Source organism: Gadus macrocephalus, chromosome 5 (assembly GCF_031168955.1).
Source record: "Gadus macrocephalus chromosome 5, ASM3116895v1".
Lineage (NCBI taxonomy): Eukaryota > Metazoa > Chordata > Actinopteri > Gadiformes > Gadidae > Gadus > Gadus macrocephalus.
Genome location: NC_082386.1, coordinates 19,281,098 through 19,350,888, shown reverse-complemented (window position 1 = coordinate 19,350,888; position 69,791 = coordinate 19,281,098). Strand labels below are relative to the sequence as shown.

General features: G+C 49.6%; 3 protein-coding genes and 1 long non-coding RNA gene across 5 annotated transcripts in view; 1 reads left to right on the top strand and 3 right to left on the bottom strand.

The window, feature by feature from the left end:
- dnaaf9 (dynein axonemal assembly factor 9) overlaps nt 1-27,999 on the top strand; it is a 28,222-nt gene extending 223 nt beyond the window's left edge. Inside the window, exons 1-37 of one of the 2 annotated variants that reach the window (XM_060051395.1) lie at nt 1-153; nt 563-642; nt 741-866; nt 1,229-1,353; nt 1,623-1,719; nt 2,184-2,290; nt 3,746-3,823; nt 4,749-4,850; nt 5,082-5,137; nt 6,323-6,458; nt 6,785-6,866; nt 7,095-7,131; nt 7,764-7,848; nt 8,078-8,154; nt 8,262-8,306; nt 8,402-8,447; nt 8,535-8,646; nt 9,144-9,214; nt 9,605-9,652; nt 9,890-9,980; nt 10,185-10,288; nt 10,595-10,738; nt 11,237-11,322; nt 11,526-11,627; nt 11,808-11,925; nt 13,239-13,315; nt 13,455-13,589; nt 13,895-14,020; nt 17,631-17,668; nt 18,088-18,223; nt 18,878-18,964; nt 19,338-19,444; nt 19,844-19,918; nt 21,019-21,185; nt 21,676-21,741; nt 22,498-22,591; nt 23,626-27,999. The exon at nt 1-153 is cut by the window's left edge and continues 223 nt beyond it. In XM_060051395.1, the coding sequence (XP_059907378.1) occupies nt 98-153; nt 563-642; nt 741-866; nt 1,229-1,353; nt 1,623-1,719; nt 2,184-2,290; nt 3,746-3,823; nt 4,749-4,850; nt 5,082-5,137; nt 6,323-6,458; nt 6,785-6,866; nt 7,095-7,131; nt 7,764-7,848; nt 8,078-8,154; nt 8,262-8,306; nt 8,402-8,447; nt 8,535-8,646; nt 9,144-9,214; nt 9,605-9,652; nt 9,890-9,980; nt 10,185-10,288; nt 10,595-10,738; nt 11,237-11,322; nt 11,526-11,627; nt 11,808-11,925; nt 13,239-13,315; nt 13,455-13,589; nt 13,895-14,020; nt 17,631-17,668; nt 18,088-18,223; nt 18,878-18,964; nt 19,338-19,444; nt 19,844-19,918; nt 21,019-21,185; nt 21,676-21,741; nt 22,498-22,591; nt 23,626-23,738 (3,432 nt within the window). In that variant the 5' untranslated portion in view covers nt 1-97 and the 3' untranslated portion in view covers nt 23,739-27,999. Of the gene's footprint in view, nt 154-562; nt 643-740; nt 867-1,228; nt 1,354-1,622; nt 1,720-2,183; nt 2,291-3,745; nt 3,824-4,748; nt 4,851-5,081; nt 5,138-6,322; nt 6,459-6,784; nt 6,867-7,094; nt 7,132-7,763; nt 7,849-8,077; nt 8,155-8,261; nt 8,307-8,401; nt 8,448-8,534; nt 8,647-9,143; nt 9,215-9,604; nt 9,653-9,886; nt 9,981-10,184; nt 10,289-10,594; nt 10,739-11,236; nt 11,323-11,525; nt 11,628-11,807; nt 11,926-13,238; nt 13,316-13,454; nt 13,590-13,894; nt 14,021-17,630; nt 17,669-18,087; nt 18,224-18,877; nt 18,965-19,337; nt 19,445-19,843; nt 19,919-21,018; nt 21,186-21,675; nt 21,742-22,497; nt 22,592-23,625 lie in introns of both variants that reach the window. The other variant, XM_060051394.1, reaches the window with a different exon arrangement.
- LOC132457459 (uncharacterized) lies at nt 7,784-16,103 on the bottom strand. Its single transcript, XR_009525654.1, has 3 exons — nt 15,737-16,103; nt 8,511-8,673; nt 7,784-7,908 (listed from the first exon to the last, which is right to left on the bottom strand). It is a non-coding gene; the product is annotated as an uncharacterized LOC132457459 (long non-coding RNA).
- A 2,941-nt stretch (nt 28,000-30,940) lies between the features above and the next one.
- On the bottom strand, nt 30,941-49,210 carry LOC132457237 (hillarin-like). Its single transcript, XM_060051400.1, has 16 exons — nt 49,031-49,210; nt 44,932-45,015; nt 41,865-41,960; nt 41,219-41,493; nt 40,775-40,858; nt 40,175-40,321; nt 39,577-39,673; nt 38,737-38,900; nt 38,331-38,464; nt 36,550-36,710; nt 35,668-35,838; nt 34,606-34,720; nt 34,043-34,160; nt 33,399-33,584; nt 33,101-33,291; nt 30,941-32,796 (listed from the first exon to the last, which is right to left on the bottom strand). The coding sequence occupies exons 1-16, from the start codon at nt 49,040-49,042 to the stop codon at nt 31,472-31,474; spliced, it is 3,360 nt and encodes a 1,119-aa protein (XP_059907383.1). The 5' UTR covers nt 49,043-49,210; the 3' UTR covers nt 30,941-31,471.
- A 9,161-nt stretch (nt 49,211-58,371) lies between these two features.
- ky (kyphoscoliosis peptidase) lies at nt 58,372-66,209 on the bottom strand. The gene is made up of 7 exons (XM_060051429.1): nt 66,156-66,209; nt 63,587-64,404; nt 62,088-62,202; nt 61,495-61,612; nt 61,102-61,293; nt 60,799-60,989; nt 58,372-60,218 (listed from the first exon to the last, which is right to left on the bottom strand). The coding sequence occupies exons 2-7, from the start codon at nt 64,382-64,384 to the stop codon at nt 58,903-58,905; spliced, it is 2,730 nt and encodes a 909-aa protein (XP_059907412.1). The 5' UTR covers nt 64,385-64,404; nt 66,156-66,209; the 3' UTR covers nt 58,372-58,902.
- Nucleotides 66,210-69,791: the final 3,582 nt, after the last annotated feature.

Here is a 69,791-nt window from a genome sequence, read left to right as displayed (position 1 = left end):
CTGTGTAGACGTTGTCCGGCTGGAAGGCCAGCTGAGATGAGGAAGACGCGCCCGGGCTGAAAACAACGATAAAAACAGATTTGTAAACGAGAATAAGATGGCGGGTCTAAGGCTGATGAGCGGCAAACACCCCGGGATGAACCCGGCCGTCAGGTAATGTCAGGAACCGTCAGTTTGTGGGGAGAACGACGAGGCGACGGCGGAGCTCGGTGGCTAACGGCCGTGCCTCCGAGTACTCGGGAGGAGAGGGAAGGGCTCTTCATTCACCTTTATCCTCAATATATTGAGAAAAACGGTCTTAAATTATATAAAACACACATACCTATATACAGATAACATTCAGTTTACCCCCCTCTGCCACAACAGTGAATTCAACCTTTTTCCGTAATCAGTATTATAACGGTAATAATAACGTTTCTTAACGTTACATGCTTATACTTGTGCACTAATGTATATAATGGACCCTGAACGCTGGCGTGTTGCTGTGGTTCCAGCTGTTGTACCGGCTCGTATTCTATATTTATGTATATAACTGACATATTCCAACGTCCTGTTGTTCCAGCTGTTCTCGGCTCCGTCGGGTCCAGGCTCTACTCTCCGAGGGGGGCAGCCCCACCGCGGACGGTGTCCTCTGCGTCCTGGGTGAGTCTACTACCCATCATTACGCTCACGTCGTTGACAGGCGTGGTTATTATGTGTTGTTATGTATAGTGTTTTATTATAATGGTTGTCATCTTTAGGTATCGACAGCCGGTACAACGCAGGCTGCACCGAGCTGGCCAACTTCCTGTTCTACGGCCTGTATGGGAAGAACCAGATGAACTTGGACCATGTGCTGGAGGAGTTCCCTGAAGAGGTGTTGGATGGTGAGTTTCTGGGCCTGACGGGGCCATAAAACCGAAGCTGGAGATTTACAAAATGTATTATCAGATGCAAAAAATAGTATTGATGATTACATTAATGCTTATTCTAAGAATTCAAGGGAACATTTCTGATAATGAATGTGATGTTTGGGTCTCAAAATCCCTTTCTCCTTTCAAGATTGCAATACAATGACGATAATGATAAAAACATAAAAAAGGGCGAGCCATATCTTTAAAAGGCGGTTACACAGTTGGTTATTCTGTCTTCCCCCTTAACATAGTTATACTCTGGATTCTCTCTCAACACAATTACATGCTTCACTCTCTCAGCATTACTAACGTGACGTTCCTTCTATCCTGGGCAGACGTGATCCTGCTGATCCAGTGGGACTGTGTCCACCTGTACTGTAACCCCGTCAACTACAGCTACCTGCTGCCATACGTCTCCCACTGGAGGAACCTCCACCTCTACTGCCTCACACCCAGCGAGGTACAGCCTCCCCTCCACCCCTATCCCTCTGCACCTTCACCCTATCCCTCCACACCTCCACCGTCGCCCTCCACCCCTTCGCCCCAGCCCTCCACCCTTCCAACTCCACCCCCTGATCTCCAACCCTGCTGTCCTCCACCCAAGCTGTCAACACCTCCACCTCTGCTCTAATAATTTCTCTCTCTATGTATATTATTATTTATTTTATTATTCCTTGACCAAAGAGAAACAGGATGCATATTGCTAACCCTCCACCTTGTGTCTCCTAGTATGAGGATGAGGAGGCTGCTGAGGAGTTCAAGATCTCCAGCTTCGTCTCCATGATGAAGGACTGCAGCTGCGTCCGAGTGCCCTTCAGCTCCCAGGGTAGGATCATGGGTTCCTCTGTCCAGACTCTCCCACATTGACCCTGTAATGTTATACACACTGGGCTGGGACACGCCTACCCACCTTCTGGTTTGAGTCACTCCATATAGGGCTGCTCGATTATGGAAAAAAAAATCATAATCACGATTATTTTGGTCACTTTTGAAATCACGATTAATCAAACGATTATTTTTGAGTTTGAAGCAAGAACTTTCCTCTTATAAAAATATACAAATTGTCGAAATTAATGCACAAATATGTATCCAGCTGTTCCATATAAAACATTGAATGAATAAAATAATTATACTAGGAAAAAAATATCAAAAAATATAATCTATGAAAAGATTTTTGAGATCATTTGACACAAAAATCGAAATCACAATCAAAATTTGAATAATTGCACAGCCCTAACTCCATACAACCATGGCATAAGCTGTAACGACACCGACCTCATGTTGCTCCAGGACACATGCAGAACTTCCACATGTTCATGTTGGAGAAGTGGCCCATCGTCCAAGCCTTCGCCCTGGAGGGCATCGGGGGAGGAAGCTTCTTCACCATGAAGTACAAGGTAGGCCCAGGGAACCCCAACCCGGACCCTGCTCACCGTCTTAAAGATGACATATTATACCACAAGGTGTGTGTGTGTGATTAGCCGTTACAAGCCGTTTTGAAAATCTGCCCTTTTCCTGTGTTTTAGTGACATCACAAGTGGGAGTGTCCACCTAGATGTGTGCTGGATAGATCATTCTACCAGCTTACCCAGTGGAATGCTGCAGACATTGCTCATCTATCCGTCATACATCTAGGTGGACACACCCACTTGTGATGTCACTAGAGGCTGATTTTCAAAACGGCTTGTAACGGCTAATCACACTCACAGCTGGTGGTATCATATGGGACCTTTAAAGGAGAAATCCGGTGTAAAATGGATCTGGGATATGTTTAGTATGATAACGAGTTGGCATGTTCGTTTGGGAGCAAAAAAGCGCGTATAGACTAGATTCTTAAGTTGGCTGTTTTTAGCCGATTCTACCAAAACGCTATAAACTTGGAACGATGGGGGCTTGTGTTATGGTAAAAACTAAATCGCTATTTTAAACCCCTTAAAAGGCTAGAAGTAGCCCGACACTTCTTTGGTAGTATAATAAGGGTCTTAACATATAAAACGAGGCATTGATAACTTTGTACCTGTACAGATTGTTTATTAAAAAGGAAATTTTATACACACAATACCATCAGTAATTATCCCGTCGACGGCATCTTGTTTAAGATCCCCACAAAGAAGTGTTGGGCTACTTCTAGCCTTTTAAGTGGTTTAAAATAGCGTTTCAGTTTTTACCATAACACATGCCCCTATCGTTCCAAGTTTATAGCGTTTTGATATAATCAGCTAAAAACAGCCAACTGAAGAATGCGTCTATATGCGCTTTTTTGGCCCCAATCAAACATTCCAACTCGTTATCATACCAAACATATCCCAGATCCATTTTACACCGGATTTCTCCTTTAATGTTACGATAAATGATGCTGAACCCAAGAGCAGACGGAGACGATATTGAATTGAAGAAAAAGGGTTCATTGAATGAGACGGGGGAGCAGGTAGTGGATGAGGTAGCCGGGGGGAGAGCGAGGCAGGCGAGCTGGAGTGAGGGATCCCGATAACTGCAGGCGGAGGAAAACAGAGTTGGGTTGTGGTCAAAAGACAACAAGACAAGAGACGAGAGAGCGAGAGCGTGGTAACAAGAACGACTGGAGCCAGGCATGTATCATTACCACTGTAGTGCGTAGTACGATCTGGCACCGACAGCAGGGAATCCAAGGGTTTATGAAGGGGCGTTGATTGGAGATGAAAACCAGGTGAGCATGATTGCAGATGAGGAAGTGAGACAGACAGGAGGAGTGGCAGACCCAGGAGGAGGAAAACACAGCAGACTGCTGTGACCACAACATTTAAGGCGCTGTAGACAGCGGAACACTCCCCCAGTGAACCGTGAGTCTCACTATGTCTTCTCCTGTGATCCAGCTCATGGACATCAGTGAGAGGCTGGGGCAGATGTACAGCCGGCTGGACCCACTGTCCCTGGAGAACATCCTAGCAGAGGTAAGGCTACATTACCACCAAGACCTTCAACTGGTCCCAGTCGGTCCTTCTATTGCCCAGTTCAGATAAATACTTTGATAATCTCACTGCTCTCAAAACCATTATATAAGGTTTAATACTGTTGACTGTGTATACATTTATTTAGCATCTACAGTTCTCCTACTCATTGTGTATATGGGCATAATCTCTATGTGTTGTTTTATCTCTCCTTTGTTTACTTATTATGTTCTACTTTGAGTCTTTGAGTACTTAGAAAAAGCGCTATATGCTTCCACTACACCAGCCTTTTAGACCACTAAGAAGCTCTGAGACCAATCTGTTAATTATCCCCAGAGTAAACACAAAACATGGGAAAGCAGGATTTAGTTACTACGCAACAAATAGCTGGAATAAACTCCCAGAGGATTTAAGACTTGCCCCAACTCTGAGCACCTTTAAAACAAGACTGAAGACTTTTATATTCGCTATAGCTTTCTGCTAAATCTTAAAGACATTGCACTTTCTAAAAAAGCTTTTTTAACTTTGCCTTTATTTTCTATTTTAATACTATAATGCCTTAACTTCTATTTTTTTGCATATGTTTTTCTTTTACTTACCTATTATTTTATTTTATTGTATGACAATGTTTATATGTGAAGCACTTTGAGTCTGCCTTGTGTATGAAAAGTGCTATATAAATAAAGTTGCCTTGCCTTGCCTATAAAAAACTGATCAATTATTATCATTATTACTTCTTGGCTGTACTTGCTGCTTTGGCAAAAGTTAAGTCCGGGATCAATAGAGTCCTCTGCCTTCTGTTTCTCCAACAAGCTGGTGTTTAGAACCAAGATGGCTGCTTGGTGGAGGCCTGTCGAGCAGTTGAGAGATGAAACGGGGCTCCATTGAACGATGAAGTGGATCGACGTGATGTTGTTGTGTTTTGAAGGACCTGGTGAACTTTGAGAAGCAGTGGAGCAACTTCTTCTCCAGCATGGACCTGGAGAGTCATCTGTCCATCCAGGAGGTGTCCGAAGCCCAGGCAGGAGAGGTAGGTCTTCCACCTGTCTGTCTCGCCTGTCCGACTTATACGTCTGTCTTACCTGCCTGACTCCCCTGCCTGACTCCCCCTGTCTGACTCCCCCTGTCCAACCCACTTGTCTAACTCACTGTGTCACTAGCGTTTAATGACCTTTCCGAAGGCCAGATAGTTGAGTTTAAACATCCTGTCTGGTGTCCCCCGGTCTCAACGTTTCTGAGATGTGTTCATGTGTCCCTCCAGGTGTTCAGGAGCTACTACTCCCACGGGCTGATCTCCAGCAACATCCCAGAGAACAGGTAGCATGCCCGACTCTGGCCTGCACACATGTGACCAGTGTTGGGTATCGTTACTTTTGAAAGTAATCCGTTAGGTTACTTTGTTACTATCAATTAAAAGTAATCCGTTACGTTACTACGTTACCTATAAATAAAAGAAACGCGTTAGAGTACTCGTGCGTTACCAACAATTAAAATGCGTTTGGGGTGCGTGCGTGTCCGCCTAGCGCAACAACAACAACACACATCCTCCTTTAGATGCACCAACAGTGCTGACTGTTTATGAATCAATCATGAACCTATAGCATAATGACAGGAAAGACAGTCATCATATTGCACGTTTTATTTAACAGGCATTCATCCTTTGATCATTTGAACAGCTTCCATGAATAACATTACTCCGGTAACAGGCAGTTATTTTAACAGAATGTAGCTTACTGTATTGGCTGCGCACAAAATAACAGTGCGTCACACATAGCTTATCCACTTTACAAGTGCAGGCGCCTAACAAAGTGCTTAACAGGTAGGCACGCAACCTTTTAGAATTGGAAATTTAACTCAATTTAACCGTATGCGTTGCACAAAAGAACAGTGCATGGCACTAAAAAAACATTGAAGAACTGAAAATGTTCGTGTGACCCTATAGCCCTACATTCATAACAATCAATCACGTAGGCTACCTTTAGCCTATTTATCACCAAAGTAATGGTTGAAACGTAGGAGAAGAAGGTGCTCAAAACGACCACTATGTTCTTCTTGTCCTTTTCGCTCTGTAACTCAAAATAATGAGCGTACCTCCAGGAATGGCTATCTTCTCGTCCATCTTGCCGCGGTAACACACGTAGCTTACACACACAGGTGCGCGCGCACACACACACACACAGAGAGCGAGAGAGAGAGATGCAAGGAGCAGGGCAGCAGCATCTGACTAAAAGCAGAAAACCCGGGACTTTACTTTCCTTATCGAGGGAAAATCTTAAAGTAACGGAGTAACGAGTGGTTATTTTGGAAATTAACGAGTTACTGATTACTGAATTCGCAAAACTAACGCGTTAGGTTACTCGTTACTGAAAAAAACGAATAAGAGTACTCGTTAGTTCTAACGCGTTACCCCCAACACTGCATGTGACACACCCAGGTGTGTAACGGGTCATTCTGTGGGCGTCGCCGGTCATTCACACGCGCGTCGCGTGTGCTGTGTTGCAGTAAGGCCAGGCAGCCCTTCATGCTGTTTGGAAGCCATTCCTCCAAGGAGGAGCTGGAGAGCTACTCCTTCAACTTCCCCTCCGAGAGCCACGTGGTCCGCAGCACCGGCACCCACGGCGCCCCCGCCACACACATGGTGGGAGCTCCACGCACACGCACACACGCACGCACGCACACGCACACGCACATATACACGCACACGCACACACAGTGTCAGAGCCCTGGAAGGGATTTATCCATAAACATACCCACAAAGCTCAACACGCCCACACACATCAACCCATGGTAGGAACGGAGCGCAGCCCAAGCCCACACAAATCACACAATCGCACAAATCTACCCACCCACATCCCTGTGCACGCACAAAACCACGGCAACACACAGCTCCGCACCACACACAAAGTGAGAGTTCCCCATGTTGCTGCGTTTCACCCTGTGAACCCAACCATCTGTTCCCTGTAGGTTCTGCAGTGTGTGGCCCCCAAGGGCCCCCTGGCCTGCGCTCGCACCTACTTCTTCGGGACCACGCACAGCCCTTACCTTGGTAAGAACACGCTCCCAAGTGATTTACAGTACAGCCATGTATACATAGGCCTGTGTATACAATCCCCTACTCCTACTACCAAATCCCTACCTCCAACACCTCAATGTATGACACGAACATCACAGTATCAGCCCTGACGAGAAATGTAATGTGTTTAGTTTGTTGTTTAATAATTCATTAATTTGTTTGTTTAACACACTGTGTATTAATACTGGGTTTCCTTCGTAGGGAAAACAAATGGTGGACAGCATAAAACAGATCACCTGTAAGTGTTCCGGGTGTTCATAATACATGAGGCCCTGTCTCAGACAAAGTGAAGTGTTCATGATGATACATGAGAACCTGTCGCAGACATAGTGAAGTGATCATGATACATGAGAACCTGTCTCAGACAAAGTGAAGTGTTCATGATGATACATGAGAACCTGTCACAGACATAGCGAAGTGTTCATAATGCATGAGAACCTGTCTCAGACATAGTGAAGTGATCATGATACATGAGAACCTGTCGCAGACATAGTGAAGTGTTCATAATGAATGAGAACCTGTCTCAGACATAGTGAAGTGTTCATGATGATACATGAGAACCTGTCTCAGACAAAGTGAAGTGTTCATGATGATACATGAGAACCTGTCACAGACATAGTGAAGTGATCATGATACATGAGAACCTGTCGCAGACACAGTGAAGTGATCATGATACATGAGAACCTGTCGCAGACACAGTTAAGTGTTCATAATGCATGAGAACCTGTCTCAGACATAGTGAAGTGATCATGATACATGAGAACCTGTCACAGACATAGTGAAGTGTTCATAATGCATGAGAACCTGTCTCAGACATATTGAAGTGATCATGGTGACAGTAGTTTCATGGTCCATGTGTGTGTGTTGCAGGCTCCTGTCCCAGATCTACTCTGCCGTCGTGCAGGCCGTCCTGGCAGGCATCAAGTGCTTCTCGTGTTCGTCCAGCTCATCCAAGGTACTGCTTCTCAAGGGTGCAGCTCAGTAGAGGATAGAGGAAGCATGCTGGGTTCTCCTCCTGAACGAATCACAGATGAAAAGCCTGATTACTCTTGACCCTGACTCTTGCTTCCTTTCATTTAAGTCAAGAGCAGAGCTTTACACCAGACGGCTTCTTCTATAATCTGTCAAGAGGAATGTATAATCAACGATTGCCTTGCTCACAGCTCAGTGTGCTTTCTCTTCAGGCTAAAGACGTAGCGGAGCAAACCTTTCTTCTGGCTCTGGAGTCCTTGAACTTAAGTCAGTATCGCAGCGCACTCAGGTACTTAATACTACAGACTTTCCACACACAATCCAGTCTCATTATTTATATATTCCTTACTTTACTTTACCCACCGCTAAGCGTTTCTGTGCCTCACAACTCCACAGGTCCAAGAGTGAGTTCACCATCCAGGCTGTGAATAACGAGGGCAGGTAGGTGCTGCTGGTTTAAGGTTATTACCCGCTGTAGAGTCTTTGCTCTAGTCTTCACCACACACTCACCACTGATCTGCCTCTGTTGGTCCCAGGGTCGTCCCCCTCAGCGACGAAGGGAGCAGATACATGGTGAAAACTGTGAGTAGCGCAAGAGACGCCTGGAACCCCAACCTATTTCTCACAAACTGTCCGTGGCATCACCTGTCCCTTGTCGGTACCCTGCAGGCCTCCATGACTGTAGCGGACATCCCAGACCTCCAGCGGGGCAGAGGGGACCTGGGATCTGTAGTCTTCTCCGAGTGCTTCTTGGAGTCCAGCATCAACATTCAGCAGAAAGGTGCGGACAGCCCAGAGCTTTATCCACCTATGATATACCAAACAACGGGTCTCCCATCACCAATACACATCGAACCTGTTACACACCAGTGAGCCCACGGGTTCAGGTGGAATTTCGAACACTGTGATTTAAAAAAATCTGCGTTATCTCCGTGGTAATGACCAAAGCCAACTTCATACTTTTTAATTACCGTTGTTGTGTAACTGAGTGGTGTAATTAGTGATGTTGGGTGTAAAATCCGCCACAAACCATATAATATTAGCGTTATACTAAAGGTGTCCCGGAGGCCTAACCCTCACTCGGATGCAGACATTAGAAAAATAGCTGATATGAAAAATGGCCAGGAAGCCTTATTGATAATATAAGGGCAATTCATTGAGTCTTTAAGGGGCATGTGTTGGTTTAAGGTGTGACCTGTGAAGACCTGTTTAAGGGGCCGTGGTGGCTAGGAAGTTCCTTCCTCAGATAAACAGTGTGATGTGTTGTTTCTCCTGTAGATGGCGGTGTTTCTCCTGACTGCTGCTACACCGTCCTCACCACAACGGTGCCTCGCTACGCCTGCTGGCTGGTGCGTAGCGGTACAAACCAGCCACGCTCTACGTGCTGCAAGCTGCTGTTCCCTCGCGTCAGATGGCACTAGGCCACTCGCAGCAAATTACAATTACGGCTTTTGCTTCGTCAAAACATGTAGTTAATGATAACATTGTCAAAACGTCACTTGAATTATACGCGGCACATGAAAGTGTCATCGCAGAGTGAGGAATGACGGGGGTATAACTTGGATTGAGAAATTATTAAATATGAAACAGCGAGCGTGGATTTCCCTTTGTCTATGTACTCTAACGAATTAACCTATAGGCGACAGTTTGTGGGTAACACTACATGGTATCTGTGGTATACATGGTATATAATGCTGAACATTATTTACTCTTTAATCCCTGCGGTTGTTCTCTTTCAGGTTGAGGGGGACGCGAAGCAGTCAGAGCAAGCCCAGCTCCTGGTTAAAGTGAGTTTAGGATCTGAAACCTTGGGGGTCCCCAGATAACCTTGGAGGGTCCCTTCAAATCTTGTTCATATTCATACATCGTTAACCTTTAAAGTGCACATTGTGCATTCCTCCACCACCTTCGTGCTTCCACCATAACCAATGTAGAGAGACGTAAGGTTAAACACTAAGCTGAGCCTAATGAGGTGTGATTGTGTGATGAGTGTGATGTTCTGAATGGTCTCCTCTCTCCAGCAGAAGGAAGAAGACACCTGCCTGGGCAGAGCTCTGACGGGGGCGGACGGAGCCTACGTCTGCTCCTCCAGCCTGCTCTCCAGCCCCGAGGAGGGTACGCTCCAACACCACCACCACCACCACCGCCCGAGGACATTTAGTACAGCACACACTACTACACACTAGGACTTTATCACAACACACACCACTACTCACTAGGACTTAAACACAAACACACACTACTACATATTGTCTATATCGTCGATTGAAGCGGCTGTTTTTCTACGGAAACGTGAATGTCTTTGCGTGTTACTTGTAGGAAAGATCAGCTTCTTCTCGGAGGGACTGCTGTTTGTGCATCCCCAATACGGAGCCACCACTCTGTCCACACAACACATCAGCAGCATCAGCTTCTTCCATGAGGTAGGACCACCGCTCTGTCCATCACATCAGCTTCTCTCATGAGGTAGGACCACCACTCTGTCCATCACATCAGCTTCTTCCATGAGGTAGGACCACCGCTCTGTCCATCACATCAGCTTCTCTCATGAGGTAGGACCACCACTCTGTCCATCACATCAGCTTCTCTCATGAGGTAGGACCACCACTCGGTCCAAAAGAAGCAGTGAACCAACGGTAGAAGGGGCCTGTGTGTATGACAGAAGGTTTAAGTGCGTCATCTGCGTGTCGACACTTGGTCAATGGGTTCGACTGTGTCTCGTGTTGCAGGACTCTGAAGCGGTGGCCTCTCTGTTCGTGGAGTACGACAACACCCTGTTGGGTCACCTCCCCTTCCCGCTCCAGAGCCCAGACCAATGCCTCCTCTTCGCCCTCCAGCCCAGGTCCAAGAGCCACAAGGCCTTCTTCTCAAAGGTAGGACCGGCTCCTCTCGGGTCACCAGCCACCTGGCCCTCTCCGGGCCTGTGGTCTTCTCTGTTGGCAGCAGTGTAGAAGTGAAGAGAGCACTGCTTCGACCACCGAGATGAACACGGCGGAACTCAATCACACATTTAGTTGAAGCACCGAGAAGCTTCCCGTCTAAGAATGGTTAATGGACTGCATTTATATAGCAAACCCCTTTACAATATTACCAGAAATTCACCCAATCATGCAGACATTCACACACCGCCGGCGGAGTCAACCCTACAAGGCGACAGCCAGCTCGTCAGGAGCAGTCAGGGCTAGGTGCCTTGCTCAGGGACACCTCGACACTCAAGGCGGAGCCCGGGGATCGAACTAGCAACCTTGCAGTTATCAGCCAACCCGCTCTACCTCCTGAGCTACTGCCTGCCGCCTATGCCTTGCAGTGGGTTCCTAGCAGGGTCTGGGCCTGGTGTCCAGGCTCTTCACCAGTCCTCCTCTCCCTTCCAGGTGCTCTCTGTGTGGAAGAGCTCAGATTCAGCTCTCCGTCTGCAGCTGGTGGACAAAGATGAGCTGAGCTGGGACCAGAGGAGCATGTAAGGAAACAATCGTCTCTCCTGGCCGCCTGACTTCCTCCTCACACCTGTTAGAATACACTGTCTAACCCCTACCTGCTCCTTAATAAACGGTCTCTGTATTGACTGTCTAACCCCTTCCTACTCCTTAATGACCTGTATCTGATAAATAAATGAGTGGCTAAATGACTAAATGGTACTGAGTAGCGCTCCACTCCTTCCAGGCACAACAGACTGCAGAAGCTTCATGAGAGCCACGAGCCCCCAGTGGCCAAGAGAAGAGGCAGCATGAAGACCTCCTACTCCCACCTGCCTGAGCAGGACATGTACGTGCACACGCTCACACACTCATACACAAACGATCATACTTACTCAGTCAGTCACTCACACACACACCCTCACACACTCACAATCACATTTTACTCACTCATTCACTCTCTTACTCACTTACAAAACACACATGCATTTTAAATCGTATTTAAAGTCAGTGTGCATTTGTCCACCAGGTTCCTTCAACACTTTTCTCTGAGCAGCGTGGGCCAGGAGCCCATCCTGAACGACCACCTGGGGGCACTGTTCCCCTCCGCAGACCTAAGGACCCCCCTCACCAAGCCCCCAGACAAGGTGTGAGCACGGCCAGCTGACACAGACAGAGAGACTCTGCTCCACTTGAACCTCGGCTCCCAACCAGAGAACGCTTCCCCTCTAGGTTCTGTCCTACTGGACTTTCCCTCCCACTAGAGAACGGTTCCCCTCTAGGTTCTGTCCTACTGGACTTTCCTTTTCACTAGAGAACGGTTCCCCTCTAGGTTCTGTCCTACTGGACCTTCCCTCCCACTAGAGAACGGTTCCCCTCTAGGTTCTGTCCTACTGGACTTTCCCTCCCACTAGAGAACGGTTCCCCTCTAGGTTCTGTCCTACTGGACTTTCCTTTTCACTAGAGAACGGTTCCCCTCTAGGTTCTGTCCTACTGGACTTTCCTTTTCACTAGAGAACGGTTCCCCTCTAGGTTCTGTCCTACTGGACCTTCCCTCCCACTAGAGAACGGTTCCCCTCTAGGTTCTGTCCTACTGGACCTTCCCTCCCACTAGAGAACGGTTCCCCTCTAGGTTCTGTCCTACTGGACCTTCCCTCCCACTAGAGAACGGTTCCCCTCTAGGTTCTGTCCTACTGGACTTTCCTTTTCACTAGAGAACGGTTCCCCTCTAGGTTCTGTCCTACTGGACCTTCCCTCCCACTAGAGAACGGTTCCCCTCTAGGTTCTGTCCTGCTGGACTTTCCTTTTCACTAGAGAACGGTTCCCCTCTAGGTTCTGTCCTACTGGACCTTCCCTCCCACTAGAGAACGGTTCCCCTCTAGGTTCTGTCCTACTGGACCTTCCCTCCCACTAGAGAACGGTTCCCCTCTAGGTTCTGTCCTGCTGGACTTTCCTTTTCACTAGAGAACGGTTCCCCTCTAGGTTCTGTCCTGCTGGACTTTCCTTTTCACTAGAGCTTCTCTTTCATTTTAGTTTCTGTTTCTAAAATGGAACTACACGATAGGACACATACTACTACACTCTTGGACTTAATCACAGCACACACTGCTACAGACTTGGACTTTATCACAACACACACTGCTACACACTAGGAAATTAACACAACAAACACTACTATAAACTAGGACTTAAACACAACACACACTTCTACACACAAGGACCTCAACACAACACACACTACCACACGCTCGACACAACATACACTACTACACACAAGGACCATAACACAACACACACTACCACACACTCGACACAACACACACTTCTACACACAAGGACTTAAACAGAACGCACACTACTACACACTCGGACTTGAACACACCACACACGGCAGTTTGTGCAGACTCGGTTGTGTTGCGTTCTCTGCTGATTGGCTGCGGTCCGGTTCCCCTGTGGTCAGGTGGTCGTCACCGTGGTCAGCGGTCTGCCTGGGAGCTGGAAGAACAGCCTGGCCCAGCTCACCAAGGAGGGAGGAAGGTGAGAGGGCTCACCCCCATAGTTTACAATGTTATTATTTATACTGTTCCAAGCAGCGCAGTACACACAGAAACATGAATCACTATTCATGTTGTTGTCATTGTAAGTATCTCATTACCTCTGGGTCTCCACTCTGTAGTTGGGTGGTGTACCAGCCCGACTCTGACAGCAGCGATGGATTCTCCGCCTCTCACCTCCAACACTTCCTGTCCAACTTCCTGGACAACCAGCGGGCCGTGGTGCCCAAGTCCCGCCTACTGCTGCTCACCCCAGGGTAAGACGGCTGACAGTGGAACCCACTCCTAACAAAGTACCTGCTGTAGGCAACTGCTTATGAAGCCCTGAACTGCCTTAAATCAACTCATTATGAAGCCATGAGCTGCCTTAAATCAACTCTTTATGAAGCCATGAGCTGCCTTACATCTATTACTTATAAAGCCCTGAGCTGGTTTAAATAAATTAAATATGAAGCACTGAACCGGTTTAAATTAATGACTTATGCCAACTCATTTAGTTGCATCCTGCATTCTGGTGTAATGGACCCATGAGATGCTGATCCCCATCGTCTCTTGGCTGCAGGTACACTGATGTTCTGGAGGTGATCCAGGCCATCCTCTCGCACCCTGACCCCCTGGTCCAGGCCTGCTTCTCCATAGGGGCCGTCACGGCTTGTGTGGAGCCCCTCTCCTCCTGCATGGAGCACAGGTAACCTAATAACTCCGGTCTGGTATCAGGTCTGACCCCCCATCATGCTACCTCTAGTAACTAACTCCTGTTTGGATCACAGGTTACCAGATCGTACTCTCGATGCTGCTACCGCTAGTAACTAACTCCTGTTTGGATCACAGGTTACCAGATCGTACTCTCGATGCTGCTACCGCTAGTAACTAACTCTTGTATGGATCACAGGGTATCGGACCCTCATCGTTTTGGCTGCACGGTCTCTATCGTGGTGCATTGACGCCACCGGTAGCGGTGAGGTAATGTCCCCCTGCACCCTGTTTGGTTCCCCCTTCTTGAGGCGCAGGGGGTGGGACTCTAGCTATATCTAGTCATAACGTACCCAGATACTGTAGTGCCAAGCTCCATGTCAGCAAACCAAACAGGGCTGTACGGTCTGTGAGCAGGCTGCAGCGTCCCCCGTGTGTGTCCCGGCGGTGAATGATTGAAGAGCTGGCTGCGGCCGGGCCATACGAGACTCTATAGCCCTTCAGAGCTTCCCCTAACACAGAGGCTGAGCCCTGCAGCTAATCTAACACTGCTGTTGTTGCAGCAGGCATCACAGGACACTAGCCAAGCCTCTCTGAGCTGTATCCAAACACACGGCCTCGCCCTCCACTCAGCGCGAGGCAGCCGGCCAATAGCCCTAGTCGGTGTACATTTAAAACCCTGCATTTGGTGGAGCACAGCTCAGGAGTAGCTGGTGGAACAGCAGTGAGGACCAGGTCCTTCTGTGAGGCGCTGGGGTCCTGTTGGGACAGATGGTAGCACGAGATGGTTCTGCTGCAGTACCAGGACAAGATGAATGTAGTACTACTACACGAGTACTACTACAGGCAGTAACATGATGTTGTACTATATGAGAGTACTACTATATTCTTACTACTACAGGCAGTAACATGATGTAGTACTATATCAGTACTACTATATTCTTACTACTACAGGCCTACAGGCAGTAACATGATGTAATACTATATAATGACTAAAGCATCCAGTAACTTGATGTAGTAATATATGAGTACTACAAGCAGTGACATGATGTAGTACTATATCAGTACTACTATATGAGTACTACAGGCAGGCAGTAACATGATGTAGTAGTATGTGAGTACTACTATATGAGTACTACAGGCAGTAACATGATGTAGTACTATATGAGTACTACTATATGAGAACTACAGGCAGTAACATGATGTAGTACTATACGAGTACTACTACAGGCAGTAACGTGCTGTAGTAATATATGAGTACTACAAGCAGTAACATAATGTAGTACTCTATAAGTACTACTGCAGGCAGTAACATGATGTAGTACTATATAATGACTAAAGCATGCAGTAACTTGATGTAGTAATATATGAGTACTACAGGCAGTAACATGATATAATACTATATAAGTACTAAAGCATGCAGTAACTTGATGTAGTAATATATGACTCCTACAGGCAGTAACATGATGTAGTACTATATAAGTACTAAAGCAGGCAGTAACATGATGTAGTAATATATGAGTACTACAGGCAGTAACATGATGTAATACTATACAAGTACTTAACCAGGCAGTAACATGATGTAGTACTATATGCCTACTAAAGCAGGCAGTAACTTGATGTAATACTATATAAGTACTAAAGCATGCAGTAACATGATGTAGTGCTATGTGTTACTGTTAGCATTATCTAGGAGCGTGTTAGTGGTTACCTCATGGGGTATTTCGGGTGGGGTGTTGCCGAGCTGAAGCTCCAGTCTCCGGGGTGAGGTTTGTTCTCCGGTGCTGCTCACATTATGGGATGTCCCTGGATGTTTCCCTGGGATGGAGAAGGGCATTAGTGGCCCAAGTTAGCAACATGGTTAGAGCTGACTCCCCCATATCGGGCTCCTCTGACAAGCCTTCTGTCACCGTCTGCTGCCATCGCCCCCACTGATGGCCTGCCTGTGTGACTGTGTGACTGTGTGTGTTCTTGTGCGTGTGCTTGCAGGTTTGTATGTGTGTCAACGACATGCAGTGTCTGTGCGTGTGTGGATAAGTCTGTGTCATTGCAAGCTTGTGTGTGCTAGTATGTGTGTGTGTGTGTGTGTGTACGTTTGCATGTGTGTTGGAATGTTTTTGCATGTGTGTGTTCGAATATGTGTGTGCATGTTTGTCTATGCGTGCGTGTGTGTATATGTGTATGCCTCTGTGGGCCTGTGTGTGTCTGTATGTGTGCATACGTGTGTGCGTGCATGCCTGTGTGTTTGTGTGCCTGCCGGTGCGTGTGCGTGCGTGCGTGCGTGTGTGCGTGTGTGTGTGTGTGCGTGTGTGCCTTCAGCGCGGTGCTAAGTGGGTGTGTTTAGCCCTTGCGTCACCCCCCAGAGCAGAATCCTCTAATCCCAGAAAGACACCAGGGAGCTGGGCAGCCTGTGCCTCCACAAGGCTCCCCCGTCACTCCTCCTCCGTCTCCAGGGATGGAGGTAGACTCTGTTACATCGGGACAGGCTAGGACAACGCCCCTCACGTCGTCTGGACCCACAAGGCTTCAGTTCAGAGAGAGACGACCCCATGATGAACTGTTCAGATGATAGTCTAGGCAGGGCCTAGTGTTTGACTTCCAATCCAAATGCTCACTGTCTAACCCCTACCTGCTCTTTGATGACCTGTATCTGAATCACTGTCTAACCCCTACCTGCTCCTTCATGACGTGTATCTGAGTCACTCTCTAACCCCTACACGCTCCTAATGTGTATCTCCGCTAAATGCCCGTGGATGATGGCGTGTTTACATGATTAACCGCTCAGTGTAATTACAGAAGGCGTGTTTCTGGTCAGGCCCTCCCCCTGCCTGGTTCCTCTGCCTCAGGGAGATAATCCCCCCCCCCCCCTGCCTGCAAAGAACCATAACCGAGTTATCCTGTTACCACCACCCCCAGTCTGAAACACGCTTACTGTGAGCGTGGACGGCACAGCCTCCCAGCATGTAATGCATAGGGCCCTCACACCAAACCCACAGAGACATGTCTCTAGCGGCCCCCAGCTCCTGTCAGACACGGTCAGCTGTGTTGTATACAGCGGCCCTCTCAACGCCGGGCCCCGGGGCCATCCGATCCGACCACGCCGCTCAAATGTCACACGCGAATACGGGAGCAAACCCACCGCCGGCAGCATGTTGGATGATGCCTACATTGGCCTCGCTTGGCTCGGATCCCTGTTCTTCTTACTGTCGGGCGGCAGTAGCTCAAGAGGTAGAGAGGGTTGACTGTTGACTGCCACCTTGCTGAGCCAGAGGCTTCACCCTAACTGCCCTGTCTGTATAAACTATAGGAATGAATCCTGACCATTACTCCCGCAGAGACTCGACTTCCTTTCCTTCCCTTTTCACTATCACTGAGACATCCCACATTCGTTTATTCTGGTGGGGCGGTCCGTGTATACCAAGGAATTACAATTTCCAATTGAAATTGAACTAATGGGATACCAGCCATTGCCTGTGTTTTTGTATTAGTGGGTCAACGTTTCAGAAATGAGTGTGAACGCTGTGTAGCATGCTAATAGCGTCCCATGCTCCTAGCGTCCCAGTCCTGATGCTGATGTGCTCCTGCTCTCCTTTCCTCTCCTCCAGGTTCACCTTCCCCAAGCTGGTGGAGCAGTGCAGCCAAGGTGAGTCCAGACAACCAAAGCATACGATCAGACAACCAAAGCCGTCGTAGACAGCCCCCGCTAGTCGTAGAACAATAGGCCAGCAGAAAGAGACAGCAACGTTGGTAGTATGGAATTATTCTGGTTACAGAAAAGACGACGCTGACCAAAAAGCGGTACTTTGTCCAGAGCGCCTTGCAATTTTTGCCACAACCAAAGACGACACAACCCATTTATTTCCCCCCTCAATTTGCCACCATTAAATATGGTGATTGGTGGTGGTGATAATGATGGCAGAATCGCGATACGTACTGAAGAAAGATAAACATCGCAATGCGATGTCTTTCAACATCGTGCGGTCCTATTTCCAGCCCAACGCCGCTGCTGCTAACCCTCTTCTGTCCGTCTGTCCACCTCCGTCCGTCCGTCTGTGGGGCCAGGGGTGGTGAGTGCGGTGGTGTTCACGGGCCCGAGCTCCGAGGTGAAACATCCGTCCAGTCAGTACCTGCACCAGCTGCTGCGGGCCTCCAACCCCAGCGCTGCCTTCATCCAGGCCGAGGGCGGCGCCGTCACCAGGTGGGAGCTCACACCACCTCCGTCATCGTCCTCGTCACCATTTCCTCCACCGTCATTATCATCTTCATCATCATCGATGTCGTTATATCTGTCTTGTAGCCTCCCCATGTTAATGGAGCCGGTTATAAGTCTGATTCTGTTTCTAGAGTGTACATTCAGTCACACCTTCTCTGCCGTTTGGATACTGAGAGTTGAAACCATCAAAAGGCAGGAGCTGTTAGTGATTCAGTGACCGGCCGACAGCATGGGCAGACCGGTCTTAATATAGCAGTTCTTTGTTGCAGAATGACATGATCTACTTTGTCAAAATCCTCAGATCAAAGAGGGATTGATCAAAAGAGTCCGACACTCACTCTTTGTTGCAACGGTTTGAGTACCCAACGATGAAGTGTGTTTGGTAATGAGCGTGAGGTCATACCTACCAAGCATAATAAAGAGTGGTCTTAACCGAACACACCAGAGCAAGGTCATCACCGAACACACCTGTAAGGTCATTCCCAAACAAACTAGTGAGGGCATCTCCAAACACACATGACCATCACGCTAGAACAATGTCATTATCAACACACCAGAGCTATGTCATTACCAACACACTAAACCGATGTCTTCAACCAACCCCCTAATGTGTGTTGTAATGTGTTGTGTGTTGATCAGGAACGAGGACGTCAAGCTCATCCTTTCCGACAGCAGCTTCAACCAGTCCCAGATGCTGAGGGCCCGATACCTGCTGTATCCTGGCTGGTGAGACCTTAACCAACCCCACCCCTCCTGTTCCCTAACCCCACCCCTCCTGCTCCCTGGTTGCTAAGGCCCGCTCTTAGCCACTGCTGTAAAAACACAGCAGGCCTCTCGCCATGTGACCAGAGCAGAGCAGCAGGATAACAGGGTATTGATCCCTTCCAGGGCTCTGACACTTAACATCTAACACTTAGGGTTACGTGGCTGTTGGCTCAGAGAGAATACCGGGGACAACGTATACAGTGGACAGATTTAACATCAACGCAAAGCAGTCTGGGTGAACTCAAGCTCTGCCGCAGCATGGGCCCTGCGTGGGAGCTGCATGGGGTTGAACTGTGTTTGTGTCTTACTGTGTGTGTGTGTGCGTGTGTTCCAGGTGTAAGGGCCGCTACGCCACGGGCCTGGGGGGTCTGGTTCTCACCCAGCAACGCCTGCTGTTCAATCGGCCCTTGGAGAGGCCCCTGTTCACCCAACGCTGCAGCGGTGAGACACGCACGCACACGTGACATTGATATGAGCTGGCAGGGTGTGATAAAAGTTTGCCATGTTCAGCTCCTAATATGGCTGCGGCCATGTTGCAGTAGTTGTAAGTCGTTGGTGTAAATTTGATGAACTTGCAGAAGGAGGGGACCTCTATCCACCCCATACCTTCTGCCCTCTACTCCAATACCCCCTGCCCTCTACCCTAATACCCCCTGCCCTCATCTCATATACCCCCTAACGCAGGGTCCTCTATCCTAACTCCCCCTAGTCATACCCCTGTCACAGCCGTATAACAGTGGTAACCAAAGCGTTCATCTTATCCATCATGCCCCTGTGTTGTGTGTTGTCTACCTTTATCTTACCCATCATGCCCCTGTGTTGTGTGTTGTCCGCCTGCAGCGCTGAAGTCGTCCCTGACAGGAAACCCCTTCAGAGGAAACCTGTACCACGTCTGGGGGAAGGTCCGCTTCGCTGGTAGGGCCGCCGTCTCCGTCTACAGTCTCCCTGTCTCCCTTCACTTCATGAGCTATGAAACGCCTGAAACCCCCAAACCCTTTCTGGTCACGAACGTCTTGCTAATTGGCTGCCAACCAGTGTGGCCAGATTGGGCCAGATTTCCAGCTCAATCTGGCAACGCTGGCTGCAGTGCGCTGCAGCCAGGGTTGCCAGATTTGGCGGGACATCTGTCCCAATCTGGCAACACTGCTGCCAACAGCCACCTCTTGTTTTTTAATTGACACACACCTAATTGCACTATGCTACTATGAAGAAATGTGTGTGAAGATAGGTCAACAGGTTCCATACAAAGTGTTTGTGATTCACCTTCAGGGGGATTATGGTCAGTTTGGCTAGATTGGGCGGGAAATGAGGCCTAATCTGGCATCACTGACTATGATGGTTATCAAACACACCTTAACAACAATAAGACTCCTTATTACAGCTGTCTATCGTGTTTTAAGAGACCCTAAACGTGTGATTTCTCTCCGTGGTGAGTACTGTAAGAGACGCTGGGACGCTGCACCACGGTAGGACTCTGCTCTCGCTCTGGTGTCGTCGTGTTTAGACCTCTAGCTCCTCACACCGTTCTCCTAGCTCCTGCTAGCGCTCTCACTTCCTGTCCCACGCAGGAAGTGATGGCGACTAGGTCCCTGTAGAAGCCATGCATGGAGAGCGAGAGCGCGAGAGGCGCGGCCCTGCTGCTGAATGGAGAGAGCGTGGAGCGCTGAATGAACATGCACACAGTGCTGTGTTTTCTCTTGATTTGACCCTTTTTTTTCCCCAGCCATGGTCGACCCAGTTCTCCATCCAGCCACCTGTTGTTGTCTATCTAGCGCATTAGCCGTGCCGCATTCCCCCCAGTGTTTACGTTCTGCCTGCTTGGATTTCACACGTCTGAAATAAAAGTGCGCGTCGCACGTCGTGGTGTGTTTAGCCAGGGCTGTAGCCGAGGGATGGATGGTATGGATGTCTGGGCATTAGCACCGTCTTCTCCAGCATGCTTCCCTCGCCCCCCCCCCCCCCCCATGGAGGGGATGAACCCTGCGTAACCCCCGGTTCTGACCCAAACCCCCCAGACTCTGAGAGGAGGATGGAGGTGAGCTACAACGCTCTGAGCGGGGCTCTGACCGTCACTCCCGACCGGGACCCCACCCAGGGGACCGCCGGCTGCTTCCTCCTGTTCCACGGCGTGGGGCTGACCCCCGACGGACTCAAGGACTGGCTCCGGCTCTGTGCCAAGCAGGTAGGTCATGACGTCCGCTCGCCTGCCGATCCAAGGGGCCCTCATGTTGGAGGACATCTTTAGATAAAGTATGACAGAAACTGGACTTCTCTTTTGTTTTTCGTTTATTTTCTTGTTCACATGACACTGAATCGTATTTCACCAAGTCAAACAATTGCCATGGTAAATATATAAAGTACTTCAGGATATATATATATTTATATATATGCAGTATAAACACGTTTCCACCAGGGGTCAAGTGGGTGGGCTCATTGAGCCTTTTCAAAATAGACCCGCGACGTATGATAGCGGACCAATCGGTACAGTCCACTGGATAGGATGGACGGTTCCTCTCTCCATCATACACTCCCACTTGTATAGTCACTAAGGGTTGGACTTTGAAATTGCCTGTGGTAACCCGCACCACAGCTGGTGGTAACACTGGGCCCTTTAAGAGCTGCCCTGTGGCAGTCCTGGTTGACAGTCAGGTGCTGCTCCTCTGTGTTCCCAGAAGGAGATGAAGAAGGTGAAGAGGACCAGGAACAGCATCTCGCCGCAGGAGATCAAGAGCATCCATGTGAGGATAGGCTGGCTGTCGCTAACATTTGTCAACACAGGTTCCGTTTAGCGTAGAGCTAAATACATTTATTATCATGTATTCAATTAGGTTCAAAAGTAGAAGTATTATTTTTTCCCTGCTTGATAGTTGGGGTTAAATTTAGGGTTGAGCTTGTAATGCTATTATCGGCACCAAGTAATGTTTGGAATAGAGGGTTCGGCTTAAGCCAGATTCCTCTTGGACGTGTCCGTGTTTCCGAGTGGGTTCGCTTCGGTTCACGTGATGTAATGTCCTCATCAGCCGAGCCCATGAGGTTGGCAAACATCGTTATGGTGCATTACTGTCACCAACTGGAGCGGAGGGTAGATCTGGAAGCACACAAGTGTGGACCGCCGGAGTGACGCGGACCCTTCAGAGTCAGAATAAGAATCGGAACTACTTATATTTTTAGTACAATTCTTAGGCTTGCTTCCTCAACAGCCACATAGCAGCAACCATGCAAGATAAAGTAAATAATTAATGTGATGAAGATCAGATAATAAATAATAATAATAAAATAGTATAGTATAGTAGATTTTATTTGGACATGGACATGACAATGTCATTGGACGAACCAGATGCATTGTTAACAGTGTATTAGCATAAATGCTAGTTTACAACACCTGTCCACAGGACAGGTGTCTAATTATAAATAAGTAATAATTAATAATCCATTGCATTAGAGCTTGTCCGAGCCGTCAGTGTTAACATGAGTGTCCCCCTGTGTGTTGGTAGGCTTCACGGCACCTGGAGCCGCTGCCCTCCGGCTTCTTCTACAACGGACACCACTTCATGGACATCTTCGGAGAGAAGAGGCTCTTCCATCCCAGTATCCTGGTCTGTCAGCTAATCGCACAACGTAGACCAGGGGTCTCAAACTCAACTTACCTGGGGGCCGCTGGAGGTAGAGTCTGGGTCAGGCTGGGCCACATCAAGTATTCCACAAAAAAAAGTAGCTCAACTGACCCAATTTAAGTTAATGATAGGGCTATAATTAGATCACGTTGGCTATCTTTCGCTGACAACAGGGGACATTTCATGGTGGTTGGTGGAAACCGGGATATTTTTTGCGTCATTTGGCTTTTGTCGGGACGCAGGACACGCAATTCAAAATTGGGACTGTCCCGACATCTGGTCACCCTATCACAAGTGGTAAAAAAGCGTGGCAAGCGACGCAGCAAAAATGTGCGTTTGACAACAACGCGCTGGCCGCACTAACACTAAACTTTGATGTCAAGTAGGGGGCCACAAAATATCATCTCGCGGGCCTCCATTGGCCCCCGGGTCGCGAGTTTGAGGCCCCTGACGTAGACCAAAGTCCTCCGTTGCCCTCTAGGAGCTAGGAGGGGTAGAGCTACATTTAGATTTACATTGAGGGCATTTAGCAGACGCTTTTATCCAAAGCAACTTCCAATAAGTACATTGTCGAAAGAGAAACTACAATATATCCCTATCCGTGCAGTAAGGATGTTCATAGAACCAAGTGTCAAGCACTCACAATCGTGAGGTTAACCCATTCCCCGTATACAACAAATATAGCTAGGATAAGATGCAACACAATTAAGTACAATAACTAAGACATACAATGTGCTGATCCAACCACTGGGGATCTACAGGAGATGTTCCCTTTATTCAATAGGAGATAAACCAACAATGCTCAGTAAGGGCATCAGTAGTACATTTACGTTCAGGGGATTTTGCTGAAGCTTTTATCCAAAGCGACTTACAACCATTCATTCGCACATGCACACACCGATGGCGGAGCTGCTGTGCTACCTTCGCCCCACTCACTGAGGTCTGGGCAGCGGGGGTCATCATGCTGCGTCCTCGTGGTTTGCTACCCACCCTTAACACGTCACCCAGATATGGAGCAGTTCATCAGAGAGTACGTCTGCGACGCCAACCGAGAGATAGAGCTCTTCAACAGCCAGCTGGACCTCCAGACACAGCCGGACCTGTTCGACCCCCCTCTGTAGATCATCTCTGTCCGTCCGTCTGTCTGTCTGTCTTTCTGTCTGTCTGTCAGTGTGTCTTCGTTAAAGCCAAGGGGATCGTTAAGGGAGGGGGGGTGGCGGGGATGTATGTGAACAGACTCCCAGACCTGTGTTGTTTACCGGTCCAGACCAGCGCTCACCACGCTCTGAGTTTAGCTGCCAGCGTTGCGTTGCAGAGAGCAGAGAGTGTGTCAGCAGGTGAGCTGGGGGCTCAGGGCAGCCCTCCGCCGGCCTCTGGGCTCACCAGACAGAACCCAGAGTAGTGAGGAAGAGACACAGACACACGACAGCACAACCTCCTGGAACCACCCTGAGAGGGGAGCTCCTGTGTGGGAGTGTTGGTGCTCGTGAGATAGAGTGTGTGTGGGTATGAGATTGTGTGCATGATAGGGAGTGTGTGTGTCTGGGGGGGGGGGGGAAGGGGGGTGTTAATGAGGGTTGGCTGGCCCCTGCCGCTATTCCTCGACTGGCACGAGGAGTCTGTAATTCTGCCCGGTCCCTGGTGGATTTTCCTAAGAATCGCTCCTTCTCTCTGGTCACCCAATCCCCAGCACACCTGTTGTCTTGTCTGGTTGCCACGGCGGCACGGAGAGGCCTCAGCATGTGGAGAGGGAGCACTTTGTTATGTCGCTGTTCGCATAAGCAACCCAGCTACCCCCCGGTGTCCATGCACCATGTCTGGGACGCGGTTCGGGTCCTACCGGGGGTTAAACCCGTCGTTTGTATGTGTGTGAGGTCGCCAGAATCTCTCTCTGGTGATGTCCAAGGTCCTATGCATGTCCCCTTGTCCTCTACAGCCTTTCCTCTCCAACCTGCTCCTCGTGACCAGCCTGTTCTCCTCCGCGGAGTGGCTGCATCTTCATTTGTCTAGAGCAATAAAAGCTGACCCGTTTTCAAGATGAAGGGTCCTCTTAGCCGCAGGTTGTATGTAGTAGTTACCTGTAGTCTACTGTAGTGCCCTGTGAACCGGGAGGTCACTGGCTGTGAATAGTAGGCGACTAAAGGAGCTCTCGTCCCGTCTGGACGGGAGCCACGCTTTGTCCATGGGGTCAGCAGTGACACGCACTAGCCCTCATCCTTGGGGTCGAGACGGTGCCTTCCCTGCCTTCAAACACGTGTACCCACGCACAAGGGATGCATGATATTGGCCTTCTGTATACCGACAAAAACTCAAGAGTCCTCCTCTGACAAAATAGGAGGTCAGCCGACGAGGACGAAGAGTAACTTTATCCACAAGATTAGATGCGCACACATACTGTGTGTCCTGATTGGGTACGAGAAGTGCATGTGCTCTCCGAGACACTGCAGGCCCCATGCGGACCCCCTTCCCCAGCCACCCGCTTTGTCCAGGCCAAGCCATACTGCCCCGAGCTGGCAGCGCCGCCGTCCCACACAGAAGCAGCTCGAGGGCGCGTCGTAGAGTAGCAGCACGGGTCGTGGTTCCTTACTCAACGCTGTCCCTGAACTGCACTTGTACCGTGTGTTTTACATGTGGGGCTTACTGACCCCTGAACCCTTTGAGGACCTTGCCAATCCCTGCTCCCAGGCCGCTCATGCTCTTTCCTCGACTGATATTGAAGTATAATACACATATATGTATAGATAATATTTAACAAGATTTCTGACAAAGGATCTTCAGTCCATTCCAAAGCGAGTTGCCATTGGAACGAACCCCCCAGCCCAAGATGATGCGTGTGTGGGGGCGTTTTTTAAAAGCAGATTTGAACGGCGATTAGCGCTAAATCCTCGGCTGACAAACGAGGGTTTTCTATTTTGACGTGAACACTTGGCGTCCCTAAACGGATCTCTTGAAGCTGTGTGTTAGAAACAACAGTTGCTCTCAGTCGTTATGTCATGCCTTCGAGAGCAGTCGTCTGTGACAGCAGAGGAGCTCACGGCTGGTCTCTACCAGGCTGTACTGAGGGGAGAGCCACCATGGCCACCGCACAGGGCTCCCAATCCCCGACAGATCAGCTAGTCGGTCGCCGGGCAGCACTCAAAGGGTCGCGGTAGGGTCAGGTTAGATGTTAAACATATCAGATTCAAAATAGCAACAACGCTAGCTACACAGTTACACTATTAATACTAATCTTATTACAAGTACCACATTATTTAGCATGTGTTCCGATTTCACGTGTTATTCCGATACGATGTAATGTGAATACGATGTCACGCAATATTCCAATTCAATGTAACATGATTACGATGGAACCTGAATACAATGTCACTTGATATTCCGATACAGTGTAAAATGAATACGATGGAACATGATATTCCGGTAAAATATAACATGAATAAGATATAACATGATATTCGGATAAAATTTAACATGAATACGATGTATCGTGATTACGATGTTGCGTAATATTCCGATGCAATGTAACGTGAATATGATTTAACATGAATACGATGTCACGTGATACTCCGATACAATGTAACGTGAATGCAATGTAACGTGAATGCAATGTAACGCAAACACGATGTCACATGATATTCCGATACAATGTAGCGTGAATGCAATGTAACGAAAAGCACGTTGTCACGTGATATTCCAATGTAACGTGAATATAGCGTCACTTGAATATAATGTCACTTGATATTACAACGTCACGTGATATTCCGATGTAACGTCAATACGATGTCACGTGATGTTCCCATTTCACATGACAACTATGTCACATGATATTCTGATGTCATGTGAATGTGATAGCTTTTATATTTTAAGAAAATTGCCTTTCACCAGACTGGTACAACAAAGAGAAAAATATGTACGTTTATTTTACATATCTGGCATTTTAATTACCTCAACGTGACACAAAGTATTTTTCTAATACTGTGAATTGAACAGTACACAGAAGTGATTAAACATTGCTTTTTTTTCCGCTACAAGAAATGAAAAAAAGCTGTTGTTAAAAAAACTGAGAATCTGATTGGTCGCGAGAGGTAGGGATTCTGTGGTCCAGCAGTGCCTTGTTCCCGGCCAAGAAAACCAGATGAAATTTCCTGGGTCTCTTAACAGTGTTGGTTAAAGGCTCCATGGAGTCAATAATGTGTAGTAGTCAGCCAGAGAGGGGGGCGGGGATGCCGCAGAGACAGCCAGAGGGCTCGCCGTCGTTCAGAGAACCAATCAAAAAGCTGCACTCAGGCTGGCCTCCTCGACGTCACCACGGTCGTGCCTCCGCGTATTGAGTTTCGTAAAATGGCCGACGCGCTGTCCCGGAAAGAAGATGGCGTCTGATTAGAAAACACATTTCCCCGGGGTGTCGAGAACACACTCTCAAAGTCTCGGAGGTTCGAGTGAAATGTGCTGTCAGCACCCGGCCTGAGTCGGGGAGGGAAAGCCGGGCCCGCTGCGGTCTGGAATGAAGAGGGTCGAGGGGCTAAAGTGGGTGACCCCCTGCTCACTGCACAGTGGGGGCCCCCGGGGAGCCCTCCTACAGTCTCAGTGTGTCCCGCACCCTCCTCTCTGGCGGTCCTCTCTAGCTGAAGTTATAGGAGAAAAAACAAAGTTTGGTGTTTCACTCCAGACCTGCTGTCCTCATACTGTGAAACAAATCACCATATGAGGGAATACGGGCTTCTGATTGGTTGCGAGTTCAGCTCCGGGGTTCCAAAGAGATTCAGTGATTTGGAATGTATGCACTTTTTAGACTTTTAACACTCGTATTCCGTCACGTCCTTGTTCGTATTAAGAGGGGTGGGTTCTGAGAAAAATCGTTTTCTAACCAAACAAAAACCTCTGGGCACTGATAAAGAGTTTGGGGATAAGAGATTTTTAGTTTGGGATATCTGTCCGAAAGGGGTTGATAGTAGTTTAATTCCTCTAGTTTTTTTCTCAGGTATTGTTGTTCCCACACCTAAGATCCAGAGATTTTGGTGTCCTGTTGGCACAAAGGGAAGATCATATGAATCAAATCAGGGAACGTTTGATGTCCAGCCGACTGAATTAGATGTGGGCATCGAAAAAACAAGGGCTTATTTATTCTGTCGGCCAGACGTAAAAATTTAGATAAAAAATAACTGGCACAGCACAGAAGAGAAGAAAATAAATTCTTTATTTGCCAAAATAATTCCAACCTTGTTTTTTTGTTTTTTTTAAGGGCAGTGTTCACGAGAAGCGAGTGAAATCGATTTTGCAATTGCACAAAACTACTGTAACTTCAGTTTTTATCCTGTGACTGATGCTTTTTATAATCTCGTTGTATTTATTGCACCAAGTAATCTATTAAATATTTCTAAAGTTCTTCTTTGTTGTTTGCCTTTTGTTTTATCACTTTAAGCGTCTGACCTCCCCTGTCAGGACCCTCTGAACAATGCAGTGCCCCCCTCCCCCCCCCCCCCCTCATGTATGGGGCCGCGGGGGGTCCTGGTTCCTCAGGGGGGGGGCACAAAACTAATCAAGCAGGGCTATCTTTATGCGTGTGCACATTCTTGTCTGGGCACATGTATGTGTGTCTGTGATTATCTGAATGTGTGTGTGTGTGTGTTTGTGTAATTATTAACCATCACGGATGGAAAGGCAGCTGAAATAGAGCTGTGGGCATGTGTGTAATCACTCTACACATCCCCTTTCCCTGTGAGTGTGAGTGTGTGTGCGCATGCACCACTGAGTAAAGGAGAGGGTGTTTATGTGGTGTCTGAGTGTGTGTGTGTGTGCACGGTGGTGTGCATGTTTGTGCGTGCGTGTCCTTGTAATGTTGCCAGGCAGATATGGCAGCTACCATGGATATCTTCTGACATCAGAGCTTCCTCTCTTTCTCTCCCTCTCTCTCCCTCTCCTTGTTCCATCGCTCTCTTTTGCTCCGTCTTTCTGTCTACTCTGCTTTCATTCCCTCACCCTCCCTTCCTCCGTCAAACTCTTCCTTTTTTTCCAGTTTACCCCTCTCTAACTCTCCCCTTTTTTGCTCCTTCTCCTTCTCTGTCTACCATCTAACCTCCCTCTCCCATATATTATTATCCATATATTCTGTCAATCCCTCTCCCTCCCTCCCCCTTTCTCTCTCTCTAGGTCGTCCTCGGACGAGTCCTCCAGCGGTCCTTCCAATCCTCTCGATCCCCTATGCATCTGGCTATTTCGCCAGCGCTTTCTGTTCCCACGTCTTTCAGAAGTATGTCCACGTATGTTGGTGTGGGACGTCCTCTTGATCGATGCCCGTGTGTTGGTTCCCATAGCACCAGCCTGCTTGCTGGAAGCTCGCGGTTTCTCCTGGCTGCTACCTTCTCGCTCAGCCCTGGTAGCCCTCCATACAGATGCTTGTTGGTAACATGCACGTTCTGGTTTATGTTAAGTACTGTGCGGAGCATTCTGGTGTAGCACCCATCCAGAGACCTCTGTAGGGTTGGCTTCAGGGTCCAGGTTTCACAACCATACAGTAGAACAGACTCTACTTCCAGGTACTTGAAGTCATTGACTTCCTTCAGAGCAACGCCCCCTGTTGTAATTAGGGCTGGATGGTCCGGGAGGATGTTGTGATTACCTCAGTTTTCTTGGCATTTAGCCTAAGACCAACCTTGGCACATTCCGTCTCCACTCTGGTCAAGAGCTCCTGTGCCTGCTCTACACAATCCGATATCAGGCTGATGTCGCCTGCATAGCCCAGCTCTGTTATGACTACGGCAGGGTATCTCCTAGACCTCCTCGGTGTGATGGTGAAGCCGAGTTCCAGCTCTCGTCCACTGATGGCTTGCCTGAGTGCGTAGTCCAGCACTATAATGAAGAGGATGGGGGCGAGGGTGTCTCCTTGTAACACCCCTGCTAGGATGTCAAACTCCTCACTGTCGCCATCTGGGATTACCACCCTTGCTCTTGTGCCCTCATACATGGTACCTATTGCTCAAAGTAGGTTAGGACAGCGTAAGCCTTAAGAATGGTCATCATCACTCCTCTGTGTATTGAGTCAAAACCTTTTTTGAAATCAATAAAACACAGGACCGCTGTCAGGTTGTTATTTTTTACCTCTTCGATGATCCTCCTTAAGGCTAGGATCTGGGATACGGTGGCTCTCCCCTCTCTAAAGCCATTTTGGTTCTCGCTCAGTTGAGGGTTTATGGCACCCCATATCTGATTCAGTATCATACGGTTGTACATCTTTGCGATGATATATGTCAGCCTGATGCCTCGGTAGTTGTCTGGCTTTGATAGATCTCCAGATTTAGGGACCGGGATTAGGTTGGAAAGAGACCACATATCGTTTGATCTTTTCCATCAGAGCTAGGTTGCAGATCTCCAGGATGATGTCGTCGAGGTTGCAGTATTTAAGGACCTCTGGGGGAATGCCGTCTGGCCCAGCACTTTTCCCTTGCTTCAGGGTGGATTTTACTGCTGCAAGCTCACTCATTTTAAAGGGGCCATCGTCTATTTTGCGATCTCTTAGGACGGCAGATATTTCTTCCTCAGCTCCATCCACTCTCGGGTGGGTGCCGAGGAGATCACGGAAGTGGGTGAACCAGGTGGTCGCTCTGTCCTCTGGGCTGCAGCCTGCTACCTGTCCCTCCTTCGACCTCTTGCGCCCACTCATCTCATTTATGACTCCCCAGACCGTTGTTCCCCCTGCGCTGCCTCCACTCTCCGTACCTTCTCCATCAGCTCATCCCATTTGAACTGATCGTAGGTATTGAAGAGTCTTTGTTTGGCCTCGTTCAAAACTCCACGCCTCTCTGTGGTCCGTTCGCGGTCAAAGCTTCGTCGCGCCTCCTCCACCATTGCACGTGCCTGCATGACCTCTGGACGACCATGGGGAGATTCTGATCCTCTCCTTTTTAGGCTGTGGGGCACAACTCCTCACAGCTAAACTGTACTTGCTGTTAAAGTACTTTGAACCATAGTACTTTAACAGTACCCCCCTATTTAAACCATATCTGTGAGGTACCCTCCCCCCTCCCTTGTGTTGTGTTGCTGTGTTTGAAACAGCAGAAGGATGGGGTGTACCCCCCTAGCTGGGTTCAAATCCCTTAAGGATAGCCTACATCATGTAAATAGGATGAAACTCACACAAGGCAGCAGTCCAGCATTTGTCCTTAATCATCAAGTAAGTTGTTTTGACCTATTAAAACCAGTTTAAACAAACCATTGCACTGTGATTATCAATCCTAAATTTGACTTAAAATCCTAAACAGGAAAGGTAGACCATTACAATCAAATCCTCAATGGTTACCTGGTTAATAAACAGTCAAGAGACTCCGGGTTTTAACAACAATGTTTTTATTACTGCACGTTGTTTAAACAGTCGTGGTTACAGCGGAGGCCTTGGCTAGCATGTGAACTGTCTGGTATGTTCCCCACCCTTGACCAGCGAGCAGTTCGGAGCTTCATGGGGGAAACTGCCAGTCAGCAGTGTGCTGCTGCCCTCCTGTCTGTCTGGGACAGGGGGCAATAAATCCTTGCATTTCCTCCCTGGGCTTCGAGTCCCCGAACCTGAGCACTGGGTCTCGCAGCACGCCACAAAGAGGTGCCAGAATGCGGGGGGACAATGGCAGGAAGGCTTTCTCTAAGGGCCGTCCGAACGAGCTTGTTTGTGATTGTCTGCCTACCTGTTTTGTGTCAACTTGAAAGGCTCTCACGTAATGGCACTCGAGAAAAATAAAAAAGCAACAATGCTAAACGTGCGGACCAGCCTCTGGCATCGGTCATGGACACGGACCCCCTGTTTGGTCAAGCCTGTATCAAAGCGCTTCTGAAGAAAAGCGTTTAGCGTCCGAGTGGTTTCAGGGTGGCTTTAACGTAGTGCGGCTGAACCCCTGATGTCAAAGGCCAACATGATGTCCATGGATCCGGAGTACTCCGAGGAGGAGGACGCCAGCTGGACCTGTTGGACGCCCCCTGTGAACACATCCCCCTCCCACACCGGGCTTTTGTTCATCTTCAGCTCCACCCTCTCCTCCCCAATCGCGCTCACCTTCTTGGCCCCCGGGACCCTGACCCTGAAGCGGACCCAGGCGGCGGGCTCCAACAGACCCACGCGGGGCTCAAACAGCACGCAGCCCTTCCCCCAGGCGGTGTAGATGCTGGGGAAGGGAAGCCCCGGCTGCTCGCAGCTGCTCCTCAGGACAAAGTCACACAGGGGGTTGAAGGCGGCGCCGGGGGTGGTCCGGGCGTAGAGCCCCAGGCGGTACAACCCCGGGCCGGGCAGGCTGGTGCTCACCATGACCCTGCTGTCGGTGAAGGTGCAGAAGAGGTGGCGCTCCAGGCGGACGGCCGGCGCCTGGCCCTCCGCCCTCCACAGCACGGCGTGGAGCTCCAGGTCCTGCTGATTTTGGAAGGTGAGGTTGCACTTCCCCTGCTGCGTGCTCACCAGCGCCCCCGTGTGGCTGAACTTGGACAGGCCCGCCTGCAGCGTGCTGGTCCCCGGGCCGCACTCTGAGCCAAGGCCCGGCGGGAACAGCTCGACCTGGGTCGCCACCTTGCAGTGCAGCAGGAAGTTTGCGGCGTTCTCGAAGCGGTCCTCCGGCTTGTCGTAGTCCCGCACGAACACGGACAGGCGGTAGAAGCCGCGGGATGGGCAGAGCGTGTGGACCGTCAGCCCGTCCGGGCGGATCTGCGTAGCCAGGCATCGCTTGGCGAGGGCGGGCTCCAGCCCCGGGTGGACCAGCTCGCACAGCGCCATCAGAGACCGGGAGGTCTTCATCGTCAGCTCCAGCTCGCCCTCTTCCACCTCCAGCACATGGCTCCCCGGGGAGCCTCCCGGGGCCACGCCCAGGGCCTCGGAGCCGACCTGCAGGCCCCAAAACAGTGAGGGGTTCTCGGGGATCTCCTCCATGGCCCTGGGGGCCGGGCACTCCACGGTGAAGGAGCAGACAGAGCTCAGCGGACCGGAAGCCAACTCGAGCCGGGCGTACACCATGATGTCGTAGGTCCCCTGGGCGCGGGGCAGGATCTGCAGGCGCATGGTGCGGTGGGACATGGTCATCACGCCCCAAGAGGACCTGCTGGTTTCCTTTTGCTCGGCGACGCCCCCGTGCAGGAAGTCATGTCGTGGGGTGATGTCATAGGTGTAGGTCACTGACATGGAGGAGCTGATGGACAGGTTCACCTCCCCGTCGTCTGAGGAGGGAAACACAGCACTGGTTAAACAAAGCTTGTTGCAAGGGCTGTTTCTGATTGGTCAAATCAGGGACCAGCCTCTGATGGGATTGAATCATAACTGTTTACGTCTACTGAGGTGGAATTGGCAGCAACATAAAGGAAGTCCTAGTTGGACCTTGTTTACATTTTAAGTTGTTCCTGCTATATTTTGGGGACATGGCATAACTATGCTAGCTATGCTTCCTGTGAATCCTCCAAAGTCTCGGTGAACTATAACCAGGAGTGATGTGAAACCTGCCTATCACTAAAGCTGGAGGCCCACCTGTGATCATGTAGAAGTGCTGCGGTTGGATGAGCTTCAGGCCAAGGGTGAAGAAGAAGGAGGACTTTGTGACCCGCATCTCAAACTCATCCCGGGAGATGGGCTGGTCCAGGAGCTGCCACCTCTCCTTGTCAGGGTAGTGAGACTCCACAAAGTCCTCTGGATCGGTCAGGAAGTAGAAATCCTCGAACCTAAGTCAAGGAAACACAGCAGAGGGTTTGAGGTGAAGACTAAGACTTCCAGAGGACTTTCCATCGTCTCGGTACTCTTGGTTAATGCTTCTGAGTCTGCGTCTTACGCCTTGACGAAGCTCTTGTGCCGCACATGACCGGCGCCCCAGCAGGCGTCCATGAGGAACCACTGCCCCCCCAGCAGCACGGCGTTCCACATGTGGTTCGACTGCACGTCCCGGAGGCTCTGACCAGGCCGTTCTCCGACGCTCTTGCCGTAGCCGCTGACTTCCTGGCACTGCAGGCCCACCTCTCTGAACATACAGCAAACCAAATTGGAGATATCACTACATGGTAATGATCATTACTACATCATATGATACCTCTATATATATATATATATATATATATATATATATATATATCATATGATCAATGGCTGATCCATTGGAGTGTTAGTAAATGGACTGCATCTATTTAGCGTTTTTTTGTTACCAGTGGCCACCCAAAGCGCTTTAAAATATTGCACCCATTTCACCCATTCATACACACATTCACACACCAACGGCGGCGTCGGCCATGCAAGTCGACAGCCAGCTCGTCAGGAGCAGTCAGAGTGAGGTGCCTTGCTTTCAGGGACACCTCGAACTAGCAACTTGCGGTTACCACCCAACCTGCTCTACCTCCTGAGCTACTGCCGCCCACAGCACAACTAGAGGAGGAGGATGGAGCTAGGGTTGGGTGAACAGAGAGAGGGATGGAGGTCTCTGACCTGCACATCTTCAGACAGAGGCTGGCGTAGCCAGAGCAGACGCCCTTCCCTGCAGCGATCACCTCCTCCGGGATGTACAGCATCTTCGACTGGCCCAGGGACCCGCTCACATCGTACTCTGCAGAGCAACACAAGCAGTACAACTTCAATATTAACCAAGGGTACGTCAATATCTCTGAACCTTATAGTTGCGTTAAAGTACGGCTAACCAAACCTGAACCTTATAGTTGTGTTAATGTATCTCTTACTAATCTTGAACCTTATCGTTGTGTTAATGTTTCTCTAACTAAATTCGAAACTTATAGTTGCGTTAAAGTATCTCTAATTAAACTTGAACCTTATAGTTGTGTTAATGTATTGCTAACTAAACTTGAACCTTATAGTTGCGTTAAAGAATTGCAAACTAAACTTGTCTCTTGTAGTTGCGCTAAAGTATTGCTAACTAAACTTGTCTCTAATAGTTGCTTTAAAGTATTGCTAACTAAGTTCAGAGCAGCAGAATCGGTGGGGGGGTTGGGGAGTGGAGGGGGGAGGGTAGGGATCTGGGCTGGAGCCAAACCCACCTATGTTGTGGCACAACCAGACCCAGATGGCTCGCAGCCTCTCCAGCTCAGTCCGCGCTTCCTGCGTGATGATCTGGGCGATGGTCTTCACCTCATACACACACTTCTGCTTCAGCTGGAACCACACGGCGAAACACAGCATGGGAAGCATGATATTAGTGCTGAAATGTGTTAGATTAAATTGTCTCTTTTAAAAATCATATTATTACTGAAAGTGTACAGCCTATAGCGATATCTATATCTATGTATGTTTATGGAATGACCTACTTTTATTTTTGGTTATTTATTTTAAGTGTGTATATTGAAAACGTATATGTAAAACCAAATTTGTAGAACATATATTATCTGAGTAATTTGTTTTGAGAAGCATACATTTTATGAATCATACACGTCTGCCCTTGTGGTGAATAGATGTCTGTCTTCTCCCTTCTAAATGCTTCAGAAGCCTCCATGTTGTGTCGAGGGCAGACCTCTGTCCCGCTTGTGTTTAATCTTATGGCAGGTGCCTCTCCATTAGCCCCATCCACCCTGCCGCTGTATAAATAGGACCCCACTAACTAGTTCGCTGGAAACTGTGCTTTGTCCACGTCCACGGACGTCTCCCATGGAACGTGGCTGACCTATGGGTCCACCACGTCAACGCAACTCAAGGGGTTTTACGGACCCATTACATCCTCTCGGACCCTCCTTGCGTCTACCGCAAGAGCCCGATTTGCGCCTCCAAATGTTTTTAACCAGCAGCCAGGGCTGTGGTTGGTCCGCCTACTAAATCCCGACGCAGAACCGAAACAGGATGAAGACTGCGTTCGAGGCGTCTGCATGGTCCTTGCGTTGCATCAACGTGGAACCATGATCAGCCTTTTAGGGCCGCTCTCCTAAGGCTTGTGTGCGGCGACCACACCGCCCCGCCACCAAAGCCTGTGGTATTAGCCGTTCCATTTGGCGTGGTGGCTCCTGTCACGCTGTGTATTGGGATGTGTTTAAGAACTCGGTTCCCGTCTGGGTTCTCGTGATGTTGTGCAACCTGAGACTGTGGCGGTGTCCGGGTGCAACGCCGCTCACCTCCGCCCCGGCCCTGATGGCGTGGGCGTCAACCCGGCTGAACGCCTCCGAGCCGGAGAACAGGTCCTTCCTGCGCCGCCTCTTCCCGGGCGTCTCCTCCCTCAGGCCCGTCTTCGGCTCTCCCTCCGGCTCCTTCCTCCCGGCGCTGTCCAACTCCGCCAGCTCTCCAGCCTGGGATGGAGAGACAAAGGCGGTTCAAAGTCAGCTTCCTCAACACACGGCCCTATGGACACGTGGACCACCATCCCCAGGTGCGCACCTGCTGCGGCGCTAATGTAAGGAACACATCTGCTTCCTGAAGGACGGCGTACTGTACTTACATGGGATTGGCGTGACATGGGGCCCTGCTTTATAGCCTCCGCTAATAAGGAGGTGTAGCATGTAGCATACGACTCGGCAGTTCTCGTTAAACCCTCGGGTCCCACTAGTCGTAAGTCACAGTTCAGCCTCAGTACTTCTACTTCTCGGAGAGGTAACACCACAGTACTAATGTGGTAGTATTATGGCATGTCTGATACTGTTTTGTCTGTAGTATAGATGGAGGATGGTAATCTACAGATTCTGGTCCAGACAGTTGTTGTTTTTGTAATACAGTACCTAGATCACTACCTTCACCACTACCACAACCTCCTCCTCCATCGCCACCACCTCCTGCCTCCACGACCCTACCTCCACCACCACCACTACCACCACCTCCTCTTCCCAACACCTCCTCCACCAACACCACCTCTCTCCATCACCACCACCCTACCCCCTACCCCGAATCCCACCCATCGAGCTCCTCCAACATCAGAACCGCCTCCCATCACCTCCTCCACAACCCTCCCTCCACCAGCTTACCCCCCCAGCCCTCCTCCCCCTCCCCCCCCGCCATCTCCTCACCAGCTGCCCCTGGCTGTTCATCTGGTCCTCCGCCTGACGGAGGAGCTCCTCCTTGGCGATGATGGCCTCCATGCGCTCCGTCTCCAGACGCGCCGCCTCCTGCTCCACCCTCCGCCGCTCCTCCTCCAGCCGCAGGTCCCGCTCCAGCTGCTCCTGGAGGTCTGGGGGGGGGGGGGGGGGGGGAGGAGGAGGAGGAGGAGGTCAGGGCACAGCCTCTCCAGAGGGGACACACCAATCACCTCCGCCACCTGGGGCCTCCTCTGGGGTCGGGGGGGAGCCTAGAGGTTCTGGGGCCCCAGGGGCCTCTACTGGGGGGATCTACCTCTCCACCCAGCCACCTGGGGCCTCCTCTGGGGTCGGGGGGGAGCCTAGTGGTTCTGGGGCCCCAGGGGCCTCGACTTGGGGGATCTACCTCTCCACCCAGCCACCTGGGGCCTCCTCTGGGGTCGGGTGGGGGAGCCTAGAGGTTCTGGGGCCCCAGGGGCCTCGACTTGGGGGATCTACCTCTCCACCCAGCCACCTGGGGCCTCCTCTGGGGTCGGGTGGGAGCCTAGTGGTTCTGGGGCCCCAGGGGCCTCGACTTGGGGGATCTACCTCTCCACCCAGCCACCTGGGGCCTCCTCTGGGGACGGGGGGGAGCCTAGAGGTTCTGGGGCCCCAGGGGCCTCGACTTGGGGGATCTACCTCTCAACCCAGCCACCTGGGGCCTCCTCTGGGGTCGGGTGGGGGAGCCTAGAGGTTCTGGGGCCCCAGGGGCCTCTACTGGGGGGCCCTACCTGTCCACCCAGCCACCTGGGGCCTCCTCTGGGGTCGGGTGGGGGGCTAGAGGTTCTGGGGCCCCAGGGGCCTCTAAAGGGGGGCTAGAGTGTGTTTGGCCCTTGATGCTGATGTAAGGGCCTCTGGCAAATTAAGTATATCAACAGTAATGTACAACTTAAACAGCAATATATATATATTATAATATAAATATGTAATTAATTAAGGACCTAGTTTCAGAGGTCCTTACACTTAAGTTTGAAAATTCTTCCAAAGATGTCTCTGGTTCGTGAAGCATCGTTTAGCCGTTAATGTTAGCATCCCTGTGAGCGTACGCTGATGGCATCACAAGTGGTTCGTCTGGGTTTCTGGTTCAGTCGTTAAGAGGCAGTATGCTCACGGCTAGGAGTCACGAGTCTCGACCCCATGGGTGTGTCAGCTGGGGTCCCAACCCCGAGGTAAGGCAACATGGGCCTAGTGTGGAGCTATTCCCCTTCAATCTTTCTTCTTCTTGCTTAATCAGTACAGGGAGTTTCATTAATTCACCGCCTCAACAGCAGAGGGAGCCGCCTCCCACTGGGTTTGGTTTGGTTTGATTGAGTGTTTTTTTATGCCACTCTCGTTCAGAGACTTTTTTTTTATACGATGATGAAAGGTCTGATATGGTGATTCCTGATTAATTTCTCCAAAAGTACGTTGCGTTATTCCGTATACAACATGTTGTGATGTTAGCACTTACTTTAAGCGGGCAATTAATTGAATAATTGTTACATGTTTTTTGCTTTATGATAGAGCGAGATAGACTGGAATGTATTGGAGATAGAGGGGGGGACACTCAGCAAAAGACCATGGGTAGGAATCGAACCCGGGTTGCTGCGATCAGGACTGAGCCTTAATGGTGCGCGGCCTACCCGGTGAGCCACGAGGTGCCCCATGCTATTTTAACCAACAATTAATAGTCGAGTCATAGTTAGATCGTCGCGTCGGCCATTTTCAGTCGTGTCGGCCATTTGGTGCGTCCTGACCTCGCTCGGCGTTCTTCGTGGTCTCCTCGTACTGCGACAGCCGGATCTTCAGGTCGCGCTTCTCCCTCTCCATCTCCGCCTTCTTCTTCTTCTCGATGGCCGCCTGCGTCCTCTTCTCCCCCTCCAGATTGTCTCTGCGGAACACAACATGGATGTTCACCTTCACGGCGTGGACCTCCCATGATGCATTGCTTCCAACCCTCCCCGAGATTCTTACACCAAGATCGAGTTTGTGTGTTTGCTTGTTTGCTTGTTTGTGTGTTTGTTTGTGGTTTGTTTGTTTGTTTGTGCGTTTGTTTCTGTGTTTCTGTGTGTGTGTGTGTGTTTGTGTGTTCGTTTATTTGCCTGTTTGCCTGTTTGTTTGTGTGTCTGTGTGTTTGAGTGTGTTTTTCTGTGTGTGGCCCACCTCTCGATCTTCTTCTGCAGCTTCTCCTCGTTGGCCTGGGCCTTCATCTGCTGCACCTCGATGGTGTCGGGCTTGCGGCGGCGCATGTACAGCTCGTGGTTCCCCGTGCACAGCTGCAGGAGGCAGCGGCTCACACGCAGACGCGGCGTGTAGAACACAAAGTCCTGCGCACAACACACGCGTCACACACCAACTCGTAACGTGGAATTACATCTTTATTCACGTTTACATTGAGGGCATTCAGCAGACGCTTTTATCCAAAGCGGCTTAAAATACTGTAAGTACATTTGTCAGAAGAAGAGAAACAATATATATCGCTGGGGGTACAGTAAGGATGTTCATAGAACCAAGTGCCAAGCACTAACAATTGTTAGGTTAACCCATTCCCTGTATATAGCAAAAATAGCTTGGATATGATGCTACACAATGCTAAGTGCTATTCTTAAGTGCCAGGACGTACAACATACAATAAGTGTGTAGGCCTACATTAGGTACAGGTGCCAGGACGTACAAGGTACAGTAACTATCATTAAACTGTCAGTATAATTTATGATATTCATAACTATACGATATTAGTCCATGATTTTCATTTCTTATCTCTTTAAAAAAAAAAAATAAGATTGCCTTTATGGCAGGAGGTAAATAAAGATATCAACGCAAGTCCTAGAAAACGGAGTGCGACATGTTTGCTCGTGGGTCGAATTCAAAGTTGTGACCGGGTTCAAACAGAGGCACGAGTGGCACGACGCCCGTTTATTTAACTACATTGTTTCATAGACATGAGGGTAAACACTGTGCGTCTCTCTTCTTCAGTTCAGAAGAGGGTTACCAGTTACTCACCGGAGCTTTCCAGTCGATAGGCTTGATGATGAACTTCTTGTCTTTTGAGGAGATGTTCCGGATTTCGCTCCAGGCGAAACCGATCTTAGGAGTGAGCCTGGGGAAAAAGTTCTGCCCGTAATGATTTTTGTATATGAGCAGATAGTTTGTACATGCGTATGTATGTATGTATGTATGTATGTACGTATGTATACAGAGTCCAGGGCTCATCTTTCAAATACTGATAAAAAAGACACCAAAAATGACTTAAGGTTAACACATTGACAAGACATGACAAGCATTGAAATGAATACAACAGTTAATGCAAATAGGAAAACTATAAAAACCCGAAACGAAAAATAAAAATCAAGACAAAAAAAAGCATTAAGAAATAAGACCTCTCTCCCTCTACTCAATAGGCAAATATTATTTAAATTGCTATCAGTGTAATGTCAGAACCCACACGGACACAACTTGGCCATTGAACTCTGTGAACACAAACCCTTGGTCTAGCGATCAAACGTGCTGTGGGGGGGGGGGGGGGGGAGGCTGGGTTAGTGACCGCAGCCCAACGTCACACACGCACGCACGCACGCTCGCACACGGCGCTGGGACTCACCTGTCAGCATTCACGTAGATGTTGAGGCCCAGGGCGTCCACGCTCAGCCACAGGTCCGTGCTCTTCCTGTTCTTGATCTTGAAGAAGTTGACGCCGTACATCTCCAGGTCCTGGGCAACCTTCAGGTACTCCAGCACCGCGTCTTCTCTGTGGGCCAGGGTCAGGGTTAGGGAACACACAGGAGTTAGGGTTAGTGAACACAGAGGAGTTAGGGTTAGTGAACACAGAGGAGTTAGGGTTAGGGAACACAGGAGTTAGGGTTAGGGAACACACAGGAGTTAGGGTGAGGGTTAGGGTTAGGGAACACACAGGAGTTAGGGTTAGGGAACACACAGGAGTTAGGGTTAGTGAACACAGAGGAGTTAGGGTCAGGGTTCGGGTTAGGGAACACACACAGGAGTGTGGTCGCACGAGACGGCCATTTTGTGTCATTTATTGTCATTCATTAACACTGCATAACATCCATAGAAATGTCCTTTTTTTTCTATTGTTGAATGACAAATTGAATACAATTATTTTATTGTATTGTGGCCTATTCGATATGCATTTGTCATTGAATAATGGGTCAAAGTAATCGGAGCGTATTCCAGGTGAACTCACTGGACCATGGAGCCGTGCTCGTCGTGCCAGGTCTGCACCCGCTCCTCCCACTGGTCCTTGGACATCTTGTGTCGGTCCAGAACCCTGGGCAGCAGAGACAGAGGGTGGCCGGGGGTTAGCTAAGGCAGCGGTTCTCAAATAGGGGTACGCGTACCACTAGTGGTACTTTGGAGTACTAGTACTAGGTATCAGTGTGTGTAGGTCTGTTTGTGTGTGTGTGTGTTAGGTTTCTGAGTGTGTGTTAGGTGTTCTGGGTGTGTGTTAGTGTTCTGTGTGTTAGGTGTGCGTGTGTGTGTGTGTGTGTGTGTGTGAGAATGAGCTTGTTTGTGTGTGTGTGAATGTGTGTGTGTGTGTTGGATGTATGCGTATATGAGCTTGTATGTGTTTGTTTGTGTGTGTGTGTGTGTGTGTGTGTGTAAGCTGTGTGTGTGTGAGTGTGTGTACCTCTTGGGCAGCAGCCGGTCTCCGGACAGGTAGCCGCGCTCGTGAACATGCTTGTTGTAGTCTCCGAACTTGGCCTGGACGGCGTAGGAGGCGAGCAGCACGGCCGACTCCGGGGGGCAGTAGATCTCGTCGCCCAGGATCAGATCCTTCACCTGCAGGAAGAAGAGCTTCTGGGTCACGTCCTGGATCAGCTCGTCAGCCACATCCTCCGGGTAGAACTTGGCCCGGAACTTGAACAGCAGGGGGGACTCCTTCCTCACGTCCTGGGCCGTCACCTGGGCGGGGGGGGGGGGGGGGGGGGGGAGGAGAGGACGTCCGAATGTGGAATGAATGAACGTGGTAGACAGCAGTGTGAGAGTGAAGAAATTAGGGCATGACCGCGAGAAGCACTCAGCTTGGCATAGCATTGTGTAGCTCAGCGTGGCTTTGCAGAAGTATATTCAATTCAAAATATGGAAAGATTGTAATTAGACTTGTTATTAGACAAAGAAATGCAATTTATTATTCTCCTCAAAAGAATAATTATTATAAATCGACTTAAAAAACAGATTATTCTACGCGTAAAACTCCTTCCATGAAAGCATAAAACAAATTTTTGGCAGGACCCGTTCATTCAGTCATCTGTGCGAGTCCTTGCTCTGTTTACCTTCTTGTCAAACTTGAGCCAGGACTGGAAGCCTTTGTTGTCCAGATACTGCAGGCCGAAGTACCAGATCTCCCTCAGACCGATGGTCTTGGCCACCTTGGACACAGAGAACACCGATTCAGCCATTAGAGTTTCATTCTCAAAATCACAGTCTCATCAGTCATCTAACAAACGCGGTCTGATCTGGAATCTCACTGTTCGGAACTCACAGCCTGATCGGTCTTTAAATCACAGTCTAATCAGTAATCTAACGATCACAGTGTGATCTGAAATCTTACTGGTCTGAAATCCACAATCACCGTCTGATCTAGGATCTTAAAATCAGTCTGATGAGTAATCTAACAATTGTCCTGTTCTGAAATCTACAATCACTGCCTGATCTAGGATCTGTGATAAAATCACAGTTTATTGTTTAATTCGACAAGTACAGCATGACCTGTCATAATACACTCAAAATCTAATCGGTCACTGAACCATCTGTCATAATCGTATCTTAGATCAGACAGTTGTCGTGTGAGCCTGTTTAGCAGTTCTGTCCTTCTAAGTACCTCCAACAGAGGTCTCCCTACATGATCTGGTTTGGCCCATAGGGTCAGTGAATCACAAGTGTGTTTCCCTGTGTATTCAATCGTCACGACATGTCTGTGTGTCATATTAGTGGAGTTCTGAGTTTAGTATTGCTTTTAGACTTTTCTGATTAAAAAATGAATAAATCCCTACAGTTCGATGAGACACGCTGCACTGATTCAGAAAGGCGGACCCAAAGGCAGCCACAGACTGTGGTTTGTAAGGGAAAATAAAAAGCTTAACTCGACAACGAGCCATGTCACTGGCAGGTCAAGCAAACATGTATTTTTCTGGGGGAAATGCCATCCTGGAAGCTAACGCTAACGCTACATACACAGACGGTCTGGACAGAGGCTTTTCTCAGAGCAGAGTCATGGACCAGCACAGGTGTGGCTCGTAGCACTAATTATGGGTCTGCTACCTTTACGTTCGAAGGCTCACGTAGTAGACTCATCTTCCCTCGTTAAGTCTTCCTAAACAACCGGGGAACACAATCTTCTAAGCCACGTGAAAGGACTACTATGGCCCTACTTTCCTCTCCACTTTGCCCTTTATTATAATATAAAACAAACTCATCTAAGGCCTGTTTACAGTTTTGATTATATCTTTATGGATCTAATTTGCTGTGCGGATCTTTTTTCTGTCGATGCTGAAATGAATCTTCTCGAATACGACAATGATTAAATATTGAAAGGACATGCCAATAATGTGTCGAAGCATATCCAAAATTTTTATACATGCACGTATCATAGAAATTTGGATCGTGTCCTTCTTGGGACCCACTGACGGCTCCCGGCCCACAGATTGAGAACCACCGGTGTAGTACGCAGTGAGGCCTAGAGACGCAGTGAGACCCGGAGACGCAGTGAGACCTGGAGACGCAGTGAGACCCGGAGACGCAGTGAGACCCGGAGACGCAGTGAGACCCAGAGACGCAGTGAGACCCAGAGACGCAGTGAGACCTAGAGACGCAGTGAGACCTAGAGACGCAGTGAGACCTAGAGACGCAGTGAGACCTAGAGACGCAGTGAGACCTAGAGACGCAGTGAGACCCGGAGACGCAGTGAGACCCGGAGACGCAGTGAGACCTTGAGACGCAGAGAGACCTAGAGACGCAGTGAGACCTAGAGACGCAGAGAGACCTAGAGACGCAGTGAGACCTGGAGACGCAGTGAGACCTAGAGACGCAGTGATACCTAGAGACGCAGTGATACCTAGAGACGCAGCGAGACCCGGAGACGCAGCGAGACCCGGAGACGCAGCGAGACCCGGAGACGCAGCGAGACCCGGAGACGCAGTGAGACCCGGAGACGCAGTGAGACCTAGAGACGCAGTGAGACCTGGAGACACAGTGAGACCTAGAGACGCATTGAGACCTGGAGACGCAGTGAGACCTGGAGACGCAGTGAGACCTAGTGACGCAGTGAGACCTAGAGACGCAGTGAGACCCGGAGACGCAGTGAGACCCGGAGACGCAGTGAGACCCGGAGACGCAGTGAGACCTAGAGACGCAGTGAGTCCTGGAGACGCAGTGAGACCTAGAGACGCAGTGAGACCTAGAGACGCAGTGAGACCTGGAGACGCATTGAGACCTAGAGAGGCTGTTAGACCTGGAGACGCAGTGAGACCTGGAGACGCAGTGAGACCTAGAGACGCATTGAGACCTAGAGACGCAGTGAGACCTGGAGACGCAGTAAGACCAAGAGACGCAGTGAGACCTGGAGACGCAGTGAGACCTGGAGACGCAGTGAGACCTGGAGACGCAGTGAGACCTAGAGACGCAGTGAGACCTAGAGACGCAGTGAGACCTAGAGACGCAGTGAGACCTAGAGACGCATTGAGACCTAGACACGCATTGAGACCTAGTGACGCAGTGAGACCTAGAGACGCAGTGAGACCTAGAGACGCAGTGAGACCTGGAGACGCAGTGAGACCAAGAGACGCAGTGAGACCTGGAGACGCAGTGAGACCTAGAGACGCAGTGAGACCTAGAGACGCAGTGAGACCTAGAGACGCAGTGAGACCTGGAGACGCAGTGAGACCAAGAGACGCAGTGAGACCTGGAGACGCAGTGAGACCTGGAGACGCAGTGAGACCAAGAGACGCAGTGAGACCTGGAGACGCAGTGAGACCTAGAGACGCAGTGAGACCTGGAGACGCAGTGAGACGTGGAGACGCAGTGTGACCTAGAGACGCAGTGAGACCTAAAGACGCATAGAGACTCAGCGAGACCTAGAGACGCAGTGAGACCTAGAGACGCAGTGAGACCTAGAGATGCAGTCAGACCCCGTGGTGTTTGGGTGGGTCAGGGGATTGGGGTCAGGGTCGGGGTTAGGGTACTGACCTGGTCAAAGAGCTGCTTCTCCTTAGTGTTTTGGTGGGTTAGGGGTAAAAGGGTCAGGGTTAGGGGTCAGGGTTAGGGTACTGACCCGGTCAAAGAGCTGCTTCCCCGTGGTGTTTGGGTGGGTCAGGGGTTAGGGGTCGGGGTTAGGGTACTGACCTGGTCAAAGAGCTGCTTCCCTGTGGTGTTTGGGTTGAAGGAGAACTCGAGCTCTGCGTCCATGGTGGTCACCCGGACGTTGAACTGCAGAACACACATCGCCTCTCTTTAGTCACATGACCTCCCAGCCAACACCTCCATAACAATGCGTTAAGTTAGGTCAGGTTATGCTATGCTATGTTATGCTAAGCTATGGTATGCTATGCTATGTTAGTCAATGTTATGCTATGTTAGTCATTGTTATGCTATGTTATGCTAAGCTATGTTATGTGATGTTAGGTAGGTAGAAACAAGTGTTTCTCAGCGTCATGCAATACCAGTAGTGTATGAATTTGTATATGGGCAGCCGGGAATCGAATCCCTAACCTGGCGGTACTGATGCGAAAACATCCCAGTTGGACTACACAGGCAGTAAGAACTATATGCATTCATAAATATCAGACAAAAATTAAACAAAAGGATTCTAAAATCCTTGCATTTGCATTTTCTTTGATGCTTTTTATTATAGTGATAGACAGAGAGGCCTGGGAGGTAGAGGGGAGGGCATGCAGCAGAGGACCACAGGCAGAAATCGGTAAGGACTGAGCCCATACAGAGCCTGTACGCACTCCACCCTTAGAGCAACCGGTGCGCCCCAAAATCCTTCAATTTGTTGATGCAGGTTCCAGAACCTAACTTAAATGAGTGTTCAACAGGTCTTGAATATGGCTTAAACAGTTCTCGGATATGTCTCCGATGCATCTTAAACATTTCCAGAACAATTCTTCTTGAATTCTTCAATAGCTATAAAAAAAAGGATACTATATATCTATACAGTATATATATATACATATATATATATATATATATATATATATATATATATATATATATGTGTATAATATTTTTTACATTAGGCACTCAATTTTGCTGTACTCTGGGCAATGTCAATTGAGGTTGCTCAAATTAAAGCCCTCCTACAGAACCACCAGCCAGCTCAGGGTGTACCAGCCGCGGCCCCTGCGGCTGCGCAACTTACTTATCCAGAGGATGACATACTGTCTACAGCTGCGTCCTGTAGCCTCTTTATAGAGGAGGAAGAACAAGGGGTCTGCAAGGTAGCGTCCCTTGCCTCTCAGGCTTTCTCTCAAGGGTCTCTGGGCGGCTCGGCTAGAGAGTCAGTGTCCGGCCGCGACACTGTTAGACCAGCCGTGCGAATGGCCCTGGCAAGGCTGGGGTTAGAGGAAGCACCTGTTTCATCTGCACCTGTGAATGTCTTTTTTCCACAGGCCGCTCAACCTTCCGCTTTCTCTTTGCCCCCCTCTGAGCCGTACATCGCAGAGCTTCATAGATGCTGGCCAGATTCAAGGGCTCTCTCCCATCACACTAGTGATAGGAGATTCCTGGCAACAATGGCCAACGCTGATACTTATGCCTTGGACCGGTTAGCTCCGATTGAGCCTGCTATAGCATCCCTGGTTCTCTCCCCAGACGAGGCTCTGAGAGCCGATGCGCGCTGCCCTCGGCCCCAGTGCCGGATTACAAATGACCTCCTTAGGAGTTACAACATTACTGCCCGTGTGGGACGTCTTGGGAATTCACTTTCTCACATCGTTCTGGTGCTGTCTCAAACTATACCGGGGTCAGGTGCTGATCCTTCAGCACAGAGCGTCAGTGATGCTTCACTGCAGACTTTTGCGTATATGTCTAGGGAGCTGGGCAGATTAATGTCCACTGTTACGTTGGCTCGCCGCCAGGTTTGACTGGTGCAATCGCCCCTGTCGGAGGTGTGTCGACGGACCCTCTGTTCTCTTCCAGGGGTCCCAGGCCGGACGTTTGGGCAAGCTGCTCTTCAGGCCCTGGAGTCACAGCCTACTTCTGGTGGCTCCACATTGGCCAGGAAGGCCATGGTTCCCACTAATACTGAAACTCCTCAACGGAGAGCCTTGGTGCCTCCCAGAGAGACAGGACCTTCTGTCTCAGGTGGGCGGACGCATATGGCACACGGCCTGCGATTGTACGTGTGGCCCCTGAGAGCCAGGACCCGCTGCTGACGTCTTGCGATCAGTCAGTGGTCCGTACCATTTTTAGTTCAAGGGCACCCTCCACTAGGTTGCTCTATGCAAACAGGTGGAAGTTGTTTTCACAGTGGTGCGTGGCATGGGGCGAAGTCCCAGAGACTTGCTCAGTGGTAGTGATACTACACTTTCTGCAGTCTGTGTTTGACAACAGGAGAGCTGCTTTTACCCTGCGCGTTTATATGGCCGCGATCTCGGCCACACATGCAAGGGTGGATAACCACACGGTAGGGTCCCACTACCTACTCAGGCAGTTTCTGAAGGGAGCCCAGAGGCTTCAACCTCCACGATCCCTGAGGGCACCATCATGGGACTTGCAAGTAGCTCTGAGGTCCTTATGTCTACCCCCATTTGAGCCGCTAAGTCAGGCAGATCTGACTCGGCTCTCCATGAAGATGGCATTCCTCCTTGCCATTGCGACTGCAAAACGGGTGGGTGAATTCCATGCCTTGTCAGTGAGCCAGGTGTGTTTGCGCTGGCACGCAGATGGATCAGGAGTGGTGCTCACCCAAACGATTGTCTCCCCATCATGTAAACCAATCAATCGAGTTGGCTGCTCTCAATCCCCTAGGCTCTCCAGGGGGTGCAGAAAGAGTGTCAGACCTGTTGTGATTTGCATGCTCAATAAAGCATACAATTTGCCACTCGCTACGCGTGCATTTTCATTTTCCCTCTAGGCTAAGCCCCGAATATTTATGAAACCTGGAAACTCCCCTGGTGTAGATACGTAACTAATGGAGGAGAACGTTTCAACGTGAACCTGTACTAAAAGACATCCTTCTCTTTTCCACAACGGAAAATTCAGTACGGTGTAAAACAATTGTCCGTGAACCCTGACCCCATTAAAGTGTTGACCCAACTGTTTTATGAAGTGACTCTTTAGTGCACACCAGGTCGTAAAGATAAAGTCCTGAAACATCGGGCCGTGGCATCGAAACTCCAGCTCGACATTCCCTCACACCATGCCACCAAATCATGCAGAGAACTGCCCAGGGCTCAGAAAACCGCCGCCGCCACTTTCGCCATAGCAGCAACCTTTACATTGTGGTTTCCGCCCTAGGATATGCATGACTTGTAATTGGACAGTTACTCATTACCAATACAGAGCGCATTCCTTCTGCTTCTTAACATTTTTGTTCGCTTGTTCAGCGCCTTGTAGCGCAGTTTCTGCACGAAGTGCTCGACACAGATAGAGTTCGAATGACATGATTGACTAATGCCACACTTATCGGTGGAAATACTGTTGGTACACGTCATGTCCGAAAACGTAAACCAACTTTGGGTTAACCATTTCACTTTGAAACGCCGGCATCTGTCAGAGCACACAGCACCATACATCAGCCAGTGTTCTTAGGCCCCGTCCACGCGGAGACGTGGTGAAACCGCAGAAGTCTTGTGCGTTTCGGCCGACCGTCCAGATTGGAGCCGGCGAATCCGGTGCCCGAAACCGCACATTTCTGAAACCACGTCCGAGGGTGGTTTCAAATCTATCCGGACCTATGCAGTTTCGTGTTAGGATTCGTGTGGACGTCTGAAACGCAAACAATGACGTCATTAGCCCCCCCACCAGCTGGGCAACGTCAGAGTTACGTTGAATTTTTTATAGTTTTTTATAGTATAACGCAGTGATATGATCATGAGCAGTTCACTTCTAACTTGAGAGACAGTGAAATCCGCGAGCTGCTGATCATGTGAGAGAAGGTGATGCAGTCGTATTAAACAAAGACGTTGAACGATGACTTTGGGTTGAACAGCAAATACCTTTAGACCATTAGTGTCTCCATTCATTATGTCACAACGTCATTGAAGATAAGTGGCTGAGTTCTCATGACTTGGTGTCAAGAACCAAGCAGAACAGAGCTCTATCCAACACAATACGAGCATCAAATCAAACATTGTCCCGTTACAAATCCAGACAGAAGACATTAGGGGGAATGTAATTATACCATCGTCATGTCATTATGTCATCATTGTTTCACCTTACATAACTTCATTTAGGTTGAACTAAATCCCCCACGAGAAACCAAAGAGGAAGATCTTACTGTTTTAGGCATCTTGGCCTGGAGTGTTTTCAAGCAGCTACAGTAGAAAGTTCCCTCAGAGCAGAGAGGGACGGAGGGGAGACGCTGGGCGGTCTGCGAGCTACTGCACCTGACTGATGGCTGGGGCTGACGTTGGCTCCCCCCAGCAGCGGGGCAAGGCGGCTGGGCAGGGCTAACGTCCTTTGAACCCAGCTGGAGGCCAGTGACGTGGTGGTTTTCCCGCTCGCACACACACCCTCTGGTCCACGCCCCCTCCACCGGGGCAGGGGGGGGGGGGGGGGGGAGGCTCATCACAACGGAAGCAACTAACCCCCCGCCGATAGCGAGAAGGAACCCAGCGACCTTTGACCCTTGAGCACACAATGATGAGTTCTTCCTTCAGGAGGCGCCGTAGGGAGAGGATAGGAATAATGGAAGCGTACTTAACCACTCAAATATCTCTTTCACTTATCTGTACTGCCTTCGACTTCAGCAAGGTAAAGAACACTCTAGTTGGCATCATTAATACCATGTCTTTGAGTGGTTGAGGATTAAGGCACTTTATTCAGAAAAACAGTCAAATAAAGACCTTTTTGATTTTATCCCCAATTAATTTTTATTAAACACTACAGATGGAATATCAATGCAGACAATGTGTTCATCTGATGATTTGATCGTTTATTTGAAAGATTGAATTTGCTGTGATAACCGATAGCTGTGGTAAGTGTTTTCTGGTGTGGAATATCAGCTTCTGTTGGGAAGTAAACCATTACTAGACTGAGAGGGGAACTACTAAACAGCACAAGCCTGCAGGTAGGAGTCGAAATGTGGATCAAATGTCCCAATGTGTGGTCAGCATCAACTTCCTGTAAAGCACGTACCTTAGTTGTAAAGACTTGTAGATAACTTTTCTTCCTAGTACTTTATATCTTAAAGCAGTGTCAGGGCTTTATACTGTGTTTTGGCACTTTCAGTTACAGTCACGATTACAGCTCACTGTTAAGTCAGTATTTTTTAGATACAGGTCACTAGTGAGTACAGTTATTTATTTAGCGAATTCAAAGTCCTTTAGCCAAGCAGTTGCCTCTTGATCTGCTGTATGAAGGGTGACAAGTCCTCCTTTAAGTCTTTGTAGAGGGCACCCAATTGAACTCAACAATGAGGACCATAACAGGAACAATCCGCCCAACACCTCTCCCCTGGCTCCCTGTCCTCGCCAACATAGCTCCTCCACACATCCGGCGAGTAGTCCCCACTCAAAGGATGCTCCAAAAGACCAAAGACTCCCCTCACCTTCCAATTCACATGGACATTTTCAACCCACCCACTGCTCGACTTCCAAGTAGACGACCAATTTGGAAGAACCCACCACCAGCTGATCTCACCATCCAATCAGTGTGGAACAAGGAATGGGAGTACAAGGACGTCCCAAATAAACATCTGGCATCAACCTACCAAGGAAGCAGTGGACGACAGTAAATAGATTCAGGACTGGACAAGGCCCATGCTTGGCCAGCCTTCACAAATGGGGCAGCAGCCCAACCCCACTGTGTGCTTGTCGAGAGCAGCAAACAATGCATCACATCATTGAAGTGAGTACAGTAGGGAGGGGCTTAAGGATGCTCTACAGCTGGAGAGTACAGAGTACATCTCTGTATCACTATCATCACTATCATAGGGGTGCAACGGATCACAAAACTCACGGTTCGGATCGTGTCACGGTTTTTTGAATAAAATCTTTAAACATGTAAAAAAAAAATAAAGTGTAAAATTAGGTCATAATCCTGCTTCCTTTAAGCCTAGTACATATTTAAAGAAATTGCTTGCGTCCATATAAAATAAAAACGTATAAAAAATAATTTAAAAAAAATAAAGTGTTATCTGAGGCATTATTCCTTATTCTTTTTAACATATAGTAAAAAAAAAAAGGAAAGGAAGCACAGAGAACCGGGCGAAAAGACTACAACAAAACAAACAGCCAAACATAAACAGCCCATTTCCGGTTCCGGTTCCGGTCCGGTTTCCGTTTCAATGGGATTTACGAAACGCCAAATAAAACACGACATAAACTGTATTTCGCTACGATATTTGATTAGGAACATCAAAGAACACCACTAACCACTTGGTGAGTTGCATATTTCTGAAAACGGACGTTTAGGGTTGTTTTAAGGACAGGTTTGTGAATGCCAAAGCCAGCCATTCTGAAGCAGGCGGGGGCGAATCGAAATGAGCCAAAAACCTGAGGAAATACAGGATCAATAGTCCTGTCTCATTTCGGTGTGTCAACCACTATATTTCATCCTAGACAAACCAGAAAGGGGGCTCAATGTGCTAAATACCGGAATTGTCCTTTAGACATGCCCTGATCACGTGAACGCACAACTTTTTTTCTTTTTTTCCCCCCTCACCAGGGTGGGGAAAAGGTCCTCAACGTCATTCAGGGCCTACCCCTAACCAACCACATGTGCCGTGTTCCGATTCAGATCGGGCGAAATTAAGTGTACTGAAAGGACCCGGATGGTGTGCTCAAAACGGTCAAATCGCGAAGTGTGTGGCTATGTACACTTTTCGTACTTAACGGCAGCCATCTTAGCCACGTAGCGGAAGAGGGCGGAGCCAGGCCGAGCCAAAGTCGGCACATTTTCCACATAGCCTGCATTAATAGTCATTTTGTAGTTTTTATAGTTTTTTTAGCTTTTTATAGCTGCTAGGCGTAAAAAGTCCACCATTCAAAGTGGGATGTTTATTGCGGGGGGGGGAGCCGCGGCGGCAGTCGTGATCGTAATTTCCGGTGAGTGCACCACGGAGTATTCGATGTCCTGGCTACACCCCTGCATACATACAATCTCACACACACACACAGACACCCACACACACACACACACACACACACTCCCTCTCTTTCACACTGTCTCTCACGTACGCACACCGACAGAAACACACAAACACACACACACACTCTCACCTCGCTGCCGTCACATCACTTCAGCTCCTGTCTCCCTTCACTTCATGAGCTATGAAACGCCTGAAAAACCCAAACCCTTTCTGGACACGAACACCTAGCTTGTTTGCGGCCAACCAGTGTTGCAGCCAGGGTTGCCTGATTGGGCAGGATCTGGTAACACTGCTGCCAACAGCCACCTCTTTGTTTTTCAATTGACACACACCTAATTGCACTATGCTACTATGAAGATATGTGCGTGAAGACAGGTCAATACAGACGTTCCATACAAAGTGTTTGTGATTCACCTTCAGGGGGATTATGGTCAATTTGGCCAGATTGTGCGGGAAATCTGGCCTAATCTGGCATCACTGACTATGATGGTTATCAAACCCACCTTAACAACAATAAGACTCCTTATTACAGCTGTTTATCGTGTTTTAAGAGACCCTAAACGTGTGATTTCTCTCTGTGGTGAGTACTGTAAGAGACGCTGGGACGCTGCACCACGGTAGGACTCTGCTCTCGCTCTGGTGTCGTCGTGTTTAGACCTCTGACCGCTGCTGAATGGAGAGAGCGTAGAGCGCTGAATGAACATGCACACAGTGCTGTGTTTTCTCTTTATTAGCACCGTCTTCTCCAGCATGCACATCTTTAGATAAAGTATGACAGAAACTGGACTTCTCTTTTGTTTTTCGGTTATTTTCTTGTTCACATGACACTGAGTCGTAAAATCAACAAGTCAATCAATTGCCATGGTAAATATATAAAGTACTTCAGGATATATATATTTATATATATGCAGTATTTCACGTTTCCACCAGGGGTCAAGTGGGTGGGCTCATTGAGCCTTTTCAAAATAGACCCGCGACGTATGATGGACGGATTAGCGGACCAATCGGTACAGTCCACTGGATAGGATGGACGGTTCCTCTCTCCATCATACACTCCCACTTGTATAGTCACTAAGGGTTGGACTTTGAAATTGCCTGTGGTAACCCGCACCACAGCTGGTGGTAACACTGGGCCCTTTAAGAGCTGCCCAGTGGCAGTCCTGGTTGACAGTCAGGTGCTGCTCCTCTGTGTTCCCAGAAGGAGATGAAGAAGGTGAAGAGGACCAGGAACAGCATCTCGCCGCAGGAGATCAAGAGCACTAGCTCTACAAATGAACACTCCAGTTAATCTACCCAAATATTTACTTAATATGCTCATGTAAAATGCTAATGTAACGAGCAGCATGTACCCACAGTAGAACTTCATAACAAGAATGGGCTAATCACACCATAGAGTATCTACAGGAGGTTTTCAGATCCTTCTATAGGAGATTAACCAACGATGCGTATGTAAGGTCAGCAGTCAGGTCAGAGCAGCAGTGTGTGTTGGTGTTGGTCCTTGTGTTTTGCTCCTTAACCCGTCGCCTGGACATCGAGCAGTTCATCAGAGAGTAGAGATATAGCAGAGAGATCGAGACCAACAGCCAGCTGGACCTCCAGACACAGCCGGACCTGTTCGACCCCCCTCTGTAGATCATCTCTGTCCGTTCGTCTGTCTGTCTTTCTGTCTGTCTGTCAGTGTGTCTTCGTTAAAGCCAAGGGGATCGTTAAGGGAGGGGTGGGGGGTGCGGGGGTGGCGGGGATGTATGTGAACAGACCCCCAGACCTGTGTTGTTTACGGGTCCAGACCAGCGCTCACCACGCTCTGAGTTTAGCTGCCAGCGTTGCGTTGCAGAGAGCAGAGAGCGTGTCAGCAGGTGAGCTGGGGGCTCAGGGCAGCCCTCCGCCGGCCTCTGGGCTCACCAGACAGAACCCAGAGTAGTGAGGAAGAGACACAGACACACGACAGCACAACCTCCTGGAACCACCCTGAGAGGGGAGCTCCTGTGTGGGAGTGTTGGTGCTCGTGAGATAGAGTGTGTGTGGGTATGAGATTGTGTGCATGATAGGGAGTGTGTGTGTGTGTGTGCGTGAGATAGAGAGAGTGTGCATGTGCGTGAGATTGAGAGTGTGTGTGTCTGGGGGGGGGGGGAAGGGGGGTGTTAATGAGGGTTGGCTGGCCGCTGCCGCTATTCCTCGACTGGCACGAGGAGTCTGTAATTCTGCCCGGTCCCTGGTGGATTTTCCTAAGAATCGCTCCTTCTCTCTGGTCACCCAATCCCCAGCACACCTGTTGTCTTGTCTGGTTGCCACGGCGGCACGGAGAGGCCTCAGCATGGGGAGAGGGAGCACTTTGTTATGTCGCTGTTCGCATAAACAACCCAGCTACCCCCCGGTGTCCATGCACCATGTCTGGGACGCGGTTCGGGTCCTACCGGGGGTTAAACCCGTCGTTTGTATGTGTGTGATGTTGCCAGAATCTCTCTCTGGTGATGTCCAAGGTCCTATGCATGTCCCCTTGTCCTCTACAGCCTTTCCTCTCCAACCTGCTCCTCGTGACCAGCCTGTTCTCCTCCGCGGAGTGGCTGCATCTTCATTTGTCTATAGCAATAAAAGATGACCCGTTTTCAAGATGAAGGGTCCTCTTAGCCGCAGGTTGTATGTAGTCATTACCTGTAGTCTACTGTAGTGCCCTGTGAACCGGGAGGTCACTGGCTGTGAATAGTAGGCGACAAAAGGAGCTCTCGTCCCGTCTGGACGGGAGCCACGCTTTGTCCATGGGGTCAGCAGTGACACGCACTAGCCCTCAGCCCTGGGGTCGAGACGGTGCCTTCCCTACCACGGGTCGTGGTTCCTTACTCAACGCTGTCCCTGAAGTGTACTTGTGCCGTGTGTTTTACATGTGGGGCTTACTGACCCCTGAACCCTTTGAGGACCTTGCCAATCCCTGCTCCCAGGCCGCTGATGCTCTTTCCTCGACTGATATTGAAGTATAATACACATATATGTATTGATAATATTTAACAAGATTTCCAAAGCGAGTTGCCATTGGAACGAACCCCCAGCCCAAGATTATGTGTGTGTGGGGGGCGTTTTTTAAAAGCAGATTTGAACGGCGATTAGCGCTAAATCCTCGGCTGACAAACGAGGGTTTTCTATTTTGACGTGAACACTTGGCTTCCCTAAACGGATCTCTTGAAGCTGTGTGCTAGAAGCAACAGTTGCTCTCAGCCTGTCGTTATGTCATGCCTTCGAGAGCAGCCGTCTGTGACAGCAGAGGAGCTCACGGCTGGTCTCTACCAGGCTGTACTGAGGGGAGAGCCACCATGGCCACCGCACAGGGCTCCCAATCCCCGACAGATCAGCTGGTCGGTCGCCGGGCAGCACTCAAAGGGTCGCGGTAGGGTCAGGTTAGATGTTATACATATCAGAGTCAAAATAGCAACAACGTTAGCTACACAGTTACACTATTAATACTAATCTTATTACAAGTACTACATTATTTAGCATGTGTTCCGATTTCACACGTTATTCCGATACGATGTAACGCAATATTCCGATTCAATGTAACATGATTACGAGAGGAGGGCGGGGACACCGCAGAGACAGCCAGAGGGCTCGCCGTCGTTCAGAGAACCAATCAAAAAGCCGCACTCAGGCTGGCCTCCTCGACGTCGCCACGGTCGCGCCTCCGCGTATTGAGTTTCGTAAAATGGCCGACGTGCTGTCCCGGAAAGAAGATGGCGTCTGATTAGAAAACACATTTCACCGGGGTGTAGAGAACACACTCTCAAAGTCTGAGAGGGTCGAGTGAAATGTGCTGTCAGCACCCGGCCTGAGTCGGGGAGGGAATGCCGGAAAGCCTACAGTCTCAGTGTGTCCCGCACCCTCCTCTCTGGCGGTCCTCTCTAGCTGAAGTTATAGGAGAAAAAACAAAGTTTGGTGTTTCACTCCAGACCTGCTGTCCTCATACCGTGAAACAAATCACCATATGAGGGAATACAGGCTTCTGATTGGTTGCGAGTTCGGCTCCGGGGTTCGAAAGAGATTCAGTGATTTGGAATGTATGCACTTTTTAGACTTTTAACACTCGTATTCCGTCACGTCCTTGTTCGTATTAAGAGGGGTGGGTTCTGAGAAAAATAGTTTTCTAACTAAACAAAAACCTCTGGGCACTGATAAAGCGTTTCGGGATAAGAGATGTTTAGTTTGGGGTATCTGTCCGACAGGGGTTGATAGTAGTTTAATTCCTCTAGTTATTTTCTCAGGTATTGTTGTTCCCACACCTGAGATCCAGAGATTTTGGTATCCTGTTGGCACAAAGGGAAGATCACATGAATCAAATCATCAATGTTTGATGTCTAGACGACTGAAATAGATGTGGGCATCGAAAAAACAAGGGCTTATTTATTCTGTCGGCCAGACGTCAACATTTAGATTAAAAATAACTGGCACAACACGTAAGAGAAGAAAATAACTTCTTTATTTGCCGAAATAATTTCAACCTTGTTTTTTTTTTTTAAAGGGCAGTGTTCACAAGATGGAGTGAAATCGATTTTGCAATTGCACAAAACTACTGTAACTTCAGTTTTTATCCTGTGACTGATGCTTTATATAATCTAACTGTCGTATTTATTGCACCAAGTAATCGATGAAATATTTCTAAAGTTTGTTGTTTGCGTTCTGTTTTATCACTTCAAGCGTCTGACACCCATCGTTCAGGACCCTCTGAACAATGCAGGAGAGTGCCCCCCCCCCCCCCCCCCCCCCCCTCATGTATGGGGCCGCGGGGGGTCCTGGTTCCTCAGGGGGGGGCACAAAACTAATCAAGCAAGGCTATCTTTATGCGTGTGCACATTCTTGTCTGGGCACATGTATGTGTGTCTGTGATTATCTGAATGTGTGTGTGTTTGTGTAATTATTAACCATCACGGATGGAAAGGCAGCTGCAATAGAGCTGTGGGTATGTGTGGAATCACTCTACACATCCCCTTTCCCTGTGAGTGTGAGTGTGAGCGCATGCACCACTGAGTAAAGGAGAGGGTGTGCGTGTGGTGTGCATGGTTGTGTGTGCGTGTCCTTGTAATGTTGCCAGGCAGATATGGCAGCTACCATGGATATCTTCTGACATCAGAGCTTCCTCTCTCTCTCTCTTTTTCTCTCTCCCTCTCTCTCCCTCTCCTAGTTCCATCTCTCACTTTTGCTCTGTCTTTCTCCCTTCTCCGCTTTCATTCCCTCATCCTTCCTTCCTCCCTCTCACTCCCTTTTATTCAGTTTACCCCTCTCTAACTCTCCCCTCTTTTCTCCTCCTTCTCTGTCTACCCTCTAACCTCCCTCTCCCTTATATTATTATCCATATATTCTGTCAATCCCTCTCCTTCCCTCCCCCTTTCTCTCCCCTCTATTTTATCTGTATTTTATCTCCCTTGTGTTGTGTTTCTGTGTTTGAACGAGCAGTAGGATCTTATTTTATGCCCCCCCCCCAAAAGGGGTCCAGGATACCCAGGACCAAGACTGGCCTTTGGGGGGTACCCCCCTAGTTGGCTAATCTTGAGGTGTGTGCGCCGTGGTGTAGGAGGGGTAAGTCGTCTGCCTCCTCCCTTCACATCCATGGCCCAGAAAACCACACTGTGTTAAACTCCCTTATGGATCGCCTACATCATGGAAATAGGATGAAACTCACACAAGGCAGCGGCCCAGAACAGAGTCCTGAGTGACTGCTGGACCCCACAGTAGGACTATGGGGGTGGTGTACTGTCATCGGACAGGCTACATTTTGCGACACATTCTGTGATATCTGATGATTAACTCACACCAGTAGTTAACTGGTTACCAGACTATGTACCACATGGATCTATTGGTTAGCAGACTTTGGTCATAATGATGCAAGGTGAGCATTTGTCCTTGATCATCAAGTAAGTTGTTAAAACCAGTTTAAACAAACCATTTCACTGGGATTATCAATCCTAAATTTGACCTAAAATCCTAAACAGGAAAGGTAGACCATTACAATTAGGGATGCAAATTATCGAGTAATTCATTAATCGATAGTTGTTTCATCTTATCGATCGATGATCGATTAATTGATAAGCGGCAATTCTTCTGAGAAGCTGAATTTCCTTCTGAATGTGACACATTTAGGTGGTATTTCAACAAAGTCGTTTAGTTGTTGTACTTTAAAATACTTCCACATATTGTGCATTTGGCGTCTTTGTCGTCATTAACCAACTTAAAGTGGCTCCATACTGCACTCCGTTTTGCCCTCTTCATCGTGTCAGTGTCCCGCTTTTCGTTTGTCTTGTCCTGCTTCGCTTGTGTTCCCGCTTGTGTTCCCGCGTGTGCATCAAGTACGTCTGGCGTCAAGCGCGCCCTCACGTGGACGGTTGGGGAATTACGGGTTAAAAATGCGATTAATTGCAAGTAATTTATTTTAATCGAGTAATCTCTTATCGACAATTAATCGATAATCGATTAATTGTTTGCATCCCTGATTACAATCATAAATCCTCAATGGCTACCTGGTTAATAAACAGTCAAGAGACTCAAGGTTTTAAAAACAATGTTTTTATTACCGCCCGTCGTTTAAACAATCGTGGTTACAGCGGAGGCCTTGGCTAGCATGTGTACTGGTATGTTCCCCACCCTTGACCAGCGAGCAGTTCGGAGCTCCATGGGGGAATATGCCAGTCAGCAGTGTGCTGCTGCCCTCCTGTCTGGCTAGGACAGGGGGCAATAAATCCTTGCATTTCCTCCCTGGGCTTTGAGTCCCCGAACCTGAGCACTGGGTCTCGCGGCACGCCACAAAGAGGTGCCAGAATGCGGGGGGACAATGGCAGGAAGGCTTCTCTAAGGGCCGTCCGACCAAGCTTGTTTGTGATTGGCTGCCTACCTGTTTTGTGTCAACTTCAAAGGGCTCTCACGTAATGGCACTCGAGAAAAATAAAAAAGCAACAATGCTAAACGTCCGGACCAGCCTCGGGCATCGGTCATGGACACGGACCCCCTGTTTGGCCAAGCCTGTATCAAAGGGCTTCTGAAGAAAAGCGTTTAGCGTCCGAGTGGTTTCAGGGTGGCCGACGTTACTCCTCACTCTGCCTGATGTCAAAGGCCAACATGACGGCCATGGCTCCGTCGTCCTCCGAAGAGGCCGCCAGCTGGACCTGTCGGACGCCCCCTGTGAACACATCCCCCTCCCACACCCGGCTTTTGTTCATCTTCAGCTCCACCCTCTCCTCCCCAATCGCGCTCACCTTCTTGGCCCCCGGGACCCTGACCCTGAAGCGGACCCAGGCGGCGGGCTCCAACAGACCCACGCGGGGCTCGAACAGCACGCAGCCCTTCCCCCAGGCGGTGTAAGTGCTGGGGAAAGGAGGCCCCGGCTGCTCGCAGCTGCTCCTCAGGACAAAGTCACACATGGGGTTGAAGTTGGCGCCGGGGGCGTTCCGGGCGTAGAGCCCCAGGCGGTACACCCCCGGGCCGGGCAGGCTGGTGCTCACCGTCACCTTGCTGTCGGTGAAGGCGAAGAAGAGGTGGCGCTCCAGGCGGACGGCCGGCGCCTGGCCCTCCGCCCTCCCCAGCACGGTGTGGAGCTCCAGGTCGTGCTGATTGTGGAAGGTGACGTTGCACTTCCCCTGCTGCGTGCTCACCAGCGCCCCCGTGTGGCTGAACTTGGACAGGCCCGCCTTCAGCGTGCGGGTCCCCGGGCCGCACTCCGAGCCAAGGCCCGGCGGGAACAGCTCGACCTGGGCCGCCACCTTGCAGTGCAGCAGGAAGTTTGCGGCGTTCTGGAAGCGGTCCTCCGGCTTGTCGTAGTCCCGCACGAACACGGACAGGCGGTAGAAGCCGCGGGACGGGCAAAGCGCGTGGACCGTCAGCCCGTCCGGGCGGATCTGCGTAGTCAGGCATCGCTTTGTGAGGGCGGGCTCCAGCCCCGGGTGGACCAGCTCGCACAGCGCCATCAGAGACCGGGAGGTCTTCATCGTCAGCTCCAGCTCGCCCTCTTCCACCTCCAGCACCTGAGTCCCCGGGGAGCCTCCCGGGGCCATGCCCAGGGCCTCGGAACCGGCCTGCAGGCCCCAGGACAGGAAGGGGTTTTCGGGGATCTCCTCCATGGCCCTGGGGGCCGGGCACTCCACGGTGAAGGAGCAGACCCAGCTCAGCGGGGTGGAGGCCAGCTCGGGCCGGGCGTACACCCTGACGTCGTAGGTCCCCTGGGTGGGGGGCAGGATCTGCAGACGCATGGTGCGGTGCGAGATGGTCAGCAGGCCCCAAGAGGAGCCGCTGGTTTCCTTTTGCTCGGCGGCGCCCCCGTGCAGGAAGTCATGTCGTGGGGTGATGTCATAGGTGTAGGTCACTGACCTGGAGGAGCTGATGGACAGGTTCACCTCCCCGTCATCTAAGGACGGAAACACAGCGCTGGATGAACAGAACTCGTCGCAAGGGCTGTTTCTGATTGGTCAAATCAGGGACCACCCTGTGACGGGATTAAAGTATAACTGTTAATGTCTACTGAGGTGCAACTGATTGGCAACAACACAAAATAACTTGTTGTACCTCGTTTACAATTGAGGTTGTTCCTGCTTTATTTTGGGGACACGGCATAACTATTTTAGCTTTGCTTCCTGTGAATCCTCCAAAGTCTCCAAAGTGAACTTTGACCAGGAGTGATGTGAAACCAACTCATCACTAAAGGCAGTAGCTCAGGAGGTAGAGCTGGTTCGCCGGTAACCCCAAGATTGCTAGTTCGATCCCCGGCTCCTCCTAGCTTAGTGTCGAGGTGTCCCTGGGCAAGGCACCTAACTCTAACTGCTCCTTGACGAGCTGGCTGTCGCCTTAAATGGTTGACTCCCCCGTCGTTGTGTGATGTGTATGCATGTGTATGAATGGGTGAAGGTCAGGCAATATTGGGAAGCGCTTTGGATAAAAGCGCTACATAATTGCAGTCCATTTACCATTTACTAAAGCAAGAGGCCCACCTGTGAGCATGTAGAAGTGCTGCGGCTGGATGAGCTTCAGGCCCAGGGAGAAGAACGTGGAGGTCTTGAAGACCCGCATCTCAAACTCCTCCCGGGAGATGTGCTGGTCCAGGAGCTGCCACTCCTCCTTGTCAGGGTAGTGAGACTCCACAAAGTCCTCCGGATCAGTAAGGAAGTAGAAATCATCGAACCTTGAGAGTCAAAGCAACACAGCGGAGGGTTTGAGGTGAAGACTCAGACCTCCAGAGGACTTTCCATCGTCTCGGTTCCCTCTCGGTGAATGCTTCTGAGTCTGCGTCTTACTTCTTGACGAAGCTCTTGTGCTCCATGTCGACACGACCGGCGCCCCAGCAGGCGTCCATTAGGAACCACTGCCCCCCCAGCAGCACGGCGTTCCACATGTGGTCCGACCGCACGTCCCGGAGGCTCTGACCCGGCCGGTGTCCGATGCCCTTGCTGTGGCCGGGGACTTCCTGGCACTGGAGGCCCACCTCTCTGAACACACACCAGGGAGCAGAGATATCACTACATGGTAATTGTCATTACTACATCATACGATACATCTATATATATATACATCTATATGTATATATTTATAAATCATATGATCAATGGCTGATCCATTGGGGTGGTGGACGACTAGAGGAGGCGGATGGAGCTAGGGTTAGGTAAACGGAGGGATGCAGGGACTCTGACCGGCACATCTCCAGACAGAGGCTGGAGTAGCCACAGCAGACGCCCTTCCCTGCAGCGATCACCTCCTCCGGGGAGGACAGCTTCTCCGACTGGCCCAGGTACCCGCTCACATCGTACTCTGCAGAGCAACACACGCAGTACAACTTCAATATTAACCAAGGGTACGTCAATATCTCTGAACCTTATAGTTGCCTTAAAGTACGGCTAACTAAACCTGAACCTTATATGTATCAATAACTAAACTTGAACCTTATAGTTGCCTTAAAGTATTGCTAACTAAACTTCAACCATATAGTGGCCTTAAAGTATCGCTAACAAAACTTGAACATCATAGTTGCGTTAATTTATCTTCAACTAAACTTGAACCTCATAGTTGTGTTAATGTATCTCTCACTAAACTTGAACATATAGTTGCGTTCAAGTATTGCAAGCTAAACTCGAACCTTTGAGTTGCCTTAAAGTATTGCTAACTAAACGTCTGTCTTGAAGTGGCTTTAAAGTATTGCTAACTAAGTTCAGAGCAGCAGAATCGGTGGGGGGGTTTGGGGAGTGGAGGGGGGGAGGGTAGGGATCAGGGCTGGAGCCAAACCCACCTATGTTGTGGCACAACCAGACCCAGATGGCTCGCAGCCTCTCCAGCTCAGTCCGCGCTTCCTGCGTGACGTTCTGGGCGATCGTCTTCACCTCATACACACACTTCTGCTTCAGCTGGAACCACACGGCGAAACACAGCATGGGAAGCTTGATATTAGTGCTGAAATGTGTTACAGATTTCATTGTCTCTTTTAAAAATACTGTTAAAACTGGACGAAAGTGTACAAACAATACATTACCATTGGACACACAGTGATATCTATATCGTAGATATTTCTGGAATGAGATACTTTTATTTTTGGTTATTTATTTGAAGTGTGTATTTCCCAAAACTTGTCAACAAAATTGGTAAAGGTTTTACCAACTGAGTATCAAACATTCAGCAGTATTCAAGCAGTATTGTTATCTCTGAATCAATAGAGGCACAGCTTCCAGTACAAAGGGAGAGAACCTTTTACTCAGTCTATTGACCATTGTTGGGGTGAACTGCCATGGCCGGTCTCAGCACTGGAGAACTCGCGCTTGGAAAACCAGACTGGTGTAGAAGTAGCCGTATGTGTTGAGAACATATGTGCTATGTACCATAGTAGCACATACTTGTTATTAATCCCCCATGTTGGGAACATATAAAAAGAACCAAACATGTAGAACACATGTGGATAAACATACACTTAGAAGTATGCTTGTACAACATACATGAATGTTATGAATCATACGTGTTGTGATACATGTCTTAAATGTGTGCCTGTGTGGTGAATAGATGTCTGTCTTCTCCCTTCTAAATTGTACAGAAGCCTCCATGTTGTGTCGCGGCCAGAACTCTGTCCCGCTTGTGTTTAATCTTATGGCAGGTGCCTCTCCATTAGCCCCCCCTCCACCACCCGGCCGTTGTATAAATAGGACCCCACTAACTAGTTCGCTGGAAACTGTGCTTTGTCCACGTCCACGGACGTCTCCCATGGAACGTGGCTGACCTTTGGGAGCCGGGCCTTAAGGGTTGATTATGGTTCCACATCGACGCAACGCAAAGGGGTTCATGGACCCTCCTCGCGTCCACCGCAAGGGGCCTGACGTGTTGTAACCTTGTGTCGAGGCGACGCAGCAACAAGGGCTGTGATTGGACCAAAACAGGTTCACGACTGTGGCGAGGCGTCTGCATGGTCCTCGCGTTGCGTCAACGTGAAACCATAATCAGCCTTTTAGGGTTGCTCTCATAAGGCTTGTGTGCGGCGACCACACCACCCGCTGCAGGCGCGGTGGCCCAGACACGCCCCCAAAGCCTGTGGTATTAGCTGTTCCATTTGGCTTCTGTGACGCTTTGTATTGGGATGTGTTGGAGAACTCTGTTCCCGTCTGGGTTCTTGTGTATTAAAAGGCCCTCCCTCTCCCGGGAGCTACTTGAGGTAAAAGCATTCCCGGGGTGTCTCACGGGGTTCTCTGTGATGTTGTGCAACCTGAGACTGTGGCGGTGTCCGGGTGCAACGCCGCCGCCGCTCACCTCGGCCCCGGCCCTGATTGCGTGGGCGTCGACCCGGCTGAACGCCTGCGAGCCGGAGAACAGGTCCTTCCTGCGCCGACGCTTCCCGGGCGCCGCCCCCCTCAGGCCCGTCTTCGCCGCTCCCTCCGGCTCCTTCCTCACGGCGCTTTTCTTCACCACGGCGACGGTGCGGGCGGCACTCTCCGAGGACAGCTGCCTCTTGGCGGCCGGGCGTGTGTCCTCGCTCTCCGCCGCCAGCCTCTCGAACACGCCGCGCCCGGAGAGCACCGCGCTCTGGACCCCCGGGGCGGAGGCAGAGGGGCCCAGCTGGAGTCGGGCCCCTGGGGTGGCCTTCAAACCGATCTTTGAGACTGTCTTTAAACCTGTCTTTGAGTCCTTCTTTAAGTCTGTCTTTAAGTCTAACTTTACCGTTGTCTTTAAGTCCGGCATCAAGTCTGTCTTTAAGTCCATCTTTGAGTCTGTCTTTGAATTTGTCTGTAAGTCTGTCTTTAAGTCTGTCTTTAAGTCCATCTTAAAGTCCATCTTTAAGTCTGACTTTACCTCTGTCTCTAAGTCTGTCTTTAACTCCATCTTTGAGTCTATCTTTGAGTCTGTCTTTAAGTCCATCTTCGAGCCAGCTCCTGTCCCATTCATGACCAGGGTTCCAACGATGGCGATGGGTCTCAGAACACCGACGGTGGAAGCCTCCAGCTTCTTAACCTGTGGACACGCCCTCTGGCTCTGCTCACCTGGAGGGGCGTGGCCGGCGATACAGGTGAAGGGGAAGGAGAACTTCTGGATGGCTACGTCCGCTGACATGATGCTCGCTGCCGGGCGTCCTGTGAAGGTGGAGAGACAGAAGACGGACGCTCTATTACACCCTAACCCCTCTGCGTTCTGTCGGCTGGGTTTAGCCCTAGTTGACGTCTGAACCCACCGTGTGTTTTTCCTATTTGTGATGTTGTTGAACTCTGAGGGCAGCCGCCGCCAAAATAAGTCACCGCCGAACGCGATGGAAGTGAAACACGCGAGTGAATATTCCTTATCGGGAACTTTTAACTAGACAGTGATGAATTAGCAATTATAGCCTGTCTATTAATGACCATAAATGAAGACGGGGGGCCAGTGGTCATTCATCTTTGTCTCAGACAGAAACCTGGAGTTAAACACGGACCACATTACTGCTGGCAGTTGTACCACAGTCCAGAAGGATGGCCGGATAATGTGACCGATCAGTCCAAGGCGACCATACACACCTTTTATTTTTAGTCGTGGATTTTAGGGCAAATGTTTCCCTGGGACTAGCATCTAGTTCTATGTATCTCAACTGGCAAAGCAGGTCATTAACACTGCCAAGGGGGTTATGGGTTAGGGGTTCAATTCCGTCTGGGGCCACCCATGCTAAACCTGATATTAAGACTCTTTGGACTTTAGTGTCCGCCTTATGGCATATAAATCATCTCCATCACCACCATTGATAACATTCCCACTGACCTAAACTTCTAATCTTCTAATCTGGCCAACCAACCTTAAAACGTACTTACACTCTAAGGTCTCACTTTGAAGTAGACCTTAGAGCTTAGACTACGCTTTCAACCGCACTTAACAATAACCTAACAGTAACCTTACAGTAACATAACCTTCCCTGAAACAGAAGCACTTGGGGCCTATTGGTAACCAAGCGGTAGAGATGATCAATGTGAACAGGAACCCAGATGAACTATGGGATATGAGATTCAGCAGAAGAGTATTGTCCTCCACACACAGTAAGTGTGGGGGTTCAGGAGATGTAGGCCAGCCGTAGAAAGGCAGGAAGGACATGCAGCCTTCCATCAGCCTAACACGTCTGAGAGAACACCCTCACCTGGGCTCCGAAACCACTCACAGCATCACCAATTTCCCTCCCAGGATGTAAGGTGTTAGGTGTTAGCTTATATTTTATTTTATCACACACACACACACACACACACACACCATCAGAAAAGGTGGGACAACTCACCAGTCAACACAGCCAGGATGGAATCAAACCAGCAACCTTCCAGTACTCTAGACGACCTGCTCTACTCTGCTCAACATTTGAACCCACTTCCCTTCAAAGTCCAAGTCAACTTTATTGTCAATTTCAAAATATGTGCCAGACACACAGAGGTATCGAAATTGCGTTTAACTCCGACCCACAGTGCAATAAGAACAAACAACAACACTTCACCCTTCTTCTCTTCTGGCCTCTCCTGTACATTTTGGCCCAATCCCATTTCTACCCCTTACCCCTCGCCCTTGTTATTAAGGGGAAGGCGTAAGGGGTAGAAATGGGATTGGGCCTAAGGCCCAATCCCATTTCTAATCATTTCTACGCCTTCCCCTTACCCCTTCAAAACAAGGGCAAGGGGTAAGGGGTAGAAATCGGATTGGGCCTCTGAAGCAACAGACTGAAGTGACATATTGTCAACATTATCCCAACACCCTACGATGGACAGCGCCTCTGTCATGTCCATCTCTGAACCTTCACCCTCTCCAGATACCTGTCAGAACCGGGTTCCCCCGCCACACAGGTGAACAGGTGACGTCACAGCTTACACCTTCTACTCACCCTTAGAGGACCTGAGAGAAGCCTGCAGGGTGTTGTCGTGGGGGTTGGGGTGGGGGGGGGTGGGGGGGTTGAGAGGTTGACGTTTCCACGACGACCCGGTGACTGTGCTCCGTGGCCGGGGTAAGGGCTTATATACTCCCCAAGCCCCGGCCCCCAAGAATAACAGACTAAAAATACCAACAGCCAGCCAACGGCAGCCAATGGGGCGGGGGCCAGCTCAGGAGTCTGACGTATGCCGCGCCGCGCGTGTGTGTGCTGTGTGTGTGTGTGTGTGTGTGTGTGTGTGTGTGTGTGTGTGTGTGTGTGTGTGTGTGTGTGTGTGTGTGTGTGTGTGTGTGTGTGTGTGTGCGCGTCTGTGTTGATATGTGTAATTTACATGCCTGCATTCTCCCAGATGCATGTGTGGTCTTGGTAGCTTGTATGATTGAATGCGTGTGTGTGTGTGTGTGTGTGTTTCTGTGTTTATGTGCGCCTATGTTTGTGTATTTCTCGTCATGGTTGAGTGAGTGAGTGTGTGTGCGTGTTTCAATGTGTGTTGAGGTGTGTGTTTGTCATTGAGTGAATAGAGTTTGGTAAAAGTGTGTGTGTGTGTGTGTGTGTGTGTGTGTGTATGTGTGTGTGTAGAGGCGTATTAAAGTGTGTGTGTTTGGGTAACCATGTGTCACTGAGCCTGTGTGATCACAAGTGTTTATGTTTTTGCGCCACTATTTGTAGGTTAGAGGTAGTGTGTGTGTGTGTGTGTGTGTGTGTATAGCTCCTTTGTGTGTTTACTGGGGTTGAGTGAAGGGTGATGGTGTGTGTGTGTGTGTGTGTGTGTGTGTGCGTGTGTGTGTGTGCGTGTGTGAGTTGAGACAGGGGCTAGAACCGCCCCTTTCTATTTGCTGAGAGGTCATGACCTTTATGATTATGATTATATCCACTTCAATCTAGTGCTAAGACACACTCCACACACAATACCTCCCCGAACGCACACAAACACACATTCTCAGGCACGCACACGCACACACACATACACATGCAGGCACACACAAACACACACACACATAGACACACACACGTACACACAAACTCACGTTCTCACGCACACACACACAGACACACACACACTCACATGCAGGCACACACAAACACATGTTCTCTCACACACACACACACACACACACACATGCACGCACGTACACACACATACATACACCCACACATGTGTTCTGTTCCATCTATGTTTTCATTCAGTGACTGATAACATATAGTGATAAAGTCAAGGTTTACTTTGACCCACTGTCTGTCTGTTGGTCTGTCTGTCTGTCTGTCTGTCTGTCTGTCTGTTTGTCTGTCTGTTGGTCTGTCTGTCTGTCTGTCTGCCTGTCTGTCCTTCTGTCTGTCTGTCTGTCTGTCTGTCTGTCAGCACCTTGACGACCACCTTCAGAACGAACGCTCACCACACGCGGCTCGGCGGCCGCGTCCCCTGACCGCCCCGTCGCGAGGCCGCACCCCCGGCTCCAGGTGTTGCGACACCGGGCGCCGTATGTCGGCGTGGAGGTGGGCGGGGAGCGGGGCTGTCAGGCCCGTCCCCGTGGCTGTGATGAGGCCATCTGGAGCAGATGTCGGCCGCCGAAAGCAAAGGAATGGGGCTTCCTTCCGCCCGGTGTGGGGGTGGGACGCCCGCGGTGTGCCACATGTTGCCAGGCAACCCGGTGAAAGTTGAGGAGGAAGCCCTGATGAGCTTCAGCCATCAGCATCTGTACTGTGGGCTCTGCCGAGCCTGGCTGACCGCCAATGTGTGTTTAACGAAGAAAGTACCTGCATACTTCAGTGTGACGCTATACCTAACAATAACACAGGATTAAGGTCATTTAATTCATCTTATCTATTTTATTTTATTATTTCATTTTATTGTATGACTATGTTTCAATGTGAAGCACTTTGAGTCTGCCTTTATTAAAAGTGCTAGGCCTATATAAATAAAGTCACCTTGCCTTTCCTTTAATTAATATATTCTAATGATCAATCATTGAAATTGAGTGACTGGTCCTTAGCCTCAAATTAATCAAATGGATCCAAAACTAAATTATTTAAAGAAAAAACTTTTCTATTTGAACAACATTGTGTGATTGTCGTTGGATTCATCTGATCATAAGTCAAACCAGCGGGCTTCACCCTTCACCCTTCTCCTCATGAGGCTCGTGTCGCCCGCCACTCGTAAGCGGGCGGGGGCGGGGCCAAGGGCACTCAACGAGCGCGTGCTGTCATCCACACCTGCACGCGCCGCCGAATCTCAGCCTCCACGTCATTATCGGTCTGGTTCGAAAGTGGCTAGAAAGTTTTAACTCGACGACTCGGCGCTCCAGGGGAAGAAGGACCAGGGGACCGCAGTCCTTCCAGCCCGGACACAGCATGAAGACCGTCAGGGACGACGGGGAGGTGACCGGGTCGACCGTCAGGGACGACGGGGAGATGCCCGGTGCGGCCGTTAACCGGTTCACGGGAGGTAGGAAAGGAAACGTTCAACCGACCGCTCGGGGTTACCGTTTAATTCAGTTCAGTCTCTCTGTTCCTCTCTTTCAATGCTTCCTTCGTGTCACTCGACTGTTTTGTTTTTGTTTTTCTTCACATTATTAGTTTCACTTAGTTTTCACCTAGGTATTTAGTGGGTAAATCTGCGTGGTGTTGCGTGTGTGTTTTTAATGAGTTAATCTGGATATCTTTGCTCCCAAATATATTGTGTAGGCTTTAAGTAGCCTATTAAAATACTATTCAAGCTGGACTATTTAAGCAGAACTATTAAAATACTATTAGAAGTAGGACTTCTCAAGTAGGACTATTTAAGAAGGAAAAATTAAGGACTATTAACAAAGGACTATTTAAGTAGGAACATGAAATGACTATTTAGGTAAGGACTATTGAATGGCTATTTAAGTAGGACTATTTAAGTATGACTATGACTATTTAAGTATGACTATTAAATGATTATTTAACGAGGACTATTGTTATTAATGAGGCGAAAGGGACGACAGACCCGCGTGGCAGCGGGTCTTTGAGGGGCCACCTCGTTAGACCCTCAGTGTGGTGGGGGCACCTCGTTAGACCCTCAGTGTGGTGGGGGCACCTCGTTAGACCCTCAGTGTGGTGGGGGCACCTCGTTAGACCCTCAGTGTGGTGGGGGCACCTCGTTAGACCCTCAGTGTGGTGGGGGCACCACCTGGTTAGACCCTCAGTGAGGTGGGGGCAGCACCTCGTTATACCCTCAGTGTGGTGGGTGGGGGCACCGCCTGGTTAGACCCTCAGTGTGGTGGGGGCACCACCTCGTTATACCCTCAGTGAGGTGGGGGCACCACGTCGTTAGACCCTCAGTGGGGTGGGTTGGGGCACTGCCTGGTTAAACCCTCAGTGAGGTGGGGGCACCACCTCGTTAGGTCCGTCCTGAGGCTCGGTGTGTTTACAGCCGGCAGGCCCCATGCCGCGAGGTAACAGGGAAACGCATCATTCAAAGCGGTGAAGCAGAGCGCTGCCCCCCACTCACTGCAGCCCACACGGCCGCCTCCGGGATTAAAGAACATGGCTTACCTCTGATCCTCTGTCTCCTCGTCCTGGAGCCAGGGAAATGTTGGTTGTTTAGATGTTGAACGGGTATTTCAT

What these genes read in the sequence shown, in the direction of transcription:
- LOC132457237 (XM_060051400.1), bottom strand. An exon ending in GGAAGCAGCTCTTTGACCAG is followed by an intron (nt 41,961 to 44,931) that starts GTCAGTACCCTA and finishes TCTGTGTCCAAG; the next exon opens with GTGGCCAAGACCATCGGTCT. An exon ending in CTGGTTGTGCCACAACATAG is followed by an intron (nt 34,161 to 34,605) that starts GTGGGTTTGGCT and finishes GTTGCTCTGCAG; the next exon opens with AGTACGATGTGAGCGGGTCC.
- ky (XM_060051429.1), bottom strand. Translation starts at nt 64,384, where the DNA reads ATGTCAGCGGACGTAGCCATCCAGAAGTTCTCCTTCCCCTTCACCTGT. An exon ending in CAATCAGGGCCGGGGCCGAG is followed by an intron (nt 62,203 to 63,586) that starts GTGAGCGGCGGC and finishes GTGTGGTTCCAG; the next exon opens with CTGAAGCAGAAGTGTGTGTA. An exon ending in CACAAGAGCTTCGTCAAGAA is followed by an intron (nt 60,990 to 61,101) that starts GTAAGACGCAGA and finishes TTGACTCTCAAG; the next exon opens with GTTCGATGATTTCTACTTCC.